This window comes from Spodoptera frugiperda, chromosome 22, assembly GCF_023101765.2.
Source record: "Spodoptera frugiperda isolate SF20-4 chromosome 22, AGI-APGP_CSIRO_Sfru_2.0, whole genome shotgun sequence".
Taxonomy (NCBI): domain Eukaryota; kingdom Metazoa; phylum Arthropoda; class Insecta; order Lepidoptera; family Noctuidae; genus Spodoptera; species Spodoptera frugiperda.
The window spans coordinates 2,734,592-2,806,680 of record NC_064233.1 but is presented as its reverse complement, the minus strand read 5'-3'; the positions used below and the strand labels follow the sequence as shown (position 1 = coordinate 2,806,680).

Sequence of the window (72,089 nt, the reverse complement as noted above, 5' to 3'; positions counted from 1 at the left end):
TAATTCTCAGCCAGGTGTCTATGGTTGGAGTTTAGCAGTCATAAAGTCTATGATTGCTTCCGAATTGTCTGTGGTTTGAATAATAATTCTTGTTTTAGTTCTTGGTAATGGTTTAACTGGTCGATTTAACTTGAAAGTTTAAGTTTAATAGTTTGTTATACTTGGAAGTTAAAGAGTACTGACTGCTAACTGTCTACGGTGTCGATGTGTGGTGCATTGGCCTTTTATTTTGTGAAGGGTTAAGCAAATATGCATCTTTCAAGCTATCTGCCTCGCACAGCAAAATTACTGTGGAATGAGCAGTCGTCGGCGGTATTTCCGAACCGATACGACCTTCAAACCTTCAAGAAAAGAGCATAATTTTTCTGAGAAAGCGGACAATGCACCTGTAACTCCTCCGGTGTTGCGGAAGTCCATGGGCGGTGCTGATCGCTTACCATCAGGTGCTTTAATTCCATAATAAAATATTTTTGGGAATTGCCTTGGGAACCATATCAAGTCCCAAGTGAAGAGGTTGCTCATAGGTAGGCGTGCTCCATCGTTGGCCATGTCGCTTACCACCTTGCGAGATCGAAAAACCGAAAAAAGAACAGTGATTAGACTTCATACTATTAAGTATAAAAAATGGTGGCCAAACTATGACTTTGACTGTCTTTATAGGTATTTATAAACGTTGCATTTAAACAATTATCAAATTTATTTCCCCCTTCGTAGAACGAAAGGCATGTGTATGTCGGTAATGGTATTTAATGACCAATTACCATTCGGATCACAGAAAACACCTCGTTTCTACTGAATAGCTAATAAATCAACAAAATCCGATGCAATGGCTACATTTGACAGCTAGTGTGTCGGTCTGTCAAGTTTTGGCGCGAACGATACCTAATATGGCCGCCCGGTTCCTGTTTGTCTGTGGTTTCTGTAAAGAGGTTTATATCGTAACTGTGCGTTGTCTATTAATTTTAACGATGACTGGTGCTAGAAAAAATTGGATCTGAAAAATGTATGTGTGCTCATTATTCTTGAATGGTTGTACAATGCTTTGTTTCCTGATCTGGGTGTCTTCATAGCTCGAGTGAATAGGTTGCTTATGGGCAGACGTGCTCCATCGTAGGCCGCATCATCACTTACCATCAGGCGAGATAGCGGCTAAACGTCGACCCATCAATCGTAAAAACGAATGGTTACAACATAAAAAGGATTTTTTTATGGTAAACGAGCGGAGAGATCTGCTGATGGTAAGCAATCGCCGCCGCCCAGCCTTTTGGAGGTTGAAGTAGGTAGGTTGTAGGAATTTAGGGTTGTTGTGGAATCGGGAATTGGGAAGATTGGGAGGCATGAAATTGCTCTTTTGCTCTCCCATACTTGACAATATGGACACAGGAATATCCTTTTTAAGTCGGTTAAAAATACACCCAACATCTAAATATAACCTCACAGCCATTACAAATGAGTTCAACCGCGCAACGAGGAAAAAAATGGCGCTAAATCTGAAACAATGCACACCCAGTCTGCTTTGAGCAAACTACCACAGAATATTAATACACCAACACAATGGGAGCTTCGTAAAAACTGCAATAAAAAGAATCTAATAATTTAATTAACTAGTATTAGAGAATCGATATCCTTATATCGTAAAATCGATTCTCGAAAATCGATTTTCTAATCGATAATCGGGATGTTTGTATGCTTGTGGTTCTTGGGAGTTGACAGTGGATGTCAACCTTTTTTTTGTGGTTTAATTGAAGTTGAAAGAGAGAGACTGACGGCAGGATGCTCAAAGTCAAAGTCAAAATTATTTTTTCCAAATAGACCGAGAAGGCACTTTTGAAAGTCAAAGCAAAGGTAAAGATAAATTTATTTGTATTTATAAACATGTGTAGGTAACATAATGTAAAATATATAAAAAAAAACAGGAATTAAAGTCGCCAATGCACTTTTTTGAGGGGGTAAATCATCCTATGACTTCTCCCGCCTTGGGTGAGCCGAAAGGGACCCAGAGAATCCCACTGGACCTCTGATGACTCTTAGAGGCGTGCGCAAACCGCAACGCGCCGTACGGGCTGGTTCTGGTCGGGCGGCGACTTACCCTTGCTAGACATCCGCAGACCCGTACTTAGAGTGACCGGAGATCGTCGTGTCTCCGACGCCCAAAATGTCTCCTGCGGAGGCTGAGGCGTGAGAAGCATCGTTCTCTCATGCGCTCGCTAAGGAGGAGGCTCCTTAGCGAGCATGACTATTTCGCAGGAGGAGAAGACGGCGTGCCATTCCCCTTACTCCACACCATGGCCTGGCATGGCGAGAGGTAGAAAAAGTTAGGTAGCGTAGGCCGCATCATCATTTACCATCAGGCGAGATAGCGGCCAAACGTCGCGTCGGCCCATTTAACATAAAAAAGGTCACTGTCACCGATCATATCCTTAAGGACACGGCGGTGCTCAGCCCATACAGGACACACCGCCACCGTATTCTCCACCGTGTCCTCCGAGTAGTTTTCGCAATACCCGCCTATACACCTACGTGTTATTCATGAAGCATTAGAATAAAATAAATACAATAATAGTCCCATTGTAATACAGACCACTCTTTCATCTTTATCTGCGATTACTAATAAACGATCAAAGATCTTTATCAATGAATCTACATTGTAACCTAAATTGGGAAGAATCAATCGAAATGTCGGCCATTAGGAATCAATTAGGCGATGCCAAATAACTTTGACATACATAGAATTTGATCAATCAACCGTCATTGCAATACAATTTTGCATACAATCGAATTCGTACACATTTGGCGCGCAATACAATCGTAATTGGCGGCCATATTTGAATTTTCGCGCCAAACGCCATTGTGATCTGTGACCAATTTGTAACAATGGCTGCAATTACTTTAATATTAATTAATGACGACATTTAATTGTTTTAATGGAACATTGAATATGTTTTTCCCCGTGGCGTAGACAGAGTGGTAACAAGGGTGGCTAGGTACTAACGATCGATGAGGATCCAATCATGGGGCTTTGGCTTAGCGTTCGCGCTTTCAGAGAATCTTTAGTGGAGCATTAGTGCACAGTTGGCGCAGTGGTACAACGTGTCACGGGTTAGAATAAAAAAGTGATTTAATGGCATTTTCTGAGTAAAGGGGGCGTTACTAGACCGGAGTCAGGAAGTTCGGTGGCGTTTCACCACCGTGCCTCGGAAAGCACGTAAAGCCGTTGGTTCTGCGCCTGACCACTCTTGTCGTGCCGTGACGGTCTGCCGTCCCATTGAGTTTAGAGAGCAAGGAGACAACGACTAACAGAGAGTGCATCTGAGTTTGCGCACATACTTGTGCACTATAACAGCTCCTGTATAGTTGGTTGGTCTAGTTAGATAGCCTGTCCAAAGTGATCGAAACAGACAGTCGTTGCTGCCATTCCGCCATGAGATCGCGCCGGAACTCATCCCGCCACGCACTAATCTGGCGCGGCAGTGAAGTTTCGCCCCAGCGACGCGCGTTGTCGCGCAAACTGAAGACGCGCGCGAGCACCTTCGCCTCCAAATCCCATGGCGGTAGTCCGGCAAGGAGGTTAGCCGCCTCTCCGGAGATCGTGCGATATCCGCGGATCTCATGACGATACCTAAGTACGTATCGCCTGGACAGTCTACACTACATCCTAGTTGACTGGACATCTACACTACATGAGCTGCTGTTTACATGTGAACATGTTCGTGATCAAACGACTGCTATGAGTCAGGCGCCTAACTCAGAGCCTGTCTATACTTTTAGTTATTCTATTCCTATTATGATTATGATAATAGCCACAAATTGCGTACTAGGTGCGAATGTCAATTGTTTCGAACCGTTCCGTTGCAATCATTGTTGGCTGGTGACGTCAGATTGTAGGCTATGACGTCATGGTCTACATATTGGCTGTTTGCTTTGTATGTTATATGTATTATCAGGTCAGACTACATGATGACGGTAGAGGTACGTATTGGGATGTTCATAGAATTTGATAATGTGTGGTTGACGTACGTGAATGCATTTGTGGGAGTAATTAATCCAAAACTTTGTGCAGTTGCATCGCCTAATGGTAAGCAATCGTCGCCGCCCATGGACACTCGAAACATCATAGGCGTTACAATTTGCCGGCCCTTTGGGGGATTAGAAATTTAACGGTTATTGGGGAATCGAGGATTAGGAAAGGGGTCGGTACTTAATTGGGCCTCCGGTAACCTCACTCACGCAACGAAACTTAACGCAAGCGTTCTTGTAATGGCCTATTTTGCAGTAGGTAAGTCAAAAGGTGCATTATTTATTATGTTATCGGCTTACCCACGTAACTGTTTGACGAGGAACTCGACTAGTTTCAAGCCATGCTAGAGACTCATATTCATGAGCAGCATTCCGCGACACACTGTTCATAAATATAATATAGCATGGCTTGTATGTAATAGTTAGTTTAGTATGTTTTATAATAAAATCATAAATAACACTTTGGCTATTGTCTCACAGAAACAGAAACACATTAAAAATAAAAGATAGCACATTAAAAGATCAATATTTGGTTAATAATTCTGTCGATAGTTTCCGCCCCGGCTGAAGTTCGGTGATTAACATAATAAATACATTTGTTCGCGGTGCCTATCACCGGACGGTATGACGCTTGTGTACCGTTCGCAGAACAAGCTGACTTGTCAACGTCAATGTAATTATGACATCACTTTATGTCTCTAGGGAAAGCATGATGTAATGTGAAATCGTGATTGTGTGTGCTCCAAGGTGATTTTTTTAATAACGTTGCTCCTCGCTGGGGTTTTCTCCAGTATCGTGTATGCGTTTACAAACATACAAGTTCACATACACATCACGCCCAGACCCGGAACAACAATCTGTGGATCACACAAAGAGTTGTTCCGTGCGGGAATCGAACCCGCGACACGTTGCACGGCAGCCAGTTGCCCAACCACCGCGCCAACCGTGCAGTCAAACGATCGATACTCGGACCAGTGCCTTACACAAATTTTGCGTGAAACACTGAAACACTTGCATTCATGGTGCTCGTTCCAAAGTGTAGCTTCAATTGGATACGAGCAAGAAACTCCATTCGTTTGTTTTCTTTATAGTCCCCCATTCTCCCTTAAAAACTGGTATAATAAATATTTCATTGGTGGCTTTGATTGCTGCTTGCCACCAGAAGAACTATCGTTTTCTTTTGAATTGTATTTGGATAATCCTCCGATTCGACGATGTTGTTACAGCACCTTTCTTTATCTAGATAAGTACATTATTTATCTCATTCGAAGAAGGAATGAGCCTATAAGTGCATTATTTAACTCAGTAGCAATAGGCTCACCTAATTCCAAACGCCAGTTATACCGAAAATTCCAAATGTTTTGCTAAAAATCTCACGTTCGACTGTCGAATTCGCGTCGCAACGATACGACAAAATGCATGCACACACTAATGCAGATTTTATTACTTGTAAATACATTTAATATACTTCTTAGAATTTATTTATTGCTATCATTAATTCTAAATTGTATTTTAAGTTAGTTTCCAACAAATCGTATAAGTCACAAATAAAAATAAACTCTGACTGACTGCCTCGTTGGCCGAGTGGTTACAAGTGCGACTGCCGGACAAGGGGTCTCGGGTTCGATTCCCGGGCGAAGTATTGCTGGGGTTTTTTTCCGTTTATCGAACATATCTCAGTAGTAGCACGGAGTCTGGACTTGCACCCAGTATATAGCAATAGACTCACCCCCGATTACATGGGACTTATAAAACAATTGGTGAAAAGTGGGTGTACATTGTATACCCCTTCGGGGATAAAAGGCGTGACGTTATTGTTGTATTTTAAGTTAGTTTCCAACAACTCGTATAAGACACAAATAAAAATAAAATCGATAAATATTACAACTTAACTTGCTGTCCGTACCGAATCGTGAAGGAACGCGAGTTGTGAGGCGCAATAATCAAATTTACGTGTGTGAACCGTACCGATATTATTTTATTATCTGTGGTATGTGGTCACACTTTGACATTTCGGTGACAGTTGCTAGCCGAAGACTGTCTAGACTAGTCTACGTAGACTGCAGTATGTATGCTTGCTAAGGAGGAGGCGGGGCGCGTGAGGGAACGAACCTCCTCACACCACAGCCTATGCGAGAGACACTCCGGGCGTCGGGGGTCGTGGGACGATCTCCGGCCACAGTAAGTGCGGATCTGCAAACGGCGAGCAAGGGTAGCTCGCCGCCCGATCAGAACCAGACCCGTGCATGTAGCGTGTCGCGTCCCACGCGCACTTTAAAGAGCCATCAGACCACGATAGATGGGTCCAGTAAGGCTGATGCACGAACCGGAGCTGCGGGTTACCGGGGCTCCGGCTCGAAAAGCAGGAGTAGGAACGGGGTAGTTTTTACTCAGTAAGAGTCTGACACATTACGATTTTTTTATTGGTAATGGGTAGGCGTTTGGTCGCTATCTCGCCTGTTATAAGTTTTTAAACTGACATGGTCACTAACACTATCATTAGAACTTGAGACGGGATATTTACCATGTTTATTATAGTTCATCCGTGATCATGGCGCTTGCAACAGTGTCGAAATATCGGAAACTCGTAGACATAAATAAACATGGTAAATATCCCGTCTCAAGTTCTAATGTTAATCTCACCTGGTGGCGTACGAGGACCGTTAATATCTAAATAGGCAACAAAACTATTAACTTGCCGTTAGCAATCCGAGTTTCCGCGCCAATATGTCTGCCCGATTAAAGTGGGCACTAAGTCACACACACAACGTCACGCCTTTTTATCCCCGAAGTGGTAGGCAGAGGTGCACATTACGGCACGTAATGCCGCTATACAATGTACACCTACTTTTCACCATTTGTGCTATAAGTCCCATGTAATAGGGGGTGAGCCTACTGCTATATACTGGACACAATTCGGAGACTCACAGACTCCGTGCTACCACTGAGAAATTTTCGAAAAATCGAAAAAAAACCTCTTGCTCGGCAGGCGCACTTGCCAACGAGTCAGTAAAAAAAATACGTGTCTATCTAAATAGGCAACAAAACTATTAACTTACCATTAGCAATATGAGTTTCCGCGCCAATGTGTCTACCCGATTAAAGTGGGCACTAAATGTCAAACCAATTTGACGTTTCGATGACAGGACATCCTTTATGAATCTATGACTCATTTAAAAAAAAGCTCCAAGCATGTTATCGCTTACTAGTTTCTGCCCGCGACATCGTCCGCGGAAAATTAAAAAAAAAAGGTTTGTACTAACATTTAGGGGGATGAAAAATAGATGTTGGCCGATTCTCATAGATACCGGATAAGCACAAAAAATTTCATCAAAATCGGTTAAGCCGTTTCGGAGGAGTATGGCAACGAAAACTGTGACACGAGAATTTTATCGCTTATTAAGAGTAACTATAAATAATTTGAATAATAAAATAGCCGTTGACGTTTATGTCAACACCTGTAAGCTATAAAAATATATAGATAAGCTGTTTTATACGAAATCTATTTTTATTGACTAAGTACGAGTACATCCTGGATTTAAGGGGCTGGTTTCACTGTTTATAATAATACTAGGTAGGGTCTGCCAGCGGCTTCGCTCGCGTTTCCATAAGATAATAAGTATTCTATCACCTAAATCAGTTCATACCATGTCTGTATACCAAATTTCATTAAAATCTGTTCAGTAGTTTCAGTGTGATTGACGGACAAACATCCAAACAAACAAATTTTTACATTTATAATATTAGTGTGATTATTAAAATCTTTCCAAATACCAACCAATAAATGCCCAAACCACCAAAAATACTCAAATTCTTTACCCCAAAAGGTCGGCAACGCACCTGTAACTTCTCTAGTGTCCATGATGGCGTCGATTGTTTCCCATAAGTCGAGCTATTTGGTTATTAATTGTCTATTAAAATCCTATTTTACAGTCATCATCATCAATATATTTCACGACTTTGTATTAAATTAGCCACTATGCCGCCTTTTCACCTGCTGTTAGACTCCAATAGGTCACAGATTTTTTTATCCTGCAACTTTTCTCGACAAATGACGTATTCAACAACAAACAAAAAAGACTTTAATACAAACCTCTATTTTCGGAAATTAGCGTATTTAAACACACCAGCTTTATAATATAAAACTAAACACAAATTAAAAACAAAACCAGTGAAATCAAACCTTAACAAAAATATCAAAAGACGATTTTTAATTGCGGCCCCTTGAAAGCGTCAGTATTATGCGTCGCGCGTCTCAGCGGCAGCATAAAAGCACCCATGCACAACGCGTTGCATTCCTAATGCACGCACAAATGAACGCGCCTCTAATTGATTTGTGCGTGTCTGTGCTCGCCTGTCAACTTGGTAATGCCTGTCATTTTAGTGACGTCATACTGACATGAATGTCTTTTTGAGTTTGAAAGTTAGAGGGTGGGTTTTAAGTTGCGAATTTTAAGTGGAATATTTTAGGTATTTTTTTGATTGACTGTTTTGTGTAGTGCTTTTAGTAAACAGAGTAGCGTTTAACTCAAGTTTTTTAAGTGTGGGAGAGCCATGCTTCGGCACGAATGGGTCGGTTCGACCGGAGTGATACCACGGCCTCACAGAAAACCGACGTGAAACAATGCTTGCGTTGTGTTAGTGAGGTTACCAGAGGCCCAATTATTCTCATCCTAATTTTCCCAATCCCCGATTCCCCAACAACCCTTAAATTCCTAACGCCCAAAAGACCGGCAACGCATTTGTAACGCCTTTAATCTTTCGGGTGTCCATAGGCGGTAGCGGTTGCTTAACATCAGGTGATCCGTCCGGCTTATACTATAAAAAACTATGTGAAGCTAGTTCCTTGTATTTATGGAATTTAACTCAGGTTTTATGGAGAGGACCCTGTGTTTTAGAAGCTCCAATGCTCCCATTAGAGCTGATTTAACAGTTTTTTGAACAGGTACAGCACACTTCTTACCTTTTAAATGTATTTAAAAGTAAATAAGTAAGTTTAAATCAGTAAACAGTACCTACAAAAACATAGACTTTTTCATTTTCTTAGAAAAACCAACTTTTTTTATTTCTATTTTTTGGAAATCAACCTGATCCATGCAAAATAAACAGCTGATATAAATCTAACCAAACTTTTGACAGACGCTATGGCGGGAAATCGCGCCGAAACAACTTCCCAGGACCATTGTACGAACGTGAAAATTAAATCAATGCTTATGTTATGTACGTTTTATTTGATCGGCACAAAACTGCACTTTGTCGCGCCGACGACCGCTCGATTCCAATTAATCAATTACCATAACAAATACGTGCGCGGCGGCCATTTTAAATGCGCCATCTTATGTTGAGCTGTCAATTTTGGCGCGATTTTTTTTTTGTTTGTTCTTGAGAAAATGTTTTGTTTTCCTAAAAAAACAATTGCGATTTTTTTAACGTTCAAAATACAAATCACATAGGTATAAACAAAATACGTTTAAAGTAATGGCAAAGAACAGTGTGAGGGACATACAGTTGCCTATTTCAAAGAACATATAATAGACTGACTGCACCACTGTTGGGGTGGTGGCTGTGCAACCGGCTGCCGCGCAACGTATAGCGGTTTGGATTCCCGCACGGAGCAACTGTGTGATCCACAAATTGTTGTGTCGAGTCTGGGTGTCACGTGTATGTGAACTTGTATGTTTGTACACGCACCCACGATACATGAGCAAATCCTAGTATGGGGCAACGTTTAAAAAAATTACAATGTAAGAGGTACAAGTATAATTAATTCTCTTTTACAATTTTCCGTCTCTAATAATTTACAATCAGCCGCCAGACTATGAGCAAATTTGTAGTGTAACATGTATTATTAATTTATGTCTAACTATTATTAGAAATTAACCCTTACCGCTCTCCATTATTGAATCACTAACAAACCACACACAATTTTCCAAGCTCACTATAAACTGGTCATATTTACTCTGTAGCAAAAACGCAGCGACCATAGACAATGAAGCCTATACATTTTCACGTCCATGGCAATGGACATAAGGCTGTTATTCCACAACTGTCATTTGTTTGTACGTTGCAAGTAAGTTTGTATGTGCATCAAAGACGGATGCTATCAGTTGTACGCGAGGTAAATGCTAAGGAGACTGGTAGCCCTTTTTAAATGATTTTATTCTGTTTAAGCGTTTTCTGCTTTTTGAATCGATAATTTCTTGTTTGGGTTTCCTGTTGTTATTTTTATTTTGTGTTTGGATTTACTTTGGTGTTTATTAGATAGTTTAGTAGTAGGTATGATTGAATAATAAAGAGCCAAAGAATATTGTTACTGTCCAAACATATTCATTGGTACACTTAGCTTACCTGATGGAAACGGACTCAACTAAGCTATGTCCTTTACACGGAAAGATGCGTGCTATGGATAGCTTTCCTATTATCGATACTGCATATTCGGGCTGCGCATCTTCCTCGCACAGCTATTAAACTAATTTAGTACTGATACTAAACGGAAACGGTTACATAGATTTCACAGCTTAGTTATTACATCTTCGTAAAAAAGCACCCTAAGAACTAAGTCAGTATCCTTAGTATGAGTTTGCTTTACGCTTAAAATAATCGAAACGAGAATGCGTTTGGCGTTCTGATTAGTGGATTTTTTCGAGCTGGCCAATCAGAGTGCGGGATGCGCTCTCGTTTCGATTACTTTAAAAGTAAAGCAAACTCATATTGAGGATACTGGTTCCAATCCATGACCAATCGGCATATATTTGTTTACAGTAGCTGCCCATAAAGTTTATCACACACGACGATCGAAGCGAACGACTGACATATTAATGTTTTTCTTTAACTTTCTATATCCTTGGGATTGAGATTGCTAAGTATGTTCTTGTTTGTTTTAGTTTTAAAGGTCTTGAGGCCGTGGTATCACTCCGGTCGAGCTGGCCCTGCAGTGCCGAAACATGGCTCTCCCTATGGCTCTAAATCGTTAATTATGTAATTGAACAGCTAACAAAGCACCATTGTTGGTTTTTTTTAAGGGGGGAAGGTCATACAATGACTTCTCTCGAGGCGAGAGGGAGTGTCAGACTTTTACTGACAAAAAACTACCCCGTTTCTACTCCTGCTTTTCGAACCGGAACCCCGGTAACCCGCTAGGTAGTCCGCAGCTCCGGCGAGAGTAGGATTTATTTTTCGCAGGATCAGCTTCAGATTTACAGCAGCATCTGAAGACTGAATGACGATTAGGTTGTAAAGAAGAATTGTGGCACTGGAAACATCTTTTTTCAATCACGACATTTAGTAGTCGTAGAATCATAGTCGAGCAAATAACAAGCGTTGCCACATCTTCCAGTATTTCTGCAAGTACCAGCAAAGAAGAACAAAGAAAAAAAAAATCGTGAACCCATCGATAGATAATCAATCGAAAAATCCAACACGATCGATTTCCCGGCTACCGGCTATAAGGCGAACCGATCAAAACCCAACTCACGCACACTTGTCGATTATTCACAATATTCACAGAACGCATGATCGGCGGCGCTGTAAAGAAATTAAAAAGAAATAGGGCCATAGACAACACCGCATTGTCTATGGCGGCGCCTCAAAGAAGGTCCGTTGCAACACAGAATTTTAAACGAATTTGATTAGTTTATTACACGTGACAAGATGGCCGCGTTTGATTATTTAAAACAGTAATTGTTTGAATTTTAAGTAAATTGGGCGTTGCGTTGATAATATTTAATCAAGAGCTACTGGATTGCTATTGAAGGGCAATAAAGTAGAAAGTATTTAAGGATTCCTTTTATTTTGGCCGCGGCGGCTCCTTGTGTGTCTGGTAACTTACACGGTGAACACCATCATAAAATAACAAGGCCTTTTATAAACAGGCGGTGCCTTATTTGTAAAGGTTTAAATCGTTTACATATCCTTCTTCCTATCAGCTAGAAAATTGTATCTAAAACCCTGTCTATAAGTCTCTTTCTATTATAGGAAATATATCTTATCTGAATACCTACTTCTATTATCTGACTTAAGTAGTTTAAGTGTGGGAAAGCCATGCTTCGGCACGAATAGACCGGCTTGACCGGAGTGGTACCATGGCCTCACAGAAATCCGACATTAAACAACGCTTGCGTTGTGTTTCGTTGTGTGAGTTAGGTTACCGGAGGCCCAATTTCCCCCTTCCTAATCCCCGATTCCCCAACAACCATTAAATTCCTAACACCCAAAAGACGGCAACGCACTTTTAACGCCTCTGGTGTTTCAAGTGTCCATGGGCGGCGGCGATTGCTTACCATCAGGTGATACGTCTGCTCGTCTACCAGCGTGTTCCATAAAAAAAGAAAAGCCTATCCAAGATGGTTATACAGAAAACTTTAGTGGAAATTGACAATAACGTCCCTCCAATTGTTGCAATCTCTAAGATTTCCTTTCTTAGACTATTAAAGACTCAGTGCCTAGCTATTCCCGGAGCTACAGAGTACCTAGCGGGTTTACCGGGGCTTCGGCGCGAAAAGCAGGAGTAGGAACGGGGTGGTTTTTAATCAGTAAGAGTCTGACACTGCCTCTCGCCTCACTCAAGGCAGAAGTCATTGGATGATTTTGTCTTCAAAAAAAAGTCCAATGATGATTAAAACTCTTCTAGTTTCTAGTCACAGAGGGACTCTTCATTATGACCATCGTACAGCGTAAACCGTGATGTTTAGTTAGCCTTCTATTTTAAACCGTTTACAAAAATAGAATCGCTCGACTAACCTTACAATCGAGTATCAAATAGACATTAAAACACATTAGATACCGATCCGCTCTTAATGTGTTGACAGAAAATGCAGATTAGTACCATTATAACAATGGGATGCTCATTCCACATTACATATTCAATAATCCTATTTCAATAATCATTCCGAACACGTATTTTCCCGGCGCCATTGTTTTTTTAACGAAATTTCTTAGATATCCTCCTATAATCCCGGCGGATTTTCTAAAAAAATTTGTTACAATAACATTTTAATATTAATTTTTACAAAAACTAAGATGGCGCCTTTGCCGCCAACGGAGCTGTCAAAAAAATCGAACAATACAGTTTATGTCGAAAAAGGTTGTGTTATGATTTATTTTGTCTATGGTTTAGGTGTTTAATATGCGTAAAGGGTTGAACGTGGCGCCAAAGGATTTGAATATTTTTGGATATCATGTTACAATATTGTTTATTAAAGTCGTGAGAATTGTAGAAACGCGTTTAAAATACACATTATCAAGTGCTTGGTATGAAACATTACCTAATAATAAGAACGAAATGAAACACATGGAATTTGAGTCTCATATACCTAACAATCATCATATAGATAGTTGGCAGGCCACAACTTTGCGTTTCTCGCGAAACTTTCTGCCTCGCACAGCAAAACTGTGGAATGAGCTGACGTCGACAATATTTCCGAACCGATACGACCTTCAAACCTTCAATTAAAGAACATACTCCTTTTTAAAACGCTATGTGTGCGATACCGGCACTTGTGACTCCTCTGGTGTTGCGGGTGTCCATGGGCGGCGCTGATCGCTTACCATCAGGTAATCTGTTTGCTCGTTTGCCTCCTATTCCATAAAAAAAAAACAAATAAAGGGAGAACTTTTCCCTTATATCGGGCAGTAATTTCAGACTCCGTTCCATTACATCTTTTGACAAACAGAAAAAACCCAGCATCTAGTACGATGGATGACCCGAAAATCGAACCTTGGACTCTTTGCCGAAATCTCAATAATAATTATCTACTTTAATTGTTGTGTTTCTGGCTTAATCACGTAACTGTTTGACGAGGATTCGACCAGTTTCTCTGGTCAAGTGGACTCGAGCCATGCTAGGCTCATATTCATGAGCGATAACATAATAATTAATTTAGTATATCTCACGAAAGTTATAATATAATCTAAAAAGTTATAATATAAAAATATCTTCTTCGCTCAAACCAGAATCGGAAGCCTATAATAAAACAATTACATAGAAATAAATAAATATGTATATTCTTCCTTCAAGCGACGTAATCATTTCGCCACGGATCTCGGCTGTCGTGGGGGGAGTGGGGGGGGACACGACTATGAATTTTATGCACCGTCTGATCGCTTGACGGGGTAGTGATGTTAGTTTATCGATAGATTATATGGATGTCGATATATTGCCAAATTTCTTTTCTTCTCTTCTAATAACATCTGATTTGTTTCGTTGCGGGATCCAAGGCAGTCATTCATTTCCCTGGGATACTTCAGTGTTCAGTGACTTCAGTGTTCCGGTGTTTTCATGGTTGTATCTACTGTAGATCCTGGCTTACAGGAGTTGCAGCGGTATGGGAGGTTATGGCGGGCTTGTCCCAAAAATGTTTATTTAAAAAAAAACGTTGCTTGACACTAGGATTTCTCCTGCGTTTACAAACTTACAATTTCACACATACATGACATCCAGACCCGAAACAACGATTTGTGGATCACACAAAGAGTTGCTCCGTGTGGGAATCGAACCCGGTACACATGTTACGCGGCAGCCAATCGTGCAGTTAAGTCGTGCCTTGTTTAATGAATGGTTACAAGCGCCACTTTTGAATTAGGACGTCTCGGGATTTCGGTGTTAGAAAAATATTGGCTTTAAATTATTAAGATTATTAGGTTTTTGATGAAAAATAGTTAGAATATGGAATTGTGACTGTTAACTATTTATTTAGTAACTATTGGTGTGAATCTGTAAGTGGTTCAATGTTTGTCTTTGCTGTTAAATTTGTATAAAATGTAGCTGTTGATTCACCTTTGCACAAAATAAATAAATATTAATAAAACTATCGACAACCCCCCCATCCCTACACGCGAGGGGATATCGTTTACACAATCAGGCATCTGCATAACAAGTAAGACATGAAAATTGATTTAAACGGCGCGTCACGCGTGGATAGCACCGCCGTACTTTGGGGGGTGGGGGCAGGGCCGGATTATACCTAGAGGCAAGCACTTATAGGCGCCCCTAACTTAACTGTAACATTCTGCCTCATACAGCAAATTAAACTATGGAAAGAGTTGTCGTAGAGCGTATTCTTTTTTGAAATAATAAATACTTATATCATTACTTTTAAAACTATATTAAAGTATTTCTAAATGCACTTCCTCTCACCTAGGAATTTTATAATTTGCTGTGCCCGACAGGGTCCATAATTGTGATTAAATACTGTATTGTCCAACACCTATGTACATTATGGATGCAATAAATACTTGAATACTAGAATACAGTGGCGGCAACACACCTGTGATTCCTCTGTTGCTACGGGTGTCCAGCGGCGGCGACGCTGATCGCTTACTATCAGGTGACCCGTCAGCTCGTTAGCAGATTCCATAAAATAAAAACATTTTTGGCGCCGCCGCTACCCTATGTGCAGTTGACGCAGCGCGCGCGTCTCGCGGCGCTGGCGCCCCTCTGTAACCTGGCGCCCTAGTCACTTGCCTAGTTTCTCTTTGGGTTAATACTAATACGGCCCTGTGTAGGGGTGTTTAAAGGGGGGGATGTGGTCGTCAGTTTTGTTATACTGAGTATTATGATTATGATTATGCGTAATGCATTTTGGTAAAGAGGAAGGAAATCGTTTAGTTCTTTATCTGTGGGTTTTGTGTTAATACTGAGATTATCGAGTATTGTTAATCTAACTATTTTGTTTGTAACTACTTTTGTGGTATAGGGAGGTAAACGAGCAGACGGATCATCTAATGGTAAGCAATCGCCGCCTTGCGTGTGCGTTGCCGAGCTTTTGTGGATTGGCCTGTTAGTCCAATCTACCTGTTTATTCTACCAAGTACCGATCTGTTTGTTTGTTTGTTTGAACGTGGTAATCTCCGGAACTACTGGTTCGAATTGAGTAATTCTTTTTGTATTGGATAGTTCATTTATCGAGAAGGGCTATAAAACATCTATGGAGTTTCTTGCTCACAGCTTCACTAGAGGTCTGACCGACAGACATCTTTTTTAAATATTGCAGTATTCGCTTAGACTTTCAAAAATGCCTTCCCGATTTATTTTGACTTTGACTTTGCCTTTGACATCACGCTTCGATCAATAGGTGCCGAGAAGAGCCGTGATTCATTAAGGGACATCCAACGAAGCAGCTCTGAATAATATCGAGAAATAGAAAAGGGGGCGTGGTCGAGTACATTAGGGGTTGTAATAGCTTCGACGTAGAATGAAAAGGTCTCAAGTTTATAGTCGTGGTGAGACGGTGGTTCGTCTCACCGCTACTCAAGGGTAATTTTCCACCAGAGATGTGCTATGTAGCTATGCTACGAAGATGTAATAGCTAAGCTGTGAAACTATGTGACCGTTTTCACTGATACTAAGTCATGTAGCTGTGCGAGGAAGATGCGCAGCTCGAGTATACGATGTATCGAGTAGGGAAGCCAAATATAGCACGTATGTTTTGATGTAAAAAACAACTTAGATGAGTCCGTTTCCACCAGTGTTAAAATATGATTGGTGGAAGCTAAACGCATCCACAGCAAAACAAAAACTTTGTCTACACGGGATTCGAATCCAAAAACCCCTTGCCTGTTAATCGCAATCACCATAGAAGCAGATTAGAAATTATAAAAGCTAACAGCCATAATAATATCTATTACAACTCCGAGGGAAGTGGAAACTATTGTTTTCTTTTTCTTCTCCTTTAAATGATATCTTCTGATTTATTTCGTTGCGGTACCAAGACAGTCATTCATGTACGCGTAGGACTTCAGTGTACCGGTGTTTGCTGGTTGTATCTACTATAGATCCTGGTGCACAGGAGTTGCAGCGGTATGGGAGGCTGTAAATCGGACTTGTCCCATAGTAAAATATTACAAATAAAATCACAACGTAACGTTACGCTTTTTTTTATCCCCGAAGGGGTAGGCAGATGCACATACGGAGTGAACTAGCAATGTCCACCCACTTTTCACCATTTGTGTATAAGTTACATGTAATAGGGATGAGCCCAGTTCATATACTGGGCAAATAGACTCTGTGCGACTACCCATGCGGATTTTCGGCGTCTAGCGTTCTGAAGCGACGCTTCACAGAGCTATCAGACCACCACAGCATGGGGCCCAGTAGGGCTGATACCTGATCCGCAGCTGCGGACTACCTAGCGGGTTATAGGGGCTTGGCTCGAAAAGCAGGAGTAGGAACGGTGTGGTTTTTAGTCAGTAAGAGTTGACATCCCTCCCGCCTCGCCCAAGGCGGGGGATAATTCGATGATTTCCCCCCCCCCCCCCTCTTATAGACTATGGCTAGTACTGAGACATTTTTCGAAAAACCGAAATAACCCAGTAGGTAAACTAGCAGCCATAATAATATCTGTTACAACTAACATTTAGTGACTAAAACTCCATAAGCCACTACAATAATAAAATGTTCAAAGGGCGTAATCCCCTAATTCGTTCATTGTGAACTTATTAATTGTGTCGGCAGCCATTTTAAGGGTGACGTTCCATAAAAACTGTCAACTGTCAAGTGATCACTCCTGTCAAATTGATGTTTAGCCTTTTGTGTCGATTAGTTAGTTAGTTACGCCCACTTTCGGTTTTTATTTGTTGCTATTATTTTTTTTTAGTAACCGTACCATATTCTGTAATATTTAATGATTACTTAAACTATTCTTTAGTAAGGATTTTGTATAGAAAACAATTGCTGAGGACTCGGGTAACCATTTAATGACTCTGAGTACGGCGGTAAGAATAGGTAGTCTGACTGCACGGTTGGTTCGGAGGCTGGGCAATATTCCCGCACGGAGTAACTCTTTGTGTGATCCACAAATTGTTGTTTCGGTTCTGGGTGTCATGTGTATGTAAACTTGTAGGTATGTTTGTCAAGACACCCACTACAAAGAAGAAAATCCTAATTTGGGGCAACGTTTTTAAAAAGAGAAAAAAGAGAGTCTACAAAAGATTTTTGAAAGTTTATTAACGTTTTATTAAAGTCTTCTGCAGTTATAGGTCGGTTCTCGAAGAAAACAGTTTTAGATATAGATACTTACTAACAAGCTGAAAAATTAACATTTAGGCTATTTTCCCACAAGAGATGTGCTATGTAGCTATGCTGCGAAGATGTAATAAGCTAAGCTGTGAAACTATGTGACCGTTTCCACTGATATTAAGTTATGTAGCGGTGCGAGTAAGATGTGCTATGAAGATGCGCTACCGCAAAGTAGCTGTGCAAGGAAGATGCGCAGTTTGAGTATGCGATGTACCTATCGATAGTAGGGAAGCCATCCATAGCACGCAACTTTCCATAATTGCGTTGCCGGCCTTTTGGGGGTTAGGAATTTAAGGGTTGTTGGGGAATCCATGGGGAAGATAACCTCACTCACACAATGAAACACAATTCACGTCGGTTCACGTCGGTTTTCTGTGAGGCCACTACCACAAAACTTCAATTTCACAAACCAAAACACAATTTGACTTTGAAACCCGAGCAGCTGACAAATATCATTTAACTTTTAACTTATTAACAGCAGATTACAAGCTTTGCAGTCGAATAATGCATCATTGTTGCATTGCTCACACCCTGCGGCCCCGCCCACAGATTATAAAAGTTTGACACCGATATTGGCTGCACATCTGTCGGTATAGAGCAGTAAACCTTTGCACATTAACGTACCAAACTTTGACTGCACTGTTTTTTTTTTTTTTTTTTTGAGGGGGGAAAATCATCCTATGACTTCTAACGCCTTAGGTGAGGCGAGAGGGAGTGTCAGACTCTTACAGACTAATAACCACCCCGTTCCTTCTCCTGCTTTTCGAGCCGGAGCCCCGGTAAACCCGCTAGGTAGTCCGCAGCTCCGGTGACTGTACTGTTGGTGCGGTGGCTAGGAAACTGGCTGCCGTGCAACGTGTCGCGTCTTCGGTACGATAGTACGAAACAACTCCGTGTGATTCACAGATAGTTGTTCCGGGTCTGGGCGTCATGTGTATGTAAACTTGTATGTTTGTAAACGCACTCACGACATTGGAGAGAATCTTAGTGTGTGGCAAAGTTAATATTAACAAAAGAAAACAAAAAAGGAATTACTCTTATAAAAATAAATTTTTGAGGTCGTAGATATGCTAACAAATATATTTTATACTACTTATTACTAATCAGTAGCAACAAAGTCTACAGTTGAATCGATGATTCCTGTTTTTGATAGGGTAAAATCATCCAATAACTTCTCGCGGTTTGGGCGAGGCGGGATTGAGTGTCAGACTCTTACTGACTGAAAACCACACCGTTCCTACTCCTGATTTGCGAGCCAGAGCCCCGGTAAGCCCACTAAGTTGTCCGCAGCTCCGGATCAGGCATCTGCCCTACTGGCGCCCCGTCTGTGGTAGTCTGATGGCTTACAGTACCTGCTAGAGACATCACAAATGCGTTGCTGGTTCATAATTATAGTTTTATGTTTTGTGATTACTGTCGTGGCCAAAATATTGTACACGTGCCTATAGTTTGCCATCCCTGGTAGATATAGGAAATGTTGTTTTATTTTTAATCGGTTTTTATACTTTGACAGATTTAACGGATTATGTGTAAGGATGCTTTTCACCAGAGAAGTGCTATGCTACGTTGCTGTGGATGCGTTTAGCTTCCACCAATCGTATTCATTCGTACACATACCTTAGCACTAGTGGAAACGAACTCAGCTAAGCTATGTTTTTTATATCGAAAGATCGCTAACTGTCTGTTGGCAAAAACTACGAGTTACGTAACACTTAACGTGTATACCTCTGCTTACTCCTTCAGCGATTGAAAGCGTAATGTTAAAATCGACAGGAAAATACAAAAGAAGAACTCAAAAAGCTGGAAAGCGAATACAAACTTTACGCGAATGCAGCAAGATCGAATTTTGTTTGTAATGGTTGTCCAAAGAAAGAATTATATGTTAGACACGCCCCTAACAAACATAGGGTGTCTCTAATGTAATTGATTTTTGAGATAATATCGAAATTGTTTGATATATTCAGTGATAGTTTGTCTGATATTGTATGCAGTGTAAGACTGCCTCGTTGGTCGAGTGGTCGCAAGTGCGACTGCCGAACAAGGGGTCTCGGGTTCGATTCCCGGGTCGGGCAAAGTATTGCTGGGCTTTTTTCGGATTTTCAAAAATTTCTCGGTAGTAGCACGGAGCCTGGAATTGTGCCCGGTATATGGCAATAGTCTCACCCCCTATTACATGGGACTTATAACACAAATGGTGAAAAGTGTGTGTACATTGTATGCCGTAATGTGCACCTCTGCCTACTCCTTCGGGGATAAAAGGCGTGACGTTGTGTGTGTTACATACGTTGTTGTGTGTAAGGCTAGGATTAATAACATTACTGATTAATTCATGGTAATTTTAACAGCATGGTGACTCGGAGGCTTAAGACGCCCGCTTCTTTGCATAAGATTGCTTGTTCCCTATCCTATTACCCCCTTCCTAATCCCCGATTCCCCAACAACCCTTAAATTCCTAACACCCAAAAAGCCGGCAACGCACTTGTAACGCGTCTGGTGTTTCGGGTGTCCATGGGCGGCGGCGATTGCTTACCATCAGGTGATCCGTCTGCTCGTTTACCGGCTTATACTAAAAGGGTTCATTCTCATAACTGATTAGTAGGATTTACATTTGGAACCTCCGCCAAGGGAATTAATTATGAGGATTTTTACGTTATATAAAAGGCTCGATATATAAAGTGTTCTAAATGTATCTGCCACAGCTTTAATGGGAGGTAGTGTTGTGTTTGAAGATTACAATAGTGAAGAAATTTCGTACCACGGACCAGTTAATTCAATTTGAGAACATAAAGAAGTTAAATAAACATTGATTCTACTCTGCATTAAGCTTTTAAAGCTCCTTTTATAATTAAGTAGGCAGGTTATACTTTCTATCATGCGGCCATTAATGTAACTCTGTTATTTCAGAGGTGTTAAAGAAAAAAAACTACAGCAAAACTATGATCACACATTATTTAATAATCGATATAATAATTTGACATATAGGCATTGCTTTTATTACACTTTAAATATTATACACATGTTAAGTTATCATTAATAATACTACTAATCACTGTTATCTCTTGAAGCTTGAGTTTATAAGGGTTTATTGATAAAATTACGGCGATTTTTTATAAAAATAAAAATCTAATGTCTGTGATGTTACAAGTTGAAAGAAAGAAAATCTTAACTGTTATGTTTTTCGGCTTACTCACGTAACTGACGAGGAACCCTAGTTTCAAGCCTCTTCAGAGGCTAATAATCATGAGCATCATCACACAAGCCGTAAAACATAATAATTAATTTGTAAAGTTATATAAGTAATAGAGAAATCTTGTTTTATCGATAGAAACACACTTTAACCATACCAGACTATGGTCTGGTATGGTTAAAGTGTTAGCTAATTCTATGGAATTAGCTAAGTAAAGTATATAACAATGATGATACCTTGACATAATTATATAGGGTTTAAAGCTTAGAATAAATGATTTGACTTTTAACAAGACGTTTTAACATTAGCTCTATCGAATTTTCGACAAATATTTTTTACCAGATAATTTGGATTAAGAATGTTTGGTCGTTAACATCTCAGACATCTTTAATTGATTTTGTCTGGACTTTAAGAGAGACTATGACCTCTGAGTTTGTTTCGGCATTTCTTCTCAGAGTAGTCCGATAGGAAATGCCGGCCTCATCTAGTTATTTAAGAGACTGACGTGTAAAAGACTTACATTGTAACCTATTTGCAAAAATAAATATCATTTATCATTTACGGCAATCATCCCTAAAACTCAAGCTCCAAAAAACACAATTGGTCCATTAACCAATAATTAGCTCGGCCGGCCATTTTGAAAATGTCTCAGATTTACTTGATTCATAGTCGCCATACGGCCAGGCATTGAAACGTCAAACATAGGGCTGCGACCACTCACAATCGGTTCCCTATCCAATCGATTATTCGAATCGATTTTTGTTGCACTTAAGAACGCTGACGTCTGTGATTGTAGGAGGCTGCCTGGTAGTGGTGGCTGCCTTTCTAATCGATACTGAAGATTTTGTTTCTCCATCTGATGGTGTTGCGTTCGAATCGCGAATCGATTTACGTGGACGGGTATGGGAACCACTATTTTGGTGCCGGAACCATTTTTGCTGGAATGGCTGCCGGACGCGAGGCCCGCTTTCACGCGTTTCCATTTCGCTCGACGATTTTGAAACCATATTTTTACCTGCGGACAAGGGGTTAGAGTTAGTTAGGTTAGGAAATTAAGGGTTTTTAAGTATATTGTAAGTTTATAAAACTTGTAACTTCGTTAAGGAAGCTGCGAGAGACATATCTTCTACAACGCCAAATGTACCTCGTTGCCTGACTGCCTCGTTAGTCGAGAGGTTGTAAGCGTGACTGCCGGACAGGGGACTCGGGTTAAATTCCCGGTCGGGCAAAGATTACTAGGCTTTTATTAGTTTTTCGAAAATTTCTCAGTAGTAGCACGGAATCTAGAATTGTACCCAGTATATGGCAATAGGCTCACCTCCTATTACATGGGATTTATAACACAAATGGTGAAAAGTGGGTGTACATTGTATAGCATTAGGTGCCATAATGTGCACCTCTGCCTACCCCTTCGGGGATAAAAGGTGTAACGTTGCAATGTTTTGTTCCTCACCTGAACTTCACTAAGTTTCAAAGCGGAGGCTATTTGTGACCTCTCAGTGAGGCTCAAATACTTCTTGGCGTGGAACTCCCTCTCCAGCTCCAGGAGTTGTTCCGATGTGAAGGCAGTTCTTCTTCTTCTCGCCTTGTTCTCTCTCGCTGTGTCTGTCGAGTCTTCCGGGTCAGGCTCCGAGTCGTTTCCTGGTGGAAGAAGATGGGTGTTAGTGAGGATTGATTACCTTATTGATATTTATTAGTCTTTTGTCGCGATTGCTTCATGTGAAGCAGTCTTTTATTTTACTAGCTTCTGCCAGCGGCTTTGCTTGCGTTACCGTGGGATATAAAGTTTCCTATCACCCAAGTCAGCTCATACCCTGTCTGTATACCAAAATTTCATCAAAATCCGTTCAGTAGTTTCAGCGCGATTGACGAACAAACATCTGAATTTACACATTTTTATCATACATATATGTTGTATAGAAAAAAAAACGGACCCTATAGGTTAGGCAGAGACATAGGAACACCAATACTAACAAGATTAGGTAGCTATAAGCATAGTTGTTTCTCAAATAAATAAGTAATAATCATAGTTCTTTTTAAAATCAACTATTTGATTAATCGCAGATTTGTGTTTAGAAATTAAAACATACCTAACAATTACTGCCGTACTCAGAGTCATTTAACGGTTACTTAACCTAATCCTTAGCAATTGTTTTCGGAACAAACTCGTTACTAAGGAATAGTTAAAGTAATCATGCAATGACTCTGAATACGACAGTTAAACAACGCAGAAATATTGTTTAAAAACATAAAATACGTATATTCCCTTTCTCATAATCTCAATAAAATGAACAATCAGTTATATACACCAGAATCTACCCGAAATAATTATACCAGACTCCCTATAACAATAGGAGATAGGCGTGAAAATATTAATAGTAATACCGTACAACGATTAAATCCAGTTAAAATGGTTAACATTAAACTATTATTCATGCAGTAACAGTCAGGCATTATAACGCTAACTGCACTGTTGTTAAAATAACAATTAAACATGTTTTCTATACTGACTAATGTGTAGGGGGCGTGGTTGTCGCGTTAGGGCGCGTTGCGATATGTGCGCGGTAGTTTTGAAAGGGAATAAGTGCGTATTGCAGTATAGTGGCTTTAATTTAATCGGGGGTTTGCGCGGTGTGTGATGTAGCTTAGAATTAGATCGAATAGACGTTTGGGGCCTTTTAAGCCCCTTTTGAAATATGATGTTTAAAAAGCTAGATTAACATTTTTTCATTCAAGAAAACCTTCACTTCATTTAGGGGTTTTTTGCTGGCTTTGGAGATATTTAGGGCTAAATAAGTGTCCCTATTTCAGGTCAATTGATGAATTACAAACACGCAAAACTGGAAGCAATGATCTGGCTAGAAAAGCAAGAGTAGGAACGCGGTGATTTTTAGTCAGTTAGAGTCCTCCTTCTCGCCTCGCCAAAGGCAGTAGAAGTAATTAGTTTTTTTTATGGAAGATCGCAAACGAGCAGTCGAGTCACCTGCTGGTTAGCGAACAGCGCCGCCCATGGACACTTGGAACACCAGAGGAGCCACAGATGCGCTGCTGACCTTTTAAAAATAAATACGCAATTTTCTTCAAGGTTTGAAAGTATCGGTTTCGGAAATACCGCCAACGACAGTCAATACACAGTTTTGCTGTGCGAGGCAGAAAATTTAGTGAGAAGCGCATAGTAATGGTCTGCCAACCATCTATATTTCCTTATGATTTTCCATGATACCAACCACTAAACTAACATCACAGTTAAACTAAAAGATATCGCAATAAACTCGACTAAATAGACCATAAACCTCGACCGCCATTATAGAGTAGAAAGCGCGGGAAATAGGGAGTGGAATGACAAATAGTCGCCATGACAGTTGCAGACGTATTGTCGTTTAATAGTTTTCAGATCTTTCCTGGCCATTGATTTTATAAATTATTGGTTTCCAATGGTGGTTTTAATGTTTTTTAATATCTATGTTTGGTTGTAAGTCTACTGATCCGGAGGTGCGGACTACCTAGCGGGTTTACCGGGGTTCCGGCTCGAAAAGCAGGAGTAGGAACGGGGTGGTTTTTAGTCAGTAAGAGATTCGGACAAACCCTCTCGCTTCGCCCAAAGCTGGTAAAACCATTGGATAATTTCCCCCTCAAAAAACTACAGAATTTAATTTCTACTTGTTATTTTTTTATTTTAGTTGCAATTAAACGGTATGGTCCATTCGTTGGCCGCCTGGCCTCTGCGCAATTAATTGCGACTAGAATACCCGCAGCCCAAACCTGGGCTTATAATTTCTTGACTAATTATTGACATTAAATAATTTGATTTAAAAACTTAAAAAGTTAAAAAATACTTCAAATCTTAAACCCTCTTACACAGTAATTTCACCGTCGACCACTGTACCTACCAATGATACAATAAAAATAACATCATCAAGAGCGCTGACAGATGAACTTTGAGCCTCCTCTACATAGAAGCAGTACGCATAATTTGCACACTTGGTGTAGCGTATAGAATATCGCAGTTTAAAAGATTCAAGTTTATCAGAGAGCGCTATAGTACCCGGGTGAATTTCCCAAATGACTTTTTTTTTGTCTTTAGTGAAATTCGTATTTGAAAAAAGAAATATTGTTCTGGATTATTTTTTTTTGTATTCAATAGGCAGTTATTGGGTTGTGGCAAAAATATAATTTGCCTAGGACTATATATAAGGGTAGAAAAAATACATAAACCTCAATTTTTCTCATATCGGTGGCTGTCCCTCTACTTTTTTTACTGACAAAAATGCTTATACACTTGTAAAAATAAGTAAGTTAAGTATGTAACTAATTTTATTTAATAGACTATTAGTTTTATTATTAACATAGAGCATATTTTAATACATAACCGACGTTTATAATTACTGAGAGGCACAAACATACTTGTCTCGAAAAATGCTCTCATATCGGTGGCCAAAAGTAATTTAAACCTAACTTTACATCGGCGGGTCCGACAGCGTCCCCACCCCAATATTATTTCCCTCGTTAGAGTGCGCTAGCGCGCAGTGAAGACGGACGCGTGTCAAGTCGCTGCATTTTCCCGCCAATAACGTAAGTATGCCATTTCAGTTGCTCCCGGACAATTATTTTATGTTATCGGTGGTTCCATTTTTTCAGTGTAATGAGTAGTTTTATTATTATTGTTTGGTTCTAACAGCATCAGCAAGTGAATTAACTACATTGGCTGTTACTCAATTTATCCTAAATATAATACATTTTCTTTAATCTTCTAAAACGTGTGTTTTTTCTCACGTCGGTGTTCTCATATCGGTGTAATCGGTGGCATTTTTTACCACCGATATGATAATTTACACCGAAATGATAAGAAAATTCAATCGGTGTCCTAGGTTATCATATCGGTGTTACGGACGTACAGTTTCTTTCACATCGGTGTATGCTTTATCATATCGGTGGATTGTTTTATCATGTCGGTGGATTGCTTTATCATAACGGTGGATTGTTTTATCATCTCGGTGTCTTTTTATCATATCGGTAGATCCTGTGTAATTTCGTGCGGTGCGGTCGCGGCGCCAGCGCCGGAGCGATGTTGATGTGGCTGCGGTTATTATAAAAACTTACTATATAATACTAATAATGATTTATTAGTATTGGGTTATTGGTAAAACACTAACAACCTCTCAGGACTATATTAGTGACACCATAAACAACAACTTTTGTTTTATGACTTTTTACAAAACGTTAATACATAATAATATAACAAAAAGTAAATTTGAAGTTTTCGTTGTTCTATCTAACACATTTTAAATTTGTTTTGTCGTACCTACAACTCCCGTTCACTGTCACTCGGTATGTATTCTTAGTGTACTGTATAAAAGTTTGATGAATTAAAATCTGATAAATGATTAAAAGTCGTAAAACAAAAGTTGATGTTTATGGTTTCAGTAATATAGTCCTGAGAGGTTGTTAGTTTTTTACTAATAACCCTGTATATACATATATATATATATATATATATATATATATATAGGGTATTGTTGTATTTAACTAATAATAATATACATATAAGTGCTGTGATTAGCTATGAATACATAGTCTCTTTTGACTTAAAACTATAATTATGATGCTATTTTACAAATGCGGAGTACGAAGATGGCAATTCAAGTTATGTTGTGATTAATGTTTAACTTAAAGGCTGATTTATATAAAAAACAAAATAATTTTACTAGCAGATTTAATGTATGCTTAACTTTACTAAATATTTGACTAGATGTAGAGTATTTGCTTATTAGCAGTAGCGTTAAGATTGTTTACTAGATGTTGATTGTTGATGTTAGATATAAACGATCTGTAATCTGTGATTTGTACTGAAAACAAAGTTTTTTTTTAAGGTAAATAATAATTAAAGCTGTGATTATTGTAGTGTGGTTATGTTTAATGTTAAACTGAAAAGTCTGATTAATTAGGTATTTAGACTTACAGTTATTTTTATTGTTATTATTGTAAAACAATTAGCTGGATCGTCCACAGTAATAAATGTGTATTTTGCAATTTTATCCCTTAAGAGATTTTTTATTTATCTTTGTGCTTCATTTTAATAAAGACATTGGTAATACAAATGTATATTCTTTATTAAAACTCTAAGAACCTATAGTAAAATAATTAAAAAGAAAAAGTAGAAAGTAAATATAATAAAATAGGTATAATTTATTTTTAAATCAATTCTCGTTGGATGTATTCTTCTTTCATGAGACCAGACAGTTCAGGTCTTCAGTTCGTTCACCCTTGTAAAAATATATAGGCACCTATACTAACTATATTTCAAAGATAGATAGATTATCATATCGCTGGATATGTTATCATTTCGGTGGATAAGTTTATCATTTCGGTGGATAAATTTATCATATCGGTGGATAACCTTTTCATATCGGTGTACATAAAAAAAAAATCGGTGACGGTTTATCATATCGGTGGAAACCAGAATTCAAACTGATTTTTCTTCTAAGTTTTACATGATATGTTGATGATGTTAAATTTGGGAATATATACTATCCTAAAGATTACATAAAACCTAAAAAATAAGCAAAATATGTACATAAACAAAAAAAGCACCGATATGATAAAAAAATGGCATTTGTTGAAATTCACCCACCCAATCTCTGTCTAATGTGTAGTCCCTTAATCGGTACGATACCCGCGGAAAGAGTAACTTTCTATAGTTCTATAGTTTTAGTAGTGAAAAATATATTCTACTTTAAGAAAATCATCACTTTTCAAACTCAGTCTTCAAACCACATGAATTGGGGCTCGCCGTCTTCCCTTCACCCCAACGGTCTAATGATTAGATTTGTCCGTCTGTGGGCGTGGCGCTGACTCGGCTCTCGGACTTTTTATCGGCCATTTGACCGGGATCCCGGGGTTATGACTGGGCAAAAACTGAGGGAGCATCACTATTGATGTCTACTGATGGACGGATGGGAAGATTTTTGTCAAGTAGTTTTGTTTGGTGCTGATGCAAGACTATTCTAAACGTGTGCAAATCTTTGAAGGTTATGAGAAAAACTTAAATAGTACTTTCTAGGTATATTACACCAAAAGGAAAACTTCGTGAGGAAGCCTAGGCTTATAATTTCTAATTATTAGTTCAACACGCATTGAGAAAGCGTGGTGATTAATGCTCAAACCTTTTCGGTATGAGAAGAAGCCTTTGGTCAGCAGTGGCCACTTATAGGCTGTTGATACGTGTATATGTGTAATATTTAGTAAGTACGCGATTATTCGCCGTTTGTCTGTCATCTAAATAATCTTAGAAAGTTCATATAGCTCGGAATAAGTCACATTGGTCCTTGCCGTTGGTAGGTTTCGCTTCCAAAATCCCCCAATTTTTTCATTCATGAGAAGCGGGCGTCTTAAACCTCCGGCCCTCCAAAATTAAATATTACACGAAGATCAAAACATAACATAGTATCTTTGTTCTTTATGTATCAGAAGGCGAGGCCTTATGTTATGGTAATATTATTCATACATTTCCCATTAACGCTAAAATGTACGAGTAAACAAATACATCAACAGTTTTTACGCCCTTTAGGCCCCAATCCATCAAGCATTCGAGGAAAAACGGCCAAAGTGACAGAGTGAAAATTTAAACTGAAATAAAACGTGACCACAATTTTTACTAAATGTTTATCGTAATCGATACATCTGAATCGACTAAAATGCATTCGAGTTTACAATCGATTTAACTCGCCGCTCGTACAATGTAATTTAGAATTCGATGCGCGACTGTGCGGGGCTTTATGCGTTTACAAAGTTATTCGATGCAGGCGTAATGGCCGCTTTTCGTTTGAATTTAGTTCTTTTTGACAGTAAATCTAAGATGGCGGAGTTTACAATTCATTTGGCGCTTTCGATAACTGTCAATCGTCGTTCGAGTGTGGTGAATAAATATATTTATTTGCTAAAGGGATCTTTTATCGTGTTTTCCATGGAAAATGTCGGTGCGGTCTGCTTTTAGAAGTCACTGCGTGTCCGATTGCACGTATTTAGTCGTGTAATTGGTATTTTATTGAGATTTTCACGAATTTATTATTTCTTTGTTCTTTCTTCTTAGATTTTGGATGTGGTTGTTAATGTGACGTTTGTTCGAATTTACGTTTTTAGGTATTGATGTTTAAAATGTTCAGGTTTATCAGAGAAGTCAGAGCCAAAGTCAAAGCATTTATTTCAATTAATCCTAAATTAGGCACTTTTGAAACGTCAAATTGAATTTTCCGTCAGTCTGTCTGTCAGTCAAGCAGGAGGTGAGGTTACCGGATGCCTAGTTACCCACCTTCCCAATCTCTGATTCCCCAATAACCCTTAAATTTCTAACTATCAAAAGGCCGGCAACGCATTTGTAACGCTTCTGGTGTTTCAAGTGTCCAAGGGCGGCGACCATCAGGTGATCCGTCTGCTCGTTTACCGGCTTATACCATAAAAAAACCTATTGGTAAAAGGAAGAAAAACTTCTCTGTAACTCAAGGTTAGATATTTACCAACAACTGAATAAAGCATTATTCAATTATGGTTTGTCGCTGGCAATATTCCAGATGCAAGTTTTAATAAACGCTTACCTATTGTATAAACAGAACATAACGCATTATTTCCTCGTAGACTGAGACCCATGCGGACTACCTAGCAGGTTTACCGGGGCTCCGACTCGAAAAGCAGGAGGGACGGGGTGGTTTTTAGTCAGTTAGAGTCTAAAAGTCTGAAGAGTCAGTAAGAGTCTGACACTCCCTCTCACCTCGCCCAAGGCAGGAGAAGTCATTGGATGATTTCCCCCGTCAAAAAAAAAAACAAACGACTGAGACCCAGAGGTCTAGACGCCCGCTTCTCATTTATGAGTAAACAGCAAGTGCCAATGTGACGTTTTCTGAGTTATATGTACTTTCTAAGAATATTTAGACACCACTGACAAACGGTGAAGGAAAACATAGTGAGAAAACCTGGGCTTATAATTTCTATTTATAAATTTGAAATCGCCAACCGAACAAGGGTGGTGATTACTTAATGCTCTAACTTTTTCTGTGTGAGAAGAAGCATTTGGTCAGTAGTGGTAGTTGAAAATTCGAAATAATTTATTTTTAACTGTGAAAGTTAGTTTTTATGAATTGGGTAACAATTCATAAAAAGTAAATCACTAAAAATAAACAAAGTATAAATACTACTAGAACAAAAACTGCAACCAATGCAACGAAAAAGAAATTGCATACAACGTCACGCCTTTTATCCCCAAAGGAGTAGGCAGAGGTGCACATTACGGCACGTAATGCCGCTATACAATGTACACCCACTTTTCACAATTTGCGTTATAAGTCCCATGTAATAGGTGGTGAGCCTATTGCCGTATATACCGGGCACATTTCCAGACTCCGTGCTACTACTGAGAAATTTTCAAAAACTCCAAAAAAAGCCCTGTAATGAGTCGCACGACCCGGAAATCGCAGCCGAAAGCGGCCAACAAGGTAGTGAGCAAAAAAAAATACTAGAAAAAAAAATACTCCTAGCAAAATGTGACAGATGTCACCTTCCGATTCCCGCCAAAACGGCAACAAATCGGTATACTTGTCAATTTCACGCTACAGATGCGATCGAGTGGCGTGAAATAATGTTTTAAAACGTCAAGCAGCCATTTCTAATTGCGTTCAGTTGTTGATTTCAAATGTTTAGGGGATCTAGCGGAGTTGTGTGAACTGATTCGAGTAGCTATTAATACTGGGGTCGAGGATGTCTTAAAATAAATTTGTAATGCGTTGTCTTTTAAGCTTAAAAGCTAGCCTATATCCTCTTGATGCGGAGCTGCGGACTACCTAGCTGGTTTACCGGGGCTCCGGCTCGAAAAGCAGGAGTAGGAACGGCGTGATTTTTAGTCAGTAAGAGTCTGACACTCCCTCTCGCCTCGCCCTAGGTGGGAGAAGTCATTGGATGATTTTTTCACCTCAAAAAAATCGACCGCTATCTTATGTACTTCGAATTACTTAAATAGTTTATGCACAAGAAGATTAGTTGAGCTTTAAGTTGTTTAAACAGGTAATGAATAAATTACCGCACCCTAGACTCCTAAACGGACATATAGCGCCCAGATTAGCGACATATTAAAGAAGGGCCAAATTAAAAGTACCCTTAATGAAAAGACTGATGACTGTTAATGAAGCGAGAGAGGTAGAGAGGCTACGGCTTTCCATTTACCGTAAAAAATAATATTAGACAGCTGCTGCAAAACATCGCGACTGCAGGATCATGTTGTATTATACCTTTTAACTTCATACCAATCTTTACTTAAAAAAAAAAAACAAGAGATCAAATCAACTATTTGATCAAATTGTTTACGAAAACATTGCATTAGAGACCAAACAGATCAGAATGAGTAAAATAAAATTGTACTCCCAAAGGGCGCGTTACAAGTGACCGGGGTGCCGAGCGTCGGTCGCGTCGGGTGATGTCCGAGTGGACAAAGTGGGAGAGCGTTCAATAACACTATCAATTTGTTTTATTCCCTGAAGGCAAGTCAGAGCTCTCTACGGTTATATTACAGTCGTTTATAGCTGATTTTATTATACGCCATCTAATATAAGGTGTTCTAAAAGTATCTGCCACGGCTTTAATGGGAGGTAGTGTTGTGTTTGAAGATTGCAATAGTGAAGAAATTTCGTACCCCGGATCAGTTAATTCAATTTGAGAACATAAAGAAGTTAAATAAATATTGACTATATTGATAAAGTGGTTCACCAAAACGCACGATGCGTTGCTTCGTCCAAGCGACGAAGACAGTGAAAGTGATAGCTCTTTCATAACAAACTCATAGGTAGATTTTTTATATGAAGAAAGCTCATAATCAATCATTTATATTTACTATAGTAATCTTCCAACACGACACTACCTCCCAATATAGCCCAAATCCCTCCCAATATAAAGCTTCTTCTACAGTTATTTACTATGAACGGAAGAAAATAATGATTGCCTAACCAGAGACAATAGTAGCTTGTTATACTAAATTGTACGCTTTGTAACAAAGCCATATTTTTTGTAACCATTCGTGGACTGTCAACGAATAGTTACTGTCTCTGTACTGAATCAATATTTATTGTCTTACTTTCATAGCTAATTAATTTGCTTGTCAATCATTATAATTTACGATAGTCTACTATTCGTATTACTACTTATTAATATAAAAAGCTGAAGAGTTTGTTTGTTTGAACGCGCTAGTTTCCGAAAATACTGGTCCGATTTTATTAATTATTTTAATTTTAATGTTGGATAGTACATTTATTGAGGAAGCAATATAACATCACGCTGCGGTCAACAGGACCCAAGCAGCGGGTGTTTCTTTGTTCTTGTCATTTCTCTTTTAAGTCTATTATTATAATTTTGTATTTTAAGTATTTGTGTTTTTAAACAATCTCTGCGTGAATAACTGTCAAATAAATGCTATTTCTTTCTTCTTTCAAATAGGTACCTACCGAAGTACATCAATACATCTATTTTTGCTCCGTGAATACTTTTACCTTTTTTTTGTCATACCAATTATGTATGTTAATTATTTTTTAATCGGTGCAAATAAACTGTTTTTCTTTCTTTCTTTCTTCTTTCATCTACGTGGCCCGACAATCCCGACATCTCGTGGGATGACAAATGGGCCTACTTGTGGCTCGGTGTCCATTAGACACACACCTTGGCCATTATAGGAAGCTGTGTGAGGACATTGTTCTATAGATTTAAGAAATATTGTCTCGTTAGTGGAGGGTTTACAAGTATTAATACTGAGTTCATTGTCTTGAGTCCGATTTTTGGATCTCTTTGGTTATAATTTTTAAGGCATTGTCAATGTATAATCAAAGTCTAAACAGACTTGGTTAAGTGATCGTGTTATCATTTAATGTATTTTTACTAGAACAAGATTTATATGAGCAAAAAAGTTCAAAATTGGAAAGTAAATTAATTTTCATTCGGATCTACAATTTGAAACTAGTTAGCACTTAGCTTCACTGATGGACAGACTTTTTTTTGTTGACGTTTCAAAAGTATGATAAGGGGTTTTATGAAATTACAAAGTAATAATCGGAAGGTCGGAAAAGTAAACTGTCGAAACTTTCCTTTTAATGTACAGCAATGTATCCGAATCTATAGAGTGCAGCGTGCAGTGGTGCAGCGGCTGCACCAACTACACGGCTAGCAATTACCGCCGCCCATTGAAGGAATAGTAATTTGAGATTTAATTAGACTACACCAACATGCAGTTCTTTTTTAAGGGGGAAAATCATCCCATGATTCCCGCTTTGGGCGCGGCGAGAGTGTCAGATTCTTACTGACTAAAAACCACCCCATTCCTACTACTGCTCTTCGAACCAGAGCCCCGGTAATCCGTTAGGTCTTCTGCAAATCAGTAACCTACCTACGGTTTGCTTAATTGCTGTTTTTTTCGGATTTTCACTATTATATTTCTCAGTAGTAGCACGGAGTCTGGAATTTTGCTCAGTATTTGGCAATAGGCTCACCGCCTATTACCTACAGGGGACTTGTTGTATAACACAAATGGTGGAAAGTAAGTGTACATTGTATAGCATTACGTGCCGTAATGTGCACCTCTGCCTACCCTTTCGGGGATAACAGGTGTGACGTTGACAAACATACGGTAAAGGAAAAGGAAAACTGCAAAGGAGGTGAAGGAATTATGAGTTTGAAATCACCATGATTTTATTCTGAGCAAATCAGAGATTTACTTACTCTAATTCAATGAAAAATGAAGTTTCGTCCGAAACTTCGCAGATTTCGTACTACAATTCTATTTATTGCGAATTTTCGTGGACAAAGAAGAACAAATGAAATGAAGATAAATAAATAGAATTTTTGATATTATAAATAAAACGTTATTTTAAGTAATTTTATTAGTAAATCAATAAAACCTACGGCCGAAGAATTAACGAAACTTCGCATTCTCACCCCCGATTACTTGGAACTTATAACATAAATAGTGAAAAGTGGGTCTACATTGTACAGTGGCATTTACGGCCGCACTCAGACACATTTAATGGTAACGTAAACTATTCCTTAGTAAGGATTTGCTAAGGACTGGGTTAAGTAACCATTAAATCACTCTGAGTACGGCGGTTAGTGCCGTAATGTGCACCTCTGCTTACCTCTTCTAGGATAAAAGGCGTGACGATATGATTAGTACCTGATTAGCCAAATTAGCCAAAATACCAACAAACCTTGGTTAGTTTCCTCTCCGCCATCACTCTCAGCCTCACTCCCGACACTCACAGGACTCTCCCTCTTCTCCTCTTCACGATTTTCCCTCACTGGCGCCGGTACGGACCCAAGCACTCTTGACAGCCACGGTTCTGGATACCCTAGTAGAAACGGGAATCCATTTTGTTGTAAAAATGGCGCGTAATATCTCATCTGATTAAATCCTTCCAATCGTTCGTTTTCCTCGTCTTCTGAATTTCGAGAACTTTCTGAGATATTATTCTCTATGTCTATTTCAGGTGATTTCCGATCTCCAATCAGAGATTCTATGGAAAATGGCTTCGGTACCTTTTTCTGAGTTTGTGTCTCACTTATTTCGACTTTTGACTCCATTTTTTACGATTAACACTAAACCTTTTTATTTCAGACACTTTTTTTTATTTGAAAAATCACAAGCTAACAGCCTTTATTTCGTTGCATTTTTATTTTGGTTAAAATACGGTCAGTTCCAATTGGATTTTTAGGCTTTTCACTTTAAATAAAGGTGTGAATTTGACAAAAATATCACTTATAACTTTTTAGTTACATGTCTATTATCGTTTTAATTTCAATTCAAGTTCATTGTCATCACTATAAAATTACTTATTTGTATTTTTTAGCAACTATAACCAATTGTCCGTTTTCTAAATATATTTTTTTTACAAATCACAATATAAACTAGCGTAGCACGACACGTCTGTACTCCGCGACAATCGCGCGTAAACTCACTCGCGTCTCGCCACGCCTCCATACGGGGTGTTGTCAAAACGTTATTTTATTTTATTACTGCTAACCACTCGACAAGGGAATGTAAGCTTTATTACCATCGTCATAATACTCCTGTCATTATCCTCTAACTACATCGCTAACGAGCCTATTATTACACTAGGCAAACATAAACCGACCTCTATCTCTTGCATGTTAAAGATCACTTTCGTGCAACAGCAATAACGATTCAAATTCAAATAATTACCATTGAATTTCCAACTCTATTGTTTTAGCAACAGCGTATAATGTGTATAAAACTACAATTTCAACATAAGACGTTTTGGTTTTGTCGAATCGATGATTAAGAATACTTTTGTGTGATGTTAGAAAGGGATGGCGAGTGTTAAAATGGTAGGTTAGAAAGAGATGTGGCTAGTAATATTTGTGGAGGCAGTGTACCAGTGGTAATTGGTGGTGATCACAATGTTTTGCCGGTGTCAGCACAGGGTATAAATTTCATTGCCTTGTGCCCCGTTTGAAACGAGCTACTTGCTCGACTATTTTCATTCTAGTCGCCTTTTTATTGGCTTTTTGAATTCTAGGCGATTATTTGTAGAGTTCCTAGGTTAGGAAAGGTGTTTGATTCTGTGTGTGACTGCAAATGTGTCATGATTAACCTCTCCTGTCGGTATATGAGACATAATAGAAAACACATTGCCTCGCGTAGATCTGTGTTCCACTTAGCACAGGTGAAAAGAAAGTTACTTTTTCTTTTTTATATCAATGTGGGATTAAAATTGGCAATAGGTACATCTATTATATGGGACTTAAAACATAAATAGTGAAAAGTGGGTGCAGATTGTACAGTGGCAAAACGTGCCATAATGTGCAGCTCTGCCTACCACTTTGGGGATAAAAGCCCGCTTGATGAGGTGCAGTTACCACAGCCTTCGTAACATCTACAAAGCCAGGACTGTTACTTGAGTACTATTGATTTTAATTGTGCCTAATAACTTACTTATTCTGTGGCTTAAGTTTGTGTGCTCCATCCTCGGCCACATCTACGCTTCGCCGTTATGACAGTAAGCAGGTTGTTGGTCAAACGCAGACTTATCAACGCTAAAAAAAGTATAATGCATCACTACATAGAATAAAACAATGACGCTTTTAGCGAAGTGTGTCTGCATGCCTATATTTTTAAAATTATGCAACAGATTTTAATCGTTTTTTTTCTCATTACAAGAGGAAAGTCTATATGAATAATAATTCTATATGAGTATGAACTACGAAGCCGCAGGCAAAAGCTAGTATTATAACACATTCGGACACAATAGTCGTAAAATAATAATTAAACATATTACAATGGTTCTTTGTCTACCTAACTTAGGTATGTGGGCAGGTATCAAACCTTAAACGTAAGCACTAAGAGGTCAACCAGTATCCTTCTATATTTACAGTCATTGCATATCGCTATGAAATTAACCTGTAATAAAATATAGTTTTTGAAATATGACGCGAAAACGTCGATGACAAAATAATATAATTAAAGAAATCATAATATTTTGAAGGAATCAGAATTGGTACAGCTCAAAACGATTTAATTTTTTTCCCCGAGTCAGACGATCTAAGATTTTTTTAAGATATAACCCGGTAAGCATACCTATCACCTGATGTTAAGCAATCGCTATTGCCATGAACACCCGAAAGACCAGAGACGTTACAAATGCAGTACCAGTCCGGTCGAGCCGGCTCGTTCGTGCCGAAACAAGGCTCTTCGACACTTAAATTCTACCTGATATCTGAATTTAGTAGAATCTGGTCTTTATTCCCAACAGGTAGCCTCCTTTTGAAGTCTCCCTCCATCATCCGCAAAGTTACTCTAGATAAGTTTTTTTTTATTATTTTTATTTCTTTATTTATTTATTTTTGAGGGGGGAAAATCATCCAATGATTTCTCCCACCCCAGGCGAGGCGAGAGGAAGTGTCAGACTCTTATTGACTTAAAACCACCCCGTTCCTACTCCTGCTTGTTGAGCCGGAGCCCCGGTAAACCTGTTAGGTAGTACGCAGCTCCGGAATTCCCACCAGCTATGCTCATTTTGAAGTCTCACTCCATTATCAAAAATTTACTCTAGCTACGTAAACCACCATCACAACCATTTACAAATCTATGGCTAAACAATGGTGGATATCTGTTTATAAATCCATTAAAACTACCAATTCCCCACTGTCACAGCGGTAACATTACTCTTCTATTCCCCTGACAGACTGACGCGCGAATAATTTTTGACAGTGACTGACATAGAATTAAGTGCGCTGGCGCAAATGCTCGGGGGATTCGAGGCGTGAATCTGAATATGCCTGTGTTAAAGTGTTGTGGTTTAATGTAGGTAGTATTTATTAGGTTAGGTGGTTTGTTTATGTAAGGACTAGCTACTTCCGCGCGGTTTCACCCGCTCTGCTTAGCCCCTATTGGTCATAGCGTGATGTTTTATAGCCTATAGCCTTCCTCGATAAATGCACTATCCAACACAACAACAATTATTTAAATCGGGCCAGTAGGTACTGAGATTAGCGCGTTCAAACAAACAAACAAACAAACAAACTCTTCAGCTTTATAATATTAATATAAGTATAAGTATAGAAGTATAGATTTGGTGTTTTGTTTGAGAATTTGTCCTAATGTGGACGATAACGGGGTATGGAAATTTAAATCTATTTTCTGCGGCAGTTTGGTAATGAAAAATTTTAGACACGTTTTTTTTTAAAATAATCATAAGATTACAATACTTAGAAAACAAATCGTAGTTTAGGAGTGGGACCAAATACGTCATTTCTACGTATAATAGGGATATTTCAAATCGATATATCTTGGAAAGTATGTTTGTTATGTTTCCGTAAGAAAATAAAAAATACGTGTCTAATATTTTTGTGTAGGTACCTACTTATAAAACAATGTGTATAAATAATCAACAGTGTGGCCACTGCTGACCAAAGGATTCTTCTCACACGGAGAAGTTTTTCATGTTTTTTGGGACACAAACGTTTCTCAAACTCACAGTGGTGTCTAAATAATCTTAGAAAACTGAAACTGGAAAATTCTTAAAAGGTGACCAAACAAATCTTATTATTCAAGTCTACAATCCACTAACCCCAAATCCCAATCTTGTTTCTCCCGTCCAAAGCCAGCACAGCCACTTGGCCGTCGAGGTGGTCATTAGCGAACAATTTGCCCCCCTCCCCTGAACACTTAGCGAGTCCCCCACTAAATTGATTGTGGCTATTTGGGACACCGCTGATGTGTACATGATAATTTACGATTTGTTGGCCAAGCTTAATGGTTTTAGTGCTGTTATGAGTAGTTATGAGTAATGAAAGTTTTATTATGTGTCTTGTTTTTTAGGTAAACTTAGGGAGGGATGCAGATCCTTTCCTTTTTTAAGGGGTTTAGAAAATCATTCAATGACTTCTCCCTCCTTGAGTGAAACGAGAGGGAGTGTCAGACTCTTACTAACTAAAAACCACCCCGTTCCTACACCTGCTTTTCGAGCTGGAGCCCCGGTAAATCTGCTAGGTAGTCCGCAGCTCCGGAATGTAGATAGTAATACTTAAATGTAATAATATAAGGTACTACTATCTGTCTCATGCTGGGTAGGGAGTAATTTTATAAGCTTCAATTGCACGGTTAGCATGGTGGCTGGGCAACTGGCTGACGTACAACGTGTTGCGGGTTCAGTTTCCGGAACAACTTTTTGTGCGGTCCACGGGTTGTTGTTCCGGGTCTGAGTGTCATGTGTAAGTGAAATTGTATATTTGTAAACGCAACCTTTTTTAAAAAACAGATTAATTTAGTAGGTAGCTATTTGTTTATCTATTTATAAATCAGGAGCAATTTACATTGTATTTGATATCAATAAAAAAAATATTAAATTGCATGCAATTTAACAAAAATAAGAAAACATGAACACGATAAAATAATACAATTATAACATACTTACCTACGTACGTATTTATTTATTATTTCTGGCCAACCAACAATTGTATATACTAATACATTTAAAAGGTGAAATGATTATATATCTAGGAAAGTATTACAATTTCTTATAAGCTAGCACCGCATGCGTTATTTGAAATAGGATACAAATCTAAAAAAAAAATTATCAGATATTAAAACAAAAGCAAGATGCAGAACAGAACCACATTAAACAGAGTGACGTATCTAGGTAAATGTCTCGAATTAGAACATTCTTTGTAGGGTTGACTTGGTAGATTTGGTCTACCTACAATCTAGTACAATTACAACGCCGTCGGTGTTTGTCGGTCTCATAAACCATAACAAAATCTGGATCGATCTACATTTTCGACATAAACTCTATAGAACACAGGTCAAAAATCTATCTTAGTCTAACAGATTTTAGATTGAGACAATCGGACATTCATTCATAACTCGGCACTAAAAGGTTTATTGCCGTTCGTCAATCGAAATACAAATTTATCTCAAGCTATTTAGATACTTACTGGACAAAAAGTTGTCAAAAAATTCAGCAAAAAAAAAAACACATTTCATCGGTAAAACTAAAAAAGAAAATTTTCACAGTCCAGTCTCGTATTGCGTTCTCACACGAAATTGACTTAGGTAATAATAATCTTCGAAAATTCGTCCGCCAGCTGAATTCTGATCGCACCAACAATAAAATGGGAAACAATAGGACATTCATTCATAACTTGAGCCTATTATTGACTGCCTCGACGGTCGAGTGGTCGCAAGTGCGACTGCCGGACAAGAGTCTCGGTCGGGTAAAAGAATAGGCAATGTTTCCTATTAGGCAAATTCAATACTTTTTTCGAAACGTCAAAAACTATATTTTCTATGAACTTTGTCTTTATTTTAAAGATAAAAGAAAAAAAGATCCTATTTAAACCACACTCCGAATTAGCAACTTTAGTGTTTTTTTTTCTCGAAAACTAAAAATAATTGACATGGGGTTTCTTTTGAAATTTGTGTTATTAGGACTAACTACATCGATAAACGCTATTAGATAAAAATGTCTTCCCCTCAATATTAGATTCTAAAACACTGTGGGACGGTTGTATCATAAAATCCATTCGTTGCATTTTGATTGGATTGAGACATTGAGTCATATTTTCCTCTTGTATGCTAATGTTGAATCGGATGTGGTTTATTGGATTGCTTTCTTGTTTGTCAATTAGTCAGTGGGTACCGTTGGTTATAGGTACATCGAAAATAAAATATAAATCTATATCTGAATTTTTTTCTAGACTTATTCTATAGGAAAACCGAATGATTTATAGATGCTTATTTGGAAAAATATAAGAAGGTAGGTTTAGTTGATTGATAATCTCATTGTTTTTATTGTCCATGCATTGATCGTAAATATTATCATTTCAAAATCAACACTCAAAACTACAACTACAAAAAATTCTCACAACGAAAATCTACAAATAAAATTAAAATAATATTCGTCACCGCAATGAATCTTAATAAACGACACATGATTTGTACAAAACTACAAACTAATTCAATCATGTCGACACACAACAACGTGTAATTCAAACAAATCACACTTTGGAACATTAACACGAATCGGGGGACGCGCCATTACCGCACCCCCCACATAAATCCAACGCCATAATAAACTTATTTTATTATTCACAACAAACTTAATATCACAATAAAATTAAATATTAAAACACGCTGTGTATAACTCAACGATCCGTGCAAATTGCTCTACAACTACACCCATCTCTTTCTAAAACACATAGAAAAAACAGAGATAGATATACTTTTCTCGTTGCGTTTTCAAAGTTCAGCTTTGAGTAATGAGCGCAGTCACGCCCCGCAATCAAATTCCGGCGCCATGATTGGTCGTCAAACGGGGTTCGAAGTTTGAAAATGCTTTTTTTTTCGACGTAATTTTTGTTGATTATCTGTGTCTTGTGTCAGAATGAGTGCGTTCGTGTTGCAGACAAATTTTTTTAATGTCATTAGTTAGTTTACGTTCAATTTAATTTTTGTTGTAATTTGTTTAAAGCGGGTAATTTAATTTAATTTTAATGGGATAGTTGTTTCGTTTGTTGTTTATTATTTATTTAGGTGTGAGGTTGTTAAAATGTGGGTGGTTGGTTGAATGTGGCTAGATTGTTTACTTTAAAGATGATGCATGGGTTTCCTCATTTTGTAATTCAATTAATGATGGGTATAACTTTTCGCATTGTAAAATATTGTATTTTGTAGGTATCTAGTACCCAGTAGACTATACAGTAGCTAGAAAACTGACAGCTACTCAACCTGTGTTGAATTAGTTTACAAACAACTGATTATTTAATTAATAATGCATTTACAAACGGACTTAGGTACTTTCCTTTACGTACCTATCTACGTACACATCACACCCAGGCCCGGAATAACAATATCTGTGGATCAAAGAGTTGATTCGTGTAGTAAGAAATCAAACCCCTGACACGTTTTACAACAGCCCAGCCACTGCGCCAATGTGCCAACGCAACCGTGCAATCAATTCATTGCTCGTGTTACGTGTAAATAAGATTTTGTTTTTAAAATGACAATTTGTTGTTCACATATGAATAGGGTAGATGACTAATTTTTATTTTAATGTCCGTCTTGTAGATTATTTTAAAATATTAGACACGTATCTTTTATTTTTTACGGAAACTAATACTTTCGAAGATATATCGATTTGAAATATCGCGTGACGTTACTTCTAGGTACCTACATATTATACGTATTTGTTCCCACTCCTAAACTTCGATTCGTTTTATATAAGTATTGTTACATTATATGACAAATAAAAAAAAAGTACGTGTCTAATATATTTTCATTACCTAACTGACGGACTAAATAGATTTTTTAATTTTCATACCCCGTCATCATCCCTATTGTTTTTTGGGCAATGACGTGCCTTCGGGAGCACAATAATGAGGCGTGTTGTTCTTATGAATAACTTTAAATTGAATCACATATACAACTAACTTACACTACTTACCTATAAGGGCGAGATATCAAACACTACACTTGCAGGAATCGAACCCGAAGCGAAGCAGTCGATTGCCCAACCACTGCCAACTTTTCAGTCAGTCTAAAACAGAATTTAAATTGCAAATCTCCCTAATACCTTAACACTTTTTGACTCCCCAAGACTATTTTACAAAATAATTTTAATATCACATTTGCTACGCATTTCCGAACGTCACATTTCGTCAACTATCCGAATGCATTTAAAAACCATTTCTAATTCTACAAACTTTACAATGCGTTTCAAACAAAGGAAATTGAATCTTATTGTTAACGACATAAGGGGGATGAGACCAGCAAATTATATTTCGAATGTTTTTATTCCTACAAACTTAATAATTCACTTAAGACATGGAAAATTATACCTTATTTTCATACCACTAAAATCGAATACACAAACAAAATTGTATTTGTATTTTATTTCGTGAAATTTCAAAATGTGGGTGATGTGTTCTATTTGTCTAGGAAATTCAACTTTATTTTCTTAGGTGTAAGTTCTATTTCTCCATGCATTTGAATTTATTCTGTGAAAAATTACTACAAATTAGAAAATGTTCTCAATAAAATGCTTTAAATTTAAAATCTATTGCATTAGAAATAAAGTTCATAATGGCACTAAAGGTTACTTTATTTTACGCATATTTTTTTTCTATTCCATGTTGAATTTCGCGCGCTTGGCACCCAAATATGGCGGTCTTTTGACATTTTTGACAGTTTACTAAAAGGAAATCTCAGTTGAGGTGATATTAAGTGCAAGTAATTCAAAGAGGGGCTGGCAGAGAGAGAGGGTTAGTGGACCATTTTGTTAATTGGTTATTAGAATATAATTGAAATATTATTATCGTAGATTGGAGTGTCATAATACCTAGGTGTTCGACACGGAGATCGAACAATATTGATCAAGTATTAGGTATCCCGATTTGATACTATCAAGCTAAGCTAAGAACTGGATTTGCGGACTACCTAGCGAGTTTTTTTTATGGAACCCGCCAGCAAACTAGCAGACGTATCACCTGATGGTAAGCAATCACCGCCGCCCATGGACACCCGAAACACCAGAGGCGATACAAATGTATTGCCAGCCTTTTGGGGTAAGGAATACCTATAAGCATTGTTGGAGAATCCCCTAGGATTGGGGAGATTGGGTAAGTGAGGCTCCGGCACTCACATAACGCAAGCGTTGTTTCACGTCGGTTTTCTGTGAGGCCGTGGTGTCACTCCGGGTGTGTCAGTCCATTCGTGCCCAAGCATGGCTCTTCTACACTTAGTTTAAAAATAAATAATGCCCTGTCTGCTTGTAAGCCGTTTTTGGCTTTATTACTTCATCACCTTCGTTAATTAGAGGCTAATTTATAATGGGAACTTAATTACCTACTGTTCATTAATTAAGGGACTTTACCCATTGCTATATTAATCGGTACTAAAATAGTCTTAAAGTGGCTCTAGTTCGGATCGCAGCTCCTAATCCAACTGTAGGAGTTGGTCAGAATAGGCCAATGCTCCAAGTAGATATTTAGTCACCACAGATGGGCCCAAATGGGCCCAGGCCAGACCTAGCGGGTTACCGGGGCTCCGGTTCGAAAAGCAGGAGTAGGAACGGGGTGGTTTTTATTCAGCAAGAGTCTGACACTCCCTCTTACCTCGCCAAAGGCGGGAGAAGTCGTTGAATCATTTTCTCCCTTTAAAAAGGGTGGTTCTAGTCGTATTTTTCCCATACAAATTTCGGAGAGTTTTCTACCACTGTTTGGCATGGCGACAGTGACTTGTGAGCTCACCATCGCTGTCGCTGTAAAAGTCGCTACTGAGAGCTCGTGGCGTGCCTATCGCGTCGCCCGTCGCTGATCGCATCGCGCGTCACTTTTTAAAGGTAGAAAATCACCAAATTCTTTTCCCGCCTTGGGCGAGGCGAGAGGGAGTGTCAGACTCTTACTGACTTCAAAAACACCTCGTTCCTACTCCTGCTTTACGAACCGGAGCCACGGTAACCCACAGACCCCCGTAAATCCACAGCTCCGAGTGTTGCTCGTCGCCTGGACTGAAATCGTGACCGAACCGTGAAGTTACTGCTACCGAAGAAGTCGGTAATCGATAGCCACCTACGTTAAAAGTTTTCTAACTGCCAGTAAGTTAACTGAATGGCGATCAAGAGATATTCTTTGTTATGAATCACCCGTAACATGTCATAGTGAATGTTAAAATACAGGTTGTTGTCATTAAATTTCATACCTCTATGTAGTTCTTCTTTTAAGTGTGGGAGAGCCATACTTCGGCACTGGTGAGCCGGCTCGACTGGGGGAACACCACGACCTCACAGAAAACCGACGTGAAACAACGCGTGTGTGTTTTTGGTGTGAGTGAGGTTACCGGAGGTCACATTACTCCCTTCCCAATGTTCTCAATCCCCGATTCCCCAACAACTCTTAAATTCCTAACACCCAAAAGGCCGGCAACGCACTTGTAACGCCTCTGGTGTTTCAGGTGCCCATGGGCGGCAGCGATTGCTTACCATCAGGTGATCCGCCTGCTCATTTACCGGCTTATACCATAGAAAAAATACCCAGGTATATTATAATTTGCGATATAAAATAATATAATTTGTTGGATGAAGGTAACTATGTTGCAAGACAGTCACATCTGACACATTTGCTGCCCTGTGCCATAAAAAACTGACAAAACTACCGCGCTCTATTAGATCACCCTCTAGCTTAACAGATAAATATGAAAAGCTAAACAGATCACAACAGATCATTGATTTATACATGACCGTCGCGCCACTTAAGTGGGATTCAGACTCCCCCATACGTGGGGTGGACTTTGGGGATCGATAGTAAGGGTAACGTCATATTAGGAGAGTTTCATTATTTTTGGATTTCTTTCTGGGACATAGTAAATTATGCTTTAAGTATTATTATAATGGTCCGTACTCACAAACGGTATTACTCGATAGATTTACTAGAAGTCTAGTAAAAATCAACGTTTGGACAGCAAAACTCAAAGTTTGAAGGCTTGCACCGCCAGTTCGATGGAATTAAATGAAAGTAATTTCTTTCGAACCTACACGAAGCACAGACATCTTTTAGCTCAAATTGTTCGGCGAATACTGAACGGCGGGCCTCACTCGATAGATCAATGCTGAATGTGTGGACCATGCCATGGGTTTTACTCTGCAGCTTAGCTCCATCGAGTAATAGTTCTAATACTAATATTTACCGGTGTTTTGCTGGTATTTGAGTCTTAAAGTCATTTAAATGGTTGTTCTAGGACTTTTGTAAGGCTTTTGACAAGGCTTTATTGCGTATGTGAGTACGAAGCATAACTTTTCGTTAACTAAGCAAGTGATTTCATAATGCTTGCCATCGTTTTGCGCATGTTTCAGTTTCTGGCGTGGCATGGTTTGAAACTAGTTGAGAGTAACCTAGCCTAAAGTTACGAGATTAAAGCATTTTTTTTTTAGGTTAGTAAGTATTTTCTGTTATAATATGGTTGATACTTATGGATCTGAGTAACAACAATTCCACACTACTTGCCAAGTGTTACTTTATTCTCTTTTAAGATTCTCTGCTTATAGCCATGGGACAAAGTCTTGTTGATATTATTAATGTTTGTATTTTGTTTTTACAATGTGAACACACCTTTATGTAGCAATACAATAAAACATCAATTTCCCGATAGTTTAAGTAAAGGAAACTGTTTGTCGATAAATATTATGATGTCTATAATAGAACGACTTTATTAGGAGTTAGTTCAGGTAAATAATAAACTTAAATAATTACACTACTAATATAACTTCTGCCAGCGGCTTCGCTCGCGTTTCCGTGGGATAAAAAGTATCCTATGTTGTATATTTAAAATCATAATCTACCTCTGTTGTTTTATAACGATCTAATTCGATTCAAAAAAAATAATGTCTAATATTTTTTCATAACCTGACGGACTAAATAGATGTTTAATTTCTATATCCTGTCATATTATTGGATAACCTAAATAAAACATTGACAGACAATTTGCCAGACTCTTAAATTGGATCCAAAACCTCTACCAATCAAAATTCCAACCGCTAAACCAACAGCGAAACCTATTCTGCCTAATCCAAAACCACAACATAATCTGTGGCATGTAATTTGGCGCGCTGTCACGATGACAGCTCGGCGGAAGGGGCGTGGCTTCCGGCCGCGTTCCGTTTTACTTAGCGCGCGCTCGCAAAATGACACGACCCATTAAAATCGGCCAGCGTAAGTTGAACTACCCTCTTGTCCCTTTGATGTTAAATGTTGACAATCTTCGAGATTCAAGTGGTTTACGAAAATGTGGGTATTTTGTATAATGTGATCATGTTTCTTTGTGATGTCGTTTTATGGTTGATTTATTGTTGAATGGAACGGTAGATATAAATAGGTGTATCTAATGGACGTTTTGATAGATTCGGAGACGAATACAAGAAAGAATATTAGGAGTAATGGTATGATATAATTTACACTTAATATTTTACGAATTTATTGACATTTTGTTAAGTAACTTTCGTGAGACATACTAAATTAATTATTATGTTTTTTGCTGCAGTCACCGCGTCGTTTGTCGCGGAATGCTGCTCATGAATATGAGCCTCTAGGATGGCTTGAAACTAGTCGAGTTTCTCGTCAAACAGTTACGTGAATAAGCCGATAACATAATAATTAATTTAGTATGTCTCACGAAAGTTATAATAAAACATAATAAGTAATTAAAGGAAAAAGCATCCAATTTCTTCTCCCGGATCCCGCCTTGGGCAAGGCGAGAGAGAGTATCAGACTATTATTGACTGAAAACCACCCTGTTCCTATTCCTGCTTTTTGAACTAGAGCCCCGGTAAACCGCTAGGTAGTGTTACAGGTCTATGATGATATTAAATCATGTATTTGTAAACGCACATCTGATTCAGGAGGAAATCCTAATGTGCGACAAAAAAAACATACTTATTTTTACAAATCGACAAAATAACTTATCTTGCCACAAAACCATCATTAGGGTGGTCCCCTATTAATAATATTTAACAATACATGCAGAGCTCAACGTAAACTGGTCAAACACTAATGGGATAATTAATAATGTCAAGATATATGGCGCGGAACGAAACGAAGTGTCGCCATTTTGTCAAGAAAAATATTCGAAATATCTTGTGTAGATTGTATTTATTTTTATTTATATTGACTTGAAAATATTTGGCGATCCGGTTGAAATGTTTTCACGGTAATTTATTACAAGTTGGCGTGAAGTGTGTGATACCAAATGTTTGTAAAATTGCTTTACTTTTTTACTTGCCTTTTATTTCTAACTAGTTATTCCGCCTGGTTTCACCCTGTACTCGGCTTCTATTAATCGTACCAAATTTCTTCCTGTAAATGAACTACTTACACAAAAATAATTATTTTGGACTTAGTTTTGGAGCTAAACAAACAAATGCCTTTTATTTCTACAAAGAAGACTAAAATAAGTTGCAAAGGCGATTATAGAAAATTATATAAAATATGTAAGATCTTACCAGTTCATTTAAAACATACATACCTTTTAGCTATAAACCAGCACGGCAGGAAGGAGCATGACTTATCTATTGTGACAAATAACGTTTTAAATAATGTTCTAAGAGTCCTTAGCCTTAAAGAAACGTATACCTCGGTAATATTTGGGCTATCCAACACAAAAATAATTATTTAAAATTAGTTAAAAAAATACCTGTTTAAAACACTTATATAGTTAAATCGGAACAATGTGTAAACAAACGGCGCAACACATGCAAACCGTTAAACCGGAGTGGGAGAGCCATTCTTCGGCTTTGTTGTGGCCGGCCAGCTCGACCGGAGTGATACCACGGCTTCATTGAGAACCGACGTGAAACAACGCTTTCATTGTGATTTGCGTGTATGAGTGAGGTTACCGCAGGCCCATTTACCCCATTCCCAATTTCTCAATCCCCAACAAACCCTTAAATTTTCCCCCAAAAGGGAAACAACGCACTTGTAACGCCTCTGGTGTTTCAAATGTCCAAAGGCGGCGGCGATTGCTACCATCAGCCGATACGTCAAATACCGGCTAACTAAACTCAAATTCAAATTATTTCATTCATGCGTACTCTTAGCTATTACATAATAAAGCACATTTGTCTTAACGTGAACCCGGTTTAACATAAAACATACAAACAATATTAGCAAAAAAAATAAAAACAATAAAATAAAACCTACATCTAATAATTGTTCCGATAAACAAACATGAATATTTAAAAAGTAAACAGCGTAAAGGTATAATCTGTATAATGACGGTGATGCCTACCCACTGCCCGGTAGGCACTGGGCTACAATTACGGTAGGCTACAATTACGGGGGGCTACACATTAGGACAAATTATCGAATTAATATTGATCGGCTATTACTGTAGCCTGTGTTTCATGTTGGATGAAATGTTGGACCAATGTTTGGTTTGTCATTTGTTTTATTTAGGTACGACAAATTGGCGTAATGTTGCAATGCCATCCAGTTTTCAGTACCGTAAAATGGGGTGTCGGTAATTCACCTCTTTTAAACCCTATTCACCTCTCGATCCCTAGTTTCAAAACTTTTACTGTATATTCTCGTACCAAGTTAAAAAAAGAAAATTATTTTTCTATTTATGAATTTTTGGTGAGAAATACCTAAGTCCTTTGGGTACAAAATAAAGAATTTTCGAAATACTTAAAACATCTTTATCTATTGTGTGAGCAGTGGGCTCAAACTCAAGGTTCAACCATTGTAACTCAAGGTTTAATCATTGTAACTTTACATTGCATCTTTCAAAAAGTTTGCATGCCGCTAATGATAAATGTGCTGAACTTAGATAGAAAGAAAGAAAGAAAAAATATTTAACACCTGTAGGAAAATGTCCAATGAACTATCCCGCCTTGGATTTATTCATTTTAGATGAATGTCAGACTCTTACTGACTAAAAACCACTCCGTTCCTACTTCTGCTCTCTGACCCAGCAAACCCTTTAAGTCCTACTGGGCCCCATCTGGTGACTAAATACCTACTTGGTACAAACATTGGCCTATTATGACCAACTCCTACAGTCGGGCCACTCGCGGACCCATAATTGATGGGTGCTCACTGGCCAATGGCCAATACGTGTCATTTGTGTCCCACAAACTAAGGGGCACTGTTTGTTTTGTCACACAGACTGTGGAACGAGGTAGACAGTTATTTTTTTAGCTAGTTTTTTTATTCAGAACTAGCAACCCCGGCGAACTCCGTTTCGCCACCAATGAGTTTCACTATTTTCCTTCTTTTCTCTTGATTTTTCCTGAATTTTCTTAGCTATAAACCTCACAAAGCTCTAGACCTTTCCAACGAATACAAAACCGTGGAAATCGGTTCGTGCGTTCTAGAGTTATAGCGTCAGGAAGGAAAACCCGACTTATTTTTATATTATAGATTAATATTTTTAAATAAAATTAATTGCTGGTAATTATACTTTTGAGCCGTTTGGGGTTGAGACTTTAGGTGGGTTAAGACTTTATAATATCGGAATCTCACAAAAACTAATAAACATAGTAAATATCTCGTTGTAAGTTCTAATGATATTACTAGTGACCATGTCAGTTTAAAAACTTATATAACTGCGCACTCAAAGTCATTTAATGGTTACTTAACCCAGTCTTTAGCAATTGTCTTCTTAAACTATTCTTTAGTACAAAATCGTTACTAAAGAATAGTTTAAGTAAACATTAATTTGAGTGTGGCAGTTAGACCTTAGACCGTCTATAGTTTACGAACATACAATAAAAAATAAATGTTGTAGTCCCTTTTACACCGGCGAAATACGTAAAGGTGGTTTTTTTCTACAGTGCCTGCATGCTTTCCTACCAATTTTTTTCTTCTCCTCGTAGTAGTACCGTAGTCTACATGTTACCACAGAGTTTATACTACCATATTTTCACGGTTCTTCTAAACATTACAAACTCTATCCCCTAATTTGTGTAATCAATATATAATTTGATAATGAGCGGGTGTGAGTTGCTTAAGCATCGATTTATTAGCAATTCATAGTCACGCTACCCAACCCCTGCACACATTAGTCGTGAGATACTTAAATTGTGTATATTTTTTATATTGATATGTTTTACTAGCTAATAGGGATGATGACGGGGTATGAACATTAAAAATCTATTCAGTCCGTCAGTTAGGTAATGAAAAAATATTAGACACGTATTTTTTTATTTTATCGTATAAGATAACAATACTTAGATAAAACGAATCAAAGTTTAGGAGTAAATACGTCATTTCTACGTATAAAATGTACCTAGAAGTGACGTTACGCGATATTTCAAATCGATATTATCTTCGAAAAGATTTGTTTCAGAAAATAAAAATATGTGTCTTTTTTTTGAGGGGGAAAATCATCCAATGACTTTAGTCTCGCCTTGGGCGAAGGCGAGAGGGAGTGTCAGACTCTTACTGACTAAAAAACCATCCTGACTTGTACTCCTGCTCTTCGAGCCGGAGCTCCGGTAACCCGCTAGGTAGTCCGTAGCAACCGGTCGGGATTGCCCGCTTTTTGAATTTAGAAATGTACCTACCTACTTAAGTAAAGTGGACAATTTTAAACTAGCCTTTTTATTTAATGACAATATCATAGATCATCTTCTTTAACCCCCACCGGGACATCGAACCCAACTTCTCTCAGTAAACAACAGCCACACTATTTTAACTAACGACCCAATTACGCAAAAACATTTCTCCTATAAAAATCCCGCCGTACTTACAAGATAATTAAAAACTCACGAACACACGTTGTCAACAACCCTAATTACAAAACCACAATCTATTTTTAGACATGGCAATTAAACAATTTGTTTTCGACGCTGGCAACACGCATGGCTAGCGGCAGTTTATTACACTGGCAACATTTTACTCACAAGTGTGAATTACGTTTTAAAATGGCGATGAGTCGTGAAATGGAGTGGTTTCGCGCCTTTGAGATCTAAAAATGGATGACAGATGTGCCGCACTCGTTTTGCTTGAGATGAACAAGCTGTGTTATTTGTGTGCAAACTTGCTAAGTATATATTTAGTGATTTGTATTGGAGTTGTTTTTGTTGGAGAGATTTTTTTTATCGTTGCCCCACACTAGCTTTTTCTCCTGTGTCGTGGGTGCGTTTACAAACATACAATTTCACATGCACATGACACCCAGACCCGAAACAACAATTTGTAGATCACACAAAGAGTTGCTCCGTGCGGGAATCGAACCCAGTACACGTTGCGCGGCTGCCATTTACCCAGCCACCGCGCCAACGGTGCAGTCAAATTTAAGAAAAAATGGTTTTGATATAATATGGCTTAAAATCAAATGACTAAACCTGTCATCATCAGCCTTCAGCTATCAGCTCTCTTTCCGTCCAATAATTGAAGAGGCCTATGTCCTTTTATTTATTTTTTTGTGCGGCGAAAATCATTCAATGACTTCTCCCGCCTCGAGCGAAGCGAGACGTAGTGTCAGATTCTTACTGACTAAAAACCACCCCGTCCCTACTCTTGCTTTTCGAGCCGAACCTCGGTAACCCGTTATGCAGTCCGCAGCTCCGGGTCAGCATCAGCCCTGCTAGGGGCCTAGCAGCAGCATTTGTGGTGGCCTGATAGTTCTTTGAGGCGTGCGCGAACTTATGAATGCGACGCGCCATACGCGGCATATCCTGAAATGGCCTTCTGCCCTTCGTGTCGTCACTTCACTTTAGCTGATCTAGGTACCTACACCACGATCTGGCGTTGCATCACGGGGTCTCCGGAGCAGGTCTATTAGATAACTCGATGCCCCTTAAAGGTGCTGAAAGTGGCCACCAAAAAGAGACAAAAATCTTTCAACTAAATCTAAAAGCGATAATACAGAGAGCAATCTAAAAATAAAACAAATTGCTCATCGATAGCAATTTAGACAGACTCGCCGCTCGCGTCATAAAACGAGCGACGCTTCGATCAGTTCGCGCCAAAACAAACGTCACATTTACCGCCCATTTTGTATCAATCACTTTGACAGCTCTTAGGGTTGTCAATGACAGGTAATTGATCGGTAATTTGAAATCAAATTAAATTATTAGTTTCATTAATTTGTTTTATTGAGATGAATGGTGTGTCGATAAATCAGGGTTTAATTTTTAATTGGGGATATTTAAAGCTAATAGCACTAAGAACTAAAGGGGAGGCCTTTGTTGGCTGATGATGATGATGAAAGCTAGTAGCTATTTTATTTTGAAAATAGTTTGCCAGCTAAGTTTTTTTTATAGAATAAGCCGGTAAACGAGCAGACGAATCTGATGGTAAGCAATCGTCTCCGCCCATGGACACCCGGTACACCAAAGGAATTACAAGTGCGTTGCCGGCCTTTTGAGGGTTAGGAATTTAAGGGTTAATGTAATGATTTTTTTCTTTATTAAATTTGTGCACAATTAAGTAGATATTAGATACCCATATCTACCTACCTAACTACTTATAACTATGTTTTTTTTTATAAATATATTCCTACATACATAGCCTCACGCCTGTCTCCCAAGAAGTTAAGTAGAGACATTTTTTTTGAGTGGGGAAAATCATCCAATGACATCTCTCGCCTTAGGCGAGGCGAGAGGGAGTTTCAGACTCTTACTGGCTAAAAACCACCCTGGTCCTACTCCTGCTTTTCGAGCCGGAGCCCCGGTAAACCCGTAGTCTGCAGCTCCTGATAAGAAGAGACAATGGAACGTCAATCGCTTCGAATCTTACATACCTCTTTCGCTATATAGATATCAGTATATAAATACCCATCGTCTATTTACTTCCTACGAGAGAATTTATTACATGTCGCCTTGTATACAAATTTACCTATCGACCGTGACGTCAATATTAAGCACATTTGAAATAACAATTCTACAAAGAAACGACCCCTACCCACTTTTTCCATACAAACGTCAAAATTCCGCCGCCATCTTTAGAATTTTTGACAGCTGTCATAATTATGTCAATGTCAAACAGCCCTAAAGTTGCGGACGTGCCTTCAAGCGCTAATGGTTTCGTTAATTGTGAACTGTGAATATAATTAGAATCGAAACTAACTATTTAACGAGCTAAAGACTTGAAATTAATTGTCACTTCAACCACTGAACGCTTGGCAACCGGCGTGGCAGTTAAAATTCTTTTGATGAACGTTTTTTTTTTGTTTTGTTTAATCTAAGTATGTAGTTATTTGTTGGTATTCCGGTTTGGGGTGGTTTAATTTATTGGTGGGTGTGTTTTAGTTTGGTTGAATGGTTGTAAGTGTGTGTCAGTAAGGAGTTTCAGGTTCGATTCCTGGGTTGGACAACGTGATGTTGGGATGTTAGAAAGTATCTCAGTAATTAAATAATAGCATCAATGATTAAAATTGGTGCCTGTCGCCTAATACATAGGTAGTAATAGAATCACCTTCTATCACACGGGGCTGGGTTCTCGTACCATAACTGTAACTGGTAAAAAAATTAGTTCATCATCATCAAGTGGCCACTGCTGACCAAAGGCCTCTTCTCATACAGAGAAGGATTGACCATTAATCAAAATTATAATAATTTTAAATTATGCCTCGTTGGTCAAGTGGTCGCAAGTTCGGCTGCCGGACAAGGGGTTTCGGGTTCTTTTCCTAAATGGTGAAAAGTGAGTGTACATTGTATAGCGGCATTGCGTGTCGTAATGAGCACCTCTGCCTACCCCTTCGGGGATAAAAGGCGTGACGTTGCTTTTTTTAATTAGAAATTACAAGGCCAGGTTTACTCACGATGTTTTCCTTCACCGTTTGTCAGTGATGTCTAAACAATCTGAGAAAGTACATACCTATAACCCGGAAATAAAAAAAAGTCACTTTCGTACTTGCCGTTGGTACATTTCGAAACCTCTCTCTCATACATGATAAGCGTCTTAAATATTGGTTAATATAAATATTTGTACCAATACCTACATATTATAATTTATTATTAGCATATCTGTACCTCCTTTCGGTGTTTAAAAGGCGTGATGTTCTACTTCGTTTCTTTATCGCTATGCGTATTATACCTAGGTTTGTTAATTAATTTTGTTTTTACGCATCTATCTAAAAAATCTAAGGACCATGAGGCATTTTTTTCGAAATACATATTTATTAATCCAAATAATACCTTGATCCGGGAAACAAACCTCAAGGAAGGGATCCTTGGCAATCGTACTTGAGACAACTCCACCAACGAGAAAATAAATTTAAGTATCATCGAAAAATCATTACTTTTTCTTTATTATTTTTAAGTTTATTTAAAAAAGTATGGTAAACTGGAAGATAAGCTTAATGTTGTATTTTTAAATCTAAAATAGCGACATCTATTGCCTAATAGCAAACAACGTTTGTTTAATTTATATTTTCAAGCATGCAGAGACATCTAGTGTCGAATAGCTATTTCCAAGGTCACATGGAAGAAGTCATAGACAACACTATAAATCATTGTACTCTTTTTAACTATAACCCAGCTGATTTTGATAGCAAGATTCTTATTGGAATCTTATTGGCTGAATATAGCTTTTGAAATGAATGAGATAGTACCCATTTAGAGATCACATTCGGAATATATGATATTTAATATTTTTCAATTATTTCATTATATTATTGAAGATATTATAACTTTTACATTCTTTCTAACTATAATCTTTTCTTAAATAAATAGGAATAATGCAATAAGTTTGTTATTTTCATAAAATGTATTGTAAAAACACGATTTCGGAACGCACTTTCGCAGCGACACGAAAAGAGAACAAAAATAAACACGTCAGATGTCAAAATTTGTTGTGTCATGTCGCTGTAATATTTTTGTAATAAACCAAACACTGTGAACTCGTCTTAAATAGAATAATTATCAGCCATAGTTTGTAACTGAGCTAGATAACTGTTGCTACGATCCCACCATGCATTGGTACGGCGGCAGCATCGCGGAAGCGGTGACACTATCGAAGCAGAGAAATGCGATTTTTGTCGTATTCGTTGAAGGTAATTTAACTTTTTTCCTCTCAAAATCCAATTACAAGACTCTCTTAACATATCTAACTGCTAAAATATTATATTTATGTCTTATTTTCTTTATAAAATTAGGTCAAATTATGTGCCCTGTCAAGACGGTAAGGTTATTGGCAAACATTGACGTCACAGTGACTATATCGCTACGTTTAATTGAAATTAAACAATAAGTACATATATATAGTCTAATACTAATCCTGAACTAACATCCTAGACTAATAAGATGTGTATTGGACACTAAATGTTATAGCAAAGTGTGAAATTGTAAAAGAAATATGTCTCTTAAAAAAGTGTATCAAAAGGGTCCCATTGTGTTCATACTCTACAGTTCCTGTTATTCGAGGTCGTAATTTAAGCTGTAGTATTGAACGATAACATCAAATAACTGATATTTAACTAGTTTTAATCTTCTTTGTTTGTTTCTAAAGAAAAAGGTTTTTGTCTATGTTGTGCTTGCTAATCTAATTTACAAGTCTAATATAGACTAGTTAAATTCGAAATCACCCAATTGGATTCTGATTGGAATATCCTAAGTTTAATTTATATTGAGGAAAGCTTAGATTTTTTTATTTTTGACTTACTGACCAGGCAAACTTTCAGCTGCCTCAAAAAAAAAAAATCTCACCTTTTAGTCCTTCCCTGAACTTCCACAAATAATTCAAAACCGAAATTTGCCAAATCGGTTAAGCTGTTTTCGAGTTTTAGCAAAATTAATGAATAGCAATTGATTTTTATATATATGTATATACCTATAGAGATTAAACATTTTATCATTCTAGGTGTTAGTGAAAGTATGGATGCACAGAAAATGGCAATTTATGTGGCTTTATGTAGTTCTTACCTTTGTGATTTGTTCATAAGCAGTACTCATCAATCATGGACTAAGTTTGGCCTAATATGTTTATTTGTAATTGATGAGTTTAGTATAGACAACTATCTTTAGTTTAGCATGTTAACTGCCACATAGATCACCTGTACTGGAGTTAGCGGAGAAGACTTATACATTTTATTTTGCAAAGTAAAAATTATGTCATGCATCAGCCTATAAGCGCCCACTATTGAGCCGTGATCATGATGTGTTAAGTTGTGTGCAACATTTACTTGCTTATTGCAAGTCTCATCTCACCGTTCTCTTACTAATATTATAAATGTGAAAGTGTGTGAGTTTGTTACTAAATGACGTCAAAACAGCTGAAGAAATTAGATTGAAATTTCTCCAAGGAGAATACAGGTGAAACCTGTCGAAAACTGTCAGAAATTAGCATTCATCCATATTTTGGTACTTGCTATCCAGCATTGGGATTTCAACTCTATTGAATGGATCTGCTCTAATTAAATAGTTTCTGAGGGATAATAGAAGGATAGACACAAAGAAAATTCCATTTATTGTGATGTAGATCTTACTGATGTGGTATGTTTACAAATAGTTGAAAATAAAATGTAATAGTCTCAAATGAAATCAAACATGGCCTAAGTATAGCATAATAAGTTTGAATATTTACAACAATTAGCATATTTAAATTCCTATTTGGTCTAATTGGAATTAACCTGAATAATTTAATTTTACTGCTATAAGTACTGGGAACACATTCGTTAAATTGCTAAATGGATAACATAGCGAAGCTCGCTTGCAGAAGCTAGTATTCTTCTATGTAGATCGCCACATCTATAACATCATATTTTGGCCCTGGCTATCTAGCAATAGGGTTTCCCTCTATTGAATTTAGTTAAGACAAAAAACTGTGATTGTGTTTACCCAGCACAAAACTCAATCTTAACACGTTAAGTGCCATGGGAGGCAAAAGTATTACACTCTATTACGTGTGGCTTATAACAGAAATGGTGAAAAGTGTGTGTACATTGTATAGCGGCATTACTTGCCGTCACTATCTCTGCCTACCCCTTCGGGGATAAAAGGCACAACATTGGAGGAAAAAGTAACAGACACTAGCGGACGATTTGCCTTCAACAGATTTGTCTTGGCATTCAAAATCCTAAAATACTACAAAAATATAAACAAACAAGTCAATAATAACCTGAATAACAGTGTAAACTATTGGATTAACCAATAAATATAGTTTTTGTCCACGTCCATGGCGGTAACTGCCAAATTTCCTACAATGTGTTGCATTGGCTCGCCGCCAGGCATTGACCGGTGACTATTGGCAGTACATCGTGTGACATGTGAACTGACTCATTAACAGGTGTTTGTTATCTACGTTTAAACTTTCTATGTAGGGATGCCTGCCCGTCCCAGGAGATCAGGAGTTCATCTATTATATAAAAATAAGTCGGGTTTTCCTTCCTGACGCTATAACTCCAGAACGCACGAACCGATTTCCACGGTTTTTCATTCGTTGGAAAGGTCTTGGGCTCCGTGAGGTTTATAGCAAACTTTTTTTTTTAAACGTTACTCACCACACTAGAATTTTCTCCTGTGTCCTCCATAATTTTACATACACATCATACCCAGACCAGCAACACTGCCTAGCAAGTTACGGGGCCCCGGCTTGAAAAGCAGGAGTAGGAACGGTGTGTGGTTTTCAGTCAATAAAAGTCTCTAACACTCCCTTCCGCATCACCCAAGACGGGAAAAGTCATTGGATGACTACCCCTCCCTCTAAAAAAAACAAAGGTACATACTTAACTAACTATCTAACTATATGCTCGGCATCCGCAACCTGAGAGGGATCTCACTGCAAAACACAACGCAATCGTTTTTTCACGCAGTTTTGCTGTGAGGCCGTGTTACGCCAGCAGTATCGAAGCAAGTATGGAAGAGCCATGCTTGGGCACGAATGATCCGGTTCGACCGCGTTGCTTGCGTTGTGTTTCGTTGCGTGAGGTTACCGGGAGCCCAATTGGGAGAAGGGAAGGGGTCCCTTCCCAATACTCCAAATGCCCAATTACCCAACAGGCAACACAGTTGTAACGCCTCTGGTGTTTCGGATATCCATGTTTGGCGGCGATAGCTTACCATTAGGTGATCCGCTTGCCTTTACTGGCTTATACCACAAAAAGCATGGCTATTTCGCTCACCGAAAAATAATAAAATTATTCTTAACTCCAACTTTCTTTGCCTGCAGGTGAGAACGACCTGTCAGTGGAGATGGCAGCGACGATAGACGACGCCGCGGTGCTGAGCCGCCTCTCCGACCAGTCCAACTTCCTGGCGATCAAGCTGAAGAGCGGCTCGCCCAACTATAACTACTTCGCACAGATCTGTATCCTTTTGCAAAAATAATTTTATTATAACATTCGTGGGACATACTAGAATATAAGATTTTAAACTGACATGGTCACTAACACTAACATTAGAACTTAGACGGGATATTTACCATGTTTATTTATGGAATAAATAGGTATCGGAAACTCATAGACATAAATTAACATGGTATATATCCCGTCTTAAGTTCTAATGTTAGGGTTCATACTAAAATTAATTATTATGTTATCGGCTTACTCACGTAACTGTTTGACGAGGAACTCGACTAGTTTCAAGTCATGCTAGAGGCTCATATTCATGAGCAGCATTCCGCGACACACTGTCTTTTGCGAAATCTTAATAATATGTGTAAAATAAGACTTACTTGGTAGACTTATGTAGTGCCAAATGCCAACGTGTAAGAGAAAAGGAAAAAACGTGTAGAATAGAATCAGGCGTTACTAGGGAAATCCATGCTACACTAACAATATTTCATTTTTAGTTTTAATTCCGCTTCTATATGTATTTTGCGGCAACATGCGGTATGCAGCACCGCCCTCCCGCCCGCAATTAAATGCTCATGCAGCAGAGGTGCTACAAAAACAACACGGGACGGAGCTAAACACTGCATGTTAAAAAATAAATGTATAAGCGGAATTTAAATTACAAATCTATTGTATTGTTAATGAAAACACGGTTCTGGCGAATCTGAATGAGAAACCGTACTAAGATAGCGATATATTTAAAAAGGGCCAAATTAAAAGTACCCTTAACCGACGAGCATATCCGGAACTGCAGACTGACTAGCTGGTTTACCGGGCCTCCGGCTCGAAAAGCAGTAGGTAGTAGGAACGGGGTGGTTTTTAGTCAGTAAGAGTCTGACACTCACTTTCACCTCGCCCAATGCGAAAGAAGCAATTGGATGATTTACCCCCTTAAAAAAAAAAAAAACGAACAAGCATGAAGAAATACATATATCAAATGTGTAGTCCTTTAGCCCGCTCTCACAGTACCCACGACAAGAGTAACGGTGGTGACAACATATCACTATATCACCAAATCTTTATAAATTTTACCTATGTATGAGATTATGGTCCCTAACTCATAATAAATAGATCAATTCGTGCCGGTCCCATCCCTGTTCTTCATTGGTCGCAATGGCATGCCTCTAGAAGTGGTATGCGCAGGAGTGCAGGCGAGCAACTTGGCTTTACGGATAGATAGGATCCTTGAGCAGCATTGTGAGTATACCTTCTTTTTCTAATTGAGCTTTATATGTAAGGCCGGCAACGTACTTGAGACTCGTCTGGTGTTGCGGGTGTCTAAGGGCGTTGCTGATTGCTTACCATCAGGTGTACGTTCGTTTGCTGCCCTATAACATTTAAAAAACTGATAGAAAAGCCGACCGGTTGCAAATACTAGTGTCGAGAAAAGGATAATTGAGAATGTTTCAGTTTATTCGAAAATTCGTTATCGAAAATTCGATATTCCGAGTCTGGAATTGTGCTCTGTGCGTACACCGCACTAGCAAGAGACTTGGTCTTTATTACATGGGACATACAACATATCTAGAGAAAAGTGGGTGTACATTATTTGCACCTCTGTCCACCCCGACAGATATAAAATGCCTTGACGTGTTTGTTTTGCATGGAACACGCCGGTAAACGAGCGGGCGTATCTCCTGATGGTAAGCAATCGCCGCCGCCCATGGACACTTGAAACACCAGACGCGTTACAATTGGAAGTGTTTAGGAATTTAATTAAATTCGGTTAATGTAATTCGGTAATTCGGTTTCCAGTAACCTCACTCACACAATGAAACACAACGCAAGCGTTGTTTCACGTCAGTTTTCAGTGAGGCCGTGGTATCACTTCGGTCCAGCCGGTCCAGCAATGCCGAAGCATGGCTCTCCCAGACTTTAAGTACATTTTCTTATATAACATACTTTAACTATATTTTCTTCCAGTCAAAGACAAGCAGCCCTCGCCCACCAGCGAGCAATCAGCCACGGAACAAGTCCAGCCCTCCACTTCATCCACCAACCTGAAGGAGCAGACCGGCAGCTTCGTGCAGACTGAGACTGCCGCCATGGTGACGCAGGCTGCCGAGCCGGTCAAGCAGGCGCATGATGATCAAGGTTAGTTTGTTATGTAACATCCACATCATCCACCAACCTGAAGGAGCAGACCGGCAGCTTCGTGCAGACTGAGACTGCCGCCATGGTGACGCAGGCTGCCGAGCCGGTCAAGCAGGCACATGATGATCAAGGTTAGTTTGTTATGTAACATCCACATCATCCACAAACCTGAAGGAGCAGACCGGCAGCTTCGTGCAGACTGAGACTGCCGCCATGGTGACGCAGGCTGCCGAGCCGGTCAAGCAGGCACATGATGATCAAGGTTAGTTTGTTATGTAACATCCACATCATCCACCAACCTGAAGGAGCAGACCGGCAGCTTCGTGCAGACTGAGACTGCCGCCATGGTGACGCAGGCTGCCGAGCCGGTCAAGCAGGCACATGATGATCAAGGTTAGTTTGTTATGTAACATCCACATCATCCACCAACCTGAAGGAGCAGACCGGCAGCTTCGTGCAGACTGAGACTGCCGCCATGGTGACGCAGGCTGCCGAGCCGGTCAAGCAGCCACATGATGATCAAGGTTAGTTTGTTATGTAACATCCACATCATCCACCAACCTGAAGGAACAGACCGGCAGCTTCGTGCAGACTGAGACTGCCGCCATGGTGACGCAGGCTGCCGAGCCGGTCAAGCAGGCACATGATGATCAAGGTTAGTTTATTATGTAACATCCACCAACATCCACATCATCCACAAACCTGAAGGAGCAGACCGGCAGCTTCGTGCAGACTGAGACTGCCGCCATGGTGACGCAGGCTGCCGAGCCGGTCAAGCAGCCACATGATGATCAAGGTTAGTTTGTTATGTAACATCCACATCATACACATCATGATATATGTCATCCATCAACATCCACATCATCCAACAACATCCAGCAACATCCAACAACATCCACCAACATCCACATCATCCACAAACCTGAAGGAGCAGACCGGCAGCTTCGTGCAGACTGAGACTGCCGCCATGGTGACGCAGGCTGCCGAGCCGGTCAAGCAGGCACATGATGATCAAGGTTAGTTTGTTATGTAACATCCACATCATCCACCAACCTGAAGGAGCAGACCGGCAGCTTCGTGCAGACTGAGACTGCCGCCATGGTGACGCAGGCTGCCGAGCCGGTCAAGCAGGCGCATGATGATCAAGGTTAGTTTATTATGTAACATCCACATCATCCACCAACCTGAAGGAGCAGACCGGCAGCTTCGTGCAGACTGAGACTGCCGCCATGGTGACGCAGGCTGCCGAGCCGGTCAAGCAGGCACATGATGATCAAGGTTAGTTTGTTATGTAACATCCACATCAGCCTCCAACACATCATCCACATCATACACGTCATCCATCAACATCCACGACGTGCCTGCCTGCCGACGACTGCCTCGTTGGTCGAGTGGTCGCAAGTGCAACTCGTTCGATTTCTAGGTCGGGCAAAGTACTACTGCTATTTTTTTGGGTTTTCTAAAATTTCTCAGTGGTAGCACGAAGTCTGAAATTGTGCATATGGCAATAGGTTCACCCCCTATTACATGGGGACTTATTACACAAATGGTGAAAATTGTGCGTACATTGTATAGCGGCATTATGTGCCGTAATGTGCACCTCTGCCTACCCTTTATATGCATGACGCTGTTTGTTGTTTCATTGTTTACCATTTTTATCACTTTCACTACAACCTACCAAAAATATTTCAGCAACAGGTTCACCCCCGCCGAAGATCCCGAAGGTCGCCCAGGAATCGAAGCCGTTAACTCCAGACGACATGGAATGCGACGGCGACGTGTGCGTGCGGCGGCCGTCCAAGGCGGACGAGGCGGGGCCCAGTCAGGCACCCACTCCTATTCTGCCCAGCACGCCTGGTTCTGCACAGGTTGGTCTTAAAGTCAAATACATTTTTAACCGACTTCAAAAAAGGGGTAGGTTCTCAGTTTTATCGGTGCGTATGTATATTTGTCTGCTTTTACCTCTGCATTTACTGAACCGAGTTTGATGCGGTTTATTATATATTAACCGACTTAAGAAATAGGAATTTGATGTAATTTTTTTTTCAACGTGACTGCTCGTCCGCCATATCTCGATATTATTCTCACAAACAATGACATGGCGGACTACGATCGAGCTCACTTCGAATTAACAATTACATATTTGACAGTACGGTTGGTGTGATGGCCGTTGTTGCGGGTTCGATTCCCACACGAAGCAACTCTTTGTAGTTTCCACAAATTGTTGTTTTGGGTGTAGATGTCATGTGTATGTGAACTTGTATGTTTGTAAACGCACACACGACACAGGGGGAATCGTAATGTGGGGTAACGTTAAAAAAAGAATGTATTGTGCACAATTTTAGACCAGGCTCATCATCATCATCAACATAAACAGTTTATAAGTGACCACTGCTGACCAAAGACCTCTTCTCACAAAGAGAAGGTTTGAGCATTAATCACCATGCTTGCAAATATATGTTTTCACTCTTGACGTCGTATTGTCGTTACATTGTTCCTACATATATATACAATAGATAAATGATCAAATAATGTATCAGAGATATTGTAGACGACATTTTTTAAAAAGAGTAACGATGGAGTTTCTTGCTCGTTCTTCTCCATTCGAAGCAACACTTTGGAACGAGCGCCTAGCTTCACTGACAGACGGACTGACGGACAATTCAATTTAACGTTTCAAAAGTGCCTTATTAAGGATTTATTTAAGTAAATGCTGTGACTTTGACTTCTTTCTAGGCGCCAGAAGTGGCGGCCACGGAGAGTTTGGGCAGCATGGAGGAGAAGATGGAACGAGCCAAGGAGCTGATAGAGGCTCGGCGGAGGGAGAAGGCTGACAAGGAGAAGGAGGTAAGCAGGATTGTCACTAAAACATGTATTTTTTTTTACTATAGATACATCGCATACTCGAGCTGTGCATATTATATTATATTATACTTTATTGCACACACACAAATACAAACAGATACATACAATTTCGAAAGCTTATGTACAAAGGCGAGCTTAACCCAGAATTGGGTTCTCTGACAGCAAACCTTAAAGCTAAAGAGAGATTTTATACAGGCGGGTAATCAACGTGCGCAAAATTTTAAAACTACAAACACATTCTAAAAAAAAAAAACTACTAACTAAACAACAAATAACAAAACTACACAATAGACAAAATAATAATTACAAAATAAAATATAAATTAAATACCTTCCTTGGACTATCATGCTTAGGATCAGTGGAAACGGTCATATAGTTTTATCATAAAGTCAAAGTCAAAGTATTTATTTGCTAATGAATACAGTTATATACATAGCGGATTACATCTTTGTAGCATATCACATCTCTGGTGGAAAAGCAACCCAAATGCACAAAAATAAGTGTATAATGAAGGCATCATTTTTTGACTATAGGTTGTAAAAGAAATTGATTTTGTAATCATCACCATACGGCAGCTTAACGCTGATTTCTTTGAGGTTTTAGTTTAATTTACAGACGAATGCTGTTGATTTCATAAAAAATTAAAAATGTGTCGCACAGTACATGTGTCACACAGTCATATTATAAATGTGATTTGTTTGTTTGGATGTTTGTCCGCCAATCACGCTGAAACTGCTGAACGGATTTTGATGAAATTTAGTATACAGACAGGGTATGAGCTGACTTGAGTGATAGGATACTTTTTATCCCACGGGAACGCGGGCGAAACCGCTGGCAGAAACTAGTGTCTCATATTTTCCAGTAGTCTACTATTGATCAGTAGTATTTCTTTTAAAGTTAATAATATTGTGTCTCTTACCATTCCTTAGTTGGAGAAAGAGAAAGAGATGGAACGGCGCGCCCAGGGTAAAGGTGTGGCAGAACTGAAGCGGTGGCAGGCTGATCAGGAACTTAAACAGATACAGGTAACCATGGTCACCATCAATAGTCCGTGACATTTAAACATGTGTTATGCGACTGTTTGCCTTCTGCCCCGGAGTATGGGTGTAGGCTCAGCTCGCCCCTTGGATCTCGCCCCTGATTGCCTAAGTGCATCAACTCGCCCCTTAAATTATTAGATACTCCAACTCGCCCCCGATTGTTGATTAGTTAAAAGTACTGTCAGCACTCTGAGTTTATAAAATATTTAAATGAATATTTTTTCTTAAAACTTCAATAATGCCTTGGGATTTAATAGTGAAAATTGAAATAAAACTGCATGTGGAGTTAAAAAAGTGTAATATATTATACACGACTCTAATCGTTATTATTTATTACGACATAATATGTCGTAATAATTAATATATAAATGACGTATATGAACATATTATGTTCGTACGTATGTATTTGAAGTAGATTTTGAACAGGCTTTTTCATAATAATATGTTCATTCATACATTGAATTTTTTCACTCATGTTTGATTAGGCGTTAATGTATATTTTCATGTGGAAACTGTTTTGGACTATGTATTATTTAATTTGGCTGTAATTTTCGTATATAATTCTGTTCGTTTCCCAAATAAAATAAAATAAAAGACAACCCACTGCTAGAATATGGGCATCCTTTTTTATGGTATAAGCCGGTAAACGAGTAGACGGATCGCCTGATGGTAAGCAATCGCCGCCGCCCATGGACACTCGAAACACCAGAGGCGTTTTTTTTTTTTATATTAACTATAGGTTCACGCTTGACCACTATCTCACCTGATGGGAAGCGACGATGCGGTCGACGATGGAGCGCGCTTACCTAGAAGTAACCTAAAGTAAAGGCGTTACAAGTGTGTTGCCGGTCTGTTGGGGGTTTGGAATTTAAGGATTGTTGGGGAATCGGGGATTCGGCCTCCGGTAACCTCACTCACACGACGCAAGCGTTGTTTCACGTCGGTTTTCTGTGAGGCCGTGGTATCACTCCGGTCGAGCCGGCCCAGCAATGCCGAAGCATGGCTCTCCCACACTTCTCTACATGAGATTCTGCAGTCAGGCAGGTTGACTATGAAGATCGCAATATAAAAGGTTCAGGTTTCTCAGAGAAAACTACTGCCTGAACTTCATTTAATAAATGTAGTCTATTTTATCGTGGGTTAAAAACCACCCAAAGGCGTTTCCCGCCTTGGATGAGGCGAGAGGGAGTGTCAGACTCTTACTGACTAAACACCACCCCGTTTCTACTCCTGCTTTTTAGAGAACCACCATACTTGGAAGATGGGTTGGAAATCGCAATTTAAAAGGTTCAGGTTTATCAGGAAGCGCTGCTGCCTGGTCTCTGTCAAATGTGTAGTTACTTAGTCGGGTATACGACACCCACGGGAAGAGTAGGAGTGGTGATAATTAATGATAAATGATATTTATTTTGCAAATAGGTTATAAAATAACACTTTTACACGTCAATCTCTTAAATAGCTAGATGAGGCCGGCATTTCCTATCGGACTACTCTGAGAAGAAATGCCGAAACAAACTCAGAGGTCATAGTCTCTTTTAAAGTCCAGACAAAATCAATTAAAGATGTCGGAGAAATCGCAGCTCAAAAAGGTCAGGTTTATCAGAGAGCGCTGCGGCCCGGTCTCTGTCTAATGTGTAGGTCCAATAGCCGGGTATACGACACCCACGGGAAGAGTAAGGGTGGTGATAATTATTTCTATTATCTTTAGGAGGAGCGTCGCCGTGAGAAGATGGAGAACAACCTGGCGCGGCAGCGGATCCTCGAGCAGATCGCGCAGGACCGGCGCGAGCGCCGCGCGAGGGACGCCCCGCCTGCAGCCACTGCAGCCACTGCACCCGCTGCACCCGCCACGCAGACCTCGCCTAGTGAGTTCATACTTGATAAACATACATCAAACGAAACAGTTTGGCGATCTAGATTTAAGGCCATAATTTATGTAAAAACGTATATAAAATTATTAAATAAATGAATGTATGACTTCATACTTGAAATAGATATGGTTTTGCTGTTTAACGCAATTTATGATTTTTTATTTAGATTCTTATAATAACTATCGTAAAACATGTTAGATCATTAAAAATTACGGTTTACTCACGTAAATTAATTGAGAAAAGCTCTACTAGTTTCGAGTCGCAGACTCTTCATCATGGGCAGCGTGCGCAATGACATTTTTTCTAGCGATCATGCGAAAGCCTACTCGTAATTTTGTTAGGAGTTTTGTACAAAAAAGGTTTCTTAGGGAAAGGTGTTTGTAATCATGAGTACAATCACGTGTTTAAATATCGTTCACTAATTAATAGTCACCCTTATATGCTTTAACTTCGGAGAAAATATAGCTTTTGACACTTTAATATAAGTAGATTAATAGTAAAATATCGTATGTATCAAAAATCCTTTTTCATTCATGTAGAAATTTTGACCTTATTAATGTCAAAATTACTCCTTTTATAATGCGTGAGAAGAGAGTTTTGTACCTACAGTAGGCACTTAGGCACATGTGGTGTAGATGAGCGTATACCTAATCCCCCCTTCCCCCAGCCGCAGGCGACGTGGGCACGGGCGCGCGCATCCAGTTCAAGTTGCCGGACGGCACCTCCCACACCGCGCACTTCCACGCAGACGGCACGCTCGCAGACGTACAGAGATACGTCGCCGACAACTTGCAGGTATGGTGCAATGACGAGCCTTCGGGACCAATACATGACACGTGCTGCTATGAATACTTTAACACATTCAGTGCTAACAACACGCTTAGAGAGTCCACGTAAATTTAATTCCAGAAACGTAGAGTCGCACCCTCTATGCAATTCTTTAGATTAGGGTATCTTTAGTCTTCAGTATTATTTTAAGTAGAAAATACACCACGTTTTTGAAAGAAAGGGCAAAAACATTGAACTGCCTGGGCGAGTCTACGACACTGGAATAAAATTTACATTGTACGTTTTAATTAAGCTTCTTATACAACTAACTTACGTTAAAAAGACGAGGTGTCACACACTACAACGTAACATTCATTTATTAGTTTCTGCCAGCGGTTTTACCAATCGCGTCATGTGGGATATAAAGTAGCCTATGTGTTATTCCAGTGGATAATCTACCACTGCTAAATTTTGTTCGTCTTTTAGCAATTTCGACGTGATTGAGAAAGAAAGATAAGGCATTATAATAATAATTTTTTGCGAAAATTTCTCGGTAGTAGCACGAAGTCCGTAAATGTGCCCAGTATATGGCAATAGGCTCATAATGGGACTTACAACATAAATTAGCGAAAAGTGAGTGTATATTGTATTTTGACATTACGTGTCATAATCTGTACGTCCGCCTACCCCTTCGGGGATAAAAGGCGAGACACGTTGTTCCCAAAAACACGTTAAGTTTGCGTCACTATAACAGCGTAACTGTGTTGTTAAAAATATTTTAATTTAATGTCCAGTAACAGTAACCTGAAACACAGGTTTTTAAATTAAACCTAGATCGGGCGGTCCACTATCTAATAATGCATTTCCGAATTATTGTTTTATACCGTTATTAATATTTTTAGTTCTAGTATATTTTTAGCACTGTAATCGTATCATTATTGTAATAGGAAACCTTATTTCTGTTGGAGTAATGTTAAACATTTTTTGTAAACATTATTTTTGAATAAATTTTATTTATTTTATTATTTATTAGTTATCAACATCATCATTCGCGCTATGGACGGCGTTCCCTCGCCGCGAGCTGACGGAAGCCACGGCCAGCCTGCGCGGGCTGCAGCTGGCGCCGTCGGCCGCGCTGCTCGTACTGCCGCGCAGGACGCCGCCCACCGTCGCACGGCCCTCCGCCGTCGCTAGCATCATTAGTAAGTATCTTTGCTTACCATCAGCCGAGATAGCGGTAAATGTCAAACGTCGTTTTTGACGTCGTATTGTCGTTACATTGTTCACATACGTAACAATAGGTAAATGATCAAAAATGTAAAGATGTTCCCTTTTTTGAGAACGAAAGTTTTACCCAATGGAGAACCATTCGAAGCAACACTTTTGTATTCAACAACACTGTCGGATAATTTGACGCAGACGTATTGAAATAAATGCCTTTGATGGACTTTGAACCCATCCAACGTAACCCCACCCACCGTCGCACGGCCGCCGTCGCTCATCATTAGGAGTATCACAGCTTACCGAAGGGGCCTTACGCCCGAATACTCAAACGCTAGGCAATTTTAAGTTGTACTTAAATATTGTGCGTATACTTTGTCATTTTATAAAGAATTGATAGACAGAACTACATTTGAGAGCGTCTTAAAATTTATCGCAGCTTACCATCAGGTTGTTGTTTACAATTGTGTCAGAATGGTCGATCACTGAGCAGTGCAAGAGGGATGGAGCTATGTAGGTTGTATAGCTCCGTCCCTCTCGGACTGCTCAGTGATCGACCATTCTGACACAATTGAATAGCACTAAGGCACCAGGTCAGATAGCCAAACGTCAACCCATCAAACGTAAAAATATAAATGTTTTATTATCATTTGCAAATAAATAATTAATTAAATATTCGATCTGGAAATTTTTTTGATAACGGAAAATCTACAATGATTTCTTCCGTCCTAGGTGTAGTGAGAAGGAGTGTCAGACTCTTAGTGTCTAAACAACACTCCATGCTTTAAGCCAAACCCTGAGCAACCTGTTAGGTTGTTCAGGAATGCCTTGAGACGTCGATTTGTAGAGAACCGTCAACGCTTTGCACTGAAGCGCTATGGAATTTTTGGTGGCTGTGCTTAAAATGCTATATTTTATTTTGAATGAGAAATGAACTCCTTAGTTTTGCAAATAGAAAATTAATACAATGTTCGGTCCGGAATCAACCTGAGACGTCGACAGTCCGATATTAAGAGCACCATCAACGCTTTGCTCACAAGCGCTTAAATCTGTCTCATAATTTTATCTCAAACGAAGTTTTTCGAAATTAAAATGCCATATATTCTCAAAAAATGGCAGAAAACTTAATAAAAAAATTTATGGTCATATCATTTTTAACATCAATCTACCAAATTGAAATATCATTTTCACACAAGAAAAACTAACAAAACCAATATTTTTTCCACAGCATTCTTCACGCAGCTGTTCACGACTATGATCCTGGAACCATCACAGACGCTCCTAGTTTGGTTGCGCACGCGCCTGTTCCCCCCTCCGGCCACGTCACCCCGTACCCCACGGGCTCCGTCCCCCGCCCCCCCTGCACCTCCTGGCGGGGTGCGACGACGGGGCAACATACACCGTCTACCCAGTGATCGCGCCCCCGACGATGATAATAACACATGGAACGGTAACTCCACACAACAAATGTAATTTTAAATAACTCACAGTCCGCACTAGGGGCCATTTTTACCATTTTCGAGCATACCTCGATCGATTTCGGGGTACCTCGATCGATTTCGGACCGACACGGGGCCCGTGTTTTTCTTAAAAAGTGAATTTAAGCATTCCTAATGGCCTTAATGTTTGAGCTGTTTGGTTTCCTAGTGCGAGCGAGGGGGTTTTTTGGAAGAATCTAGTTGTAATGCTAGATCTTGGTCTTACAATGTCTTATAAGTTATAGATTTATACTCCATTATAATTATAATATGTTAAAAATTATCAATATGAGGTGTAAAGTATGTGTGAACTAGTAATGCCTCCCGGTTTCGCCCGTTTTCTCTGTTCCTGTATGTCTTAGCGTAATGTTATTTATTTTGCTAAGCGGTTAGCTTAATTATTATGTTATCGGCTTACTCACGTAACTGTTTGACGAGGAACTCAACTAGTTTCAAGCCATGCTAGAGGCGAGTATGTGCGTCGTGTGTCGCGGAATGCTGCTAATGAATATGAGCCTCTAGAATGGCTTGAAACTAGTCGAGTTCCTCGTCAAACAGTTACGTGAGTAAGTCGATAACATAATAATTAATTTAGTATGTCTCACGAAAGTTATAATAAAGCAGTTACCTAAATCTAAGTTTATAAGAGACTACAACCCAGTCTCTGTATGGCAAGAGAAATAACTGGTATTTTGAGGCAACCTATCATCACGCTAAGACATTAAGGTACAAAGCAGGATTACCAGTTACTTAATCATTTCATTGTTCCATATAAATATGTCTTACATTGCACTCAAACCATTATAGAAAAAGTAATAAATGATAGATGTTTATGCCCAAATTGAATAACCGATGATAATCCAAAATATTTGCGCATTCGGCGCTCTGATTGATTGATTTATTCGAGTCGGCCAATCAGAGCGCCGAACGCGCTCTCGTTTCGATTACTTTAAACGTAAAACAAACTCGAACTAAGGGAGCGATTATTAATCTATTTAAATATAAATTAAATCCGTTTAAAATTAAGGTTTTATGTATTTAACCATTTATTGTCATGCAAACTAAACGTGTATACTAAATTTCAACTCAATCGGTTGAAGATATCTGCAAAAAATCGGTCTAAATCTAAAGATTTTGGATTAAAATCGGTTATTTAATATTCAATATCGATTTTTTACTAAATAACTTTTCAATATTTCATAAAAATAATCACCCAGTGTATTATAAAACTCAGTTACTTTTTAAATTCTACTTAAATTATAATAATATGACGCTTGACATAATTTTCGCGACAAAAAGGTTTCTGATTGGTCATTGTGATTGTTGATTTGATATGTGATTGGTGGATTTGTCGGCTGGTATGGCCAATCGCGTGAGCTTATAATTGAGAGTGTTTTTTGCACCGGTAGAGGCGCTGGTGTAGTTTAAAGTCTTTTGGAGGTATTTTCAATAACTTATTTGTTTTGTAGATTTGGTAATGAAAGATAGAATTTTGACATGTTTTGGGTAAATCTTATGTCAAAATTATATCTCTTGTAATCAAATCTTCAGATAGATAGGTTACTACTGCTGGTTTTCACCAACCCTCCCCTAAATTTTAAGTAAACCTTAAGGTAATAACGACATTTTGGCTTTCACCAACTTACAAGCGACACCTTGTTAGGTGTCACTTGTAAGGGTATGGATTTAACTTAGGTAGTAAAAATGGTCTTGTGGTTAGTAAAAATGGTCATAAGACCAGCTATATAAACTAAAATTACTTTTTATTAACACCAACTTAACTACAGTGAACTTTTTGAGACTTAAAACTATACTAGTGTCATCTATCGGCCAAAAAAGTAACGGATATTGGAAACCAATAAGTTTTTAGATAGGCCTTAAATATTTGACTGTTTAGTTTTAATTTATTGAACACTATTTAGTCTTTTGAGCATAGTATTATTATTTTTATTGAAAAAAAAACTCATATTGAACATCATACATATTCAACAGCCTATAAGTGGCCACTGCTGACCAAAGGCCTCTTCTCACTCGGAGAAGGTTTGAGCATTAATCACCACGCTTGCTCAATGCGTATTGGCGATTTCAAACTTATAATCAGAAATTAAAAGCCCAGGTTTCCTAACGATGTTTTCCTTCACCGTTTGTCAGTGGTGTCTAAATAATCTTAGAAAGTACATATAACTCGGAAAATGTCACATTGGTAGGTTTCCAATTCTTAAGTCACCACG

General features: G+C 38.8%; 2 protein-coding genes and 1 long non-coding RNA gene across 5 annotated transcripts; 1 reads left to right on the top strand and 2 right to left on the bottom strand.

Moving 5' to 3' along the window:
- Positions 1–20,966: 20,966 nt before the first annotated feature.
- On the bottom strand, positions 20,967–35,162 carry LOC118279854 (homeobox protein GBX-2). The gene is made up of 3 exons (XM_035599678.2): positions 34,448–35,162; positions 22,672–22,859; positions 20,967–22,233 (listed from the first exon to the last, which is right to left on the bottom strand). The coding sequence occupies exons 1-3, from the start codon at positions 34,818–34,820 to the stop codon at positions 21,838–21,840; spliced, it is 957 nt and encodes a 318-aa protein (XP_035455571.2). The 5' UTR covers positions 34,821–35,162; the 3' UTR covers positions 20,967–21,837.
- A 19,874-nt stretch (positions 35,163–55,036) lies between these two features.
- On the top strand, positions 55,037–70,209 carry LOC118279569 (UBX domain-containing protein 4). 2 transcript variants are annotated; one of them, XM_050702527.1, is made up of 11 exons: positions 55,037–55,245; positions 58,359–58,496; positions 59,593–59,718; positions 60,445–60,615; positions 62,314–62,483; positions 63,352–63,462; positions 64,410–64,505; positions 66,229–66,385; positions 67,059–67,186; positions 68,193–68,361; positions 69,609–70,209. In XM_050702527.1, exons 1-11 carry the CDS (start codon positions 55,164–55,166, stop codon positions 69,851–69,853), a joined length of 1,593 nt encoding a protein of 530 aa, XP_050558484.1. In that variant the 5' UTR covers positions 55,037–55,163; the 3' UTR covers positions 69,854–70,209. The 2 variants fall into 2 exon arrangements, with proteins under 2 accessions (XP_050558484.1, XP_050558483.1); XM_050702526.1 differs by having other exon boundaries at positions 62,308–62,483; positions 69,609–70,208.
- On the bottom strand, positions 60,419–61,679 carry LOC126912108 (uncharacterized). Of its 2 annotated transcripts, none has more exons than XR_007706746.1 (3): positions 61,538–61,679; positions 60,915–61,045; positions 60,419–60,521 (listed from the first exon to the last, which is right to left on the bottom strand). It is a non-coding gene; the product is annotated as an uncharacterized LOC126912108 (long non-coding RNA). The 2 variants fall into 2 exon arrangements; XR_007706745.1 differs by lacking the exons at positions 60,915–61,045; positions 61,538–61,679 and adding exons at positions 60,784–60,914; positions 61,318–61,433.
- Positions 70,210–72,089: the final 1,880 nt, after the last annotated feature.

Coding starts and splice junctions, on each gene's coding strand:
- LOC118279854 (XM_035599678.2), bottom strand. CDS start 34,820: ATGGAGTCAAAAGTCGAAATAAGTGAGACACAAACTCAGAAAAAGGTA. Junction 22,860..34,447: donor CGGAGAGGAAACTAACCAAG/GTTTGTTGGTAT, acceptor TTCTTCCACCAG/GAAACGACTCGGAGCCTGAC. Junction 22,234..22,671: donor TGAAACTTAGTGAAGTTCAG/GTGAGGAACAAA, acceptor CCTTGTCCGCAG/GTAAAAATATGGTTTCAAAA.
- LOC118279569 (XM_050702526.1), top strand. CDS start 55,164: ATGCATTGGTACGGCGGCAGCATCGCGGAAGCGGTGACACTATCGAAG. Junction 60,616..62,307: donor GCAGGCGCATGATGATCAAG/GTTAGTTTGTTA, acceptor AAAATATTTCAG/CAACAGGTTCACCCCCGCCG. Junction 63,463..64,409: donor AGGCTGACAAGGAGAAGGAG/GTAAGCAGGATT, acceptor ACCATTCCTTAG/TTGGAGAAAGAGAAAGAGAT.